The sequence below is a fragment of the Ictidomys tridecemlineatus genome, chromosome 3 (assembly GCF_052094955.1).
Source record: "Ictidomys tridecemlineatus isolate mIctTri1 chromosome 3, mIctTri1.hap1, whole genome shotgun sequence".
Classification (NCBI taxonomy): Eukaryota; Metazoa; Chordata; class Mammalia; order Rodentia; family Sciuridae; genus Ictidomys; species Ictidomys tridecemlineatus.
In genome coordinates this window covers 77,713,285-77,784,781 of record NC_135479.1, presented here as the reverse complement: position 1 = coordinate 77,784,781, position 71,497 = coordinate 77,713,285, and the positions used below count along the sequence as shown (strand labels likewise).

At 44.8% G+C, this 71,497-nt stretch overlaps 1 protein-coding gene and 1 long non-coding RNA gene across 5 annotated transcripts; one reads left to right on the top strand and one right to left on the bottom strand.

Moving 5' to 3' along the window:
• Positions 1 to 33,944: 33,944 nt before the first annotated feature.
• On the bottom strand, positions 33,945 to 41,146 carry Glyctk (glycerate kinase). Of its 4 annotated transcripts, none has more exons than XM_078043284.1 (5): positions 41,000 to 41,146; positions 38,436 to 38,851; positions 38,056 to 38,207; positions 37,314 to 37,489; positions 33,945 to 36,998 (listed from the first exon to the last, which is right to left on the bottom strand). In XM_078043284.1, the coding sequence occupies exons 2-5, from the start codon at positions 38,810 to 38,812 to the stop codon at positions 36,132 to 36,134; spliced, it is 1,572 nt and encodes a 523-aa protein (XP_077899410.1). In that variant the 5' UTR covers positions 38,813 to 38,851; positions 41,000 to 41,146; the 3' UTR covers positions 33,945 to 36,131. The 4 variants fall into 4 exon arrangements, with proteins under 4 accessions (XP_077899410.1, XP_077899408.1, XP_077899411.1 ...); XM_078043282.1 differs by lacking the exon at positions 41,000 to 41,146 and adding an exon at positions 39,006 to 39,152; XM_078043285.1 differs by lacking the exon at positions 41,000 to 41,146 and adding an exon at positions 39,006 to 39,139 and having other exon boundaries at positions 38,436 to 38,847.
• A 383-nt stretch (positions 41,147 to 41,529) lies between these two features.
• On the top strand, positions 41,530 to 55,627 carry LOC106144945 (uncharacterized). Its single transcript, XR_001229804.3, has 2 exons — positions 41,530 to 41,855; positions 53,210 to 55,627. It is a non-coding gene; the product is annotated as an uncharacterized LOC106144945 (long non-coding RNA).
• Positions 55,628 to 71,497: the final 15,870 nt, after the last annotated feature.

Genomic DNA, 71,497 nt, shown 5'->3' with positions numbered 1-71,497 from the left:
AGAAAGGCTGATACAGCAGGTTTGGGAAGAAGCCCAGGAATCTCCATCCCAATCAAATAAAGAGACTCTCATGCAGGTGGACCCTGATGCAAACTTCAAAAAAGCCTTCTCTAGAGGCCTGCACAGCAGAAAAACTCCCAAATCTACCCTACCTGCAAAAGCTGCAAAATGACTATAGGTTATTTAAATTGAAAGATCAACAGAGAGCATCTTTATAGAAAGACAGCAATGGGAAATAAAAATATGCTATTTACTTCAGCATGATGTTCTAAAGATTATTTTAGAATTCTATGTATTACGGATTTGTAAATATTACTTGCTATTTTAATAAAGAGCTTGATGGTTGCCAAAATGCAGCCTTCATTCTGACTTATCAGTCTACACGTTTGCAGTCTCAGAGCAGCTGAAGGTGTGCTAGTGCCACCTAGAGGCCATCATCGTGAGCACACATTGGGTGCAAAGCAAAAGAATCCAGAGTGCATGGGAGGCCAGACAGAAGCAGTGATTGCAGCAAGAAACTGAACTTTGGGAATAGTTATTGACTTGGGTTTGGTTTTGTTTTGTTTTGTTTTTCTTTTAAGTCATAAATAAAAAATGAGACTCTATGTAGCCTTCCCTGACTGCTTAAGAGAATTAAAAAAAGGGGGAGTTTGGAATTTGTCAGATGTGGTTTAAATTCTTTCTCTGTCACCTAAAAGACGTGTATAGGACACCTCTTGCCTCTCTGCTTCATGTAGGTGTGAAGTGACAGCAACACACCTCAGCTCCCTGTGTACCTGCTGGTTTCTGACCCCAGGACTCCCTAAGACAGAGATAACTTGAAACTACTGGGAGAACCTACTATTCCTTCACACCCAACTGTTCACTCCCTTCTAGTAATGTAACCCACAGGGACCCAGAGCCCATAACAAATGTGTAACCTGGTATCTCAGACAAACAATTCTGAGGAACATTCGACCCAGCTCCTCAGAAGACTCCAGGACAAAGAAGTGGGAAGCCCTGTTGCTCACAGTAATTCAGTTCAAATAATCCAGCCAGGAATTAGTTTTTCCTCTCTCCATTTGTGTTCCCTGAGATCACTTGCCAAAGTAAATGACTGCACCCAAGCCTTTGTGTCATGCTCTAGTTTATCAGAGATGCAGGCTAAGACAAAGTATGACCTTGGGCATTATTCACTGATGCATAACAGGACCCCGCCCCCTTTTCTGGGCTCTTTGCTATCTGGTGGGAACCATTTCTTTTTTTTTCTTTTTTTTTTTTTAAAGAGAGAGTGAGAGAGGAGAGAGAGAATTTTTAATATTTATTTTTTAGTTCTTGGCGGACACAACATCTTTGTTGGTATGTGTTGCTGAGGATCGAACCCGGGCCGCACGCATGCCAGGCGAGCGCGCTACCGCTTGAGCCACATCCCCAGCCCGGGAACCATTTCTTTATTAAGCTGACCCATCATCAACAGGATCAGATTCAGCACTATCATTACCACCACCACCATCACCTCCACACAAATGCCATCATCATCATCACCACTACCACCACCAAGATCTTCAACAATACCACATTCCCCACTACCTTCACCATAATCATTACCATGACCATACCCATTCACAACTACTATCATCTTCATTCTCACCACCATGACAAGCATTATCACTTCCCCTACCTCCACTCCCATATTCACAATATTATAACCACCATCCATACCAGCTGCCATACCAACCTTACACCTCTCCCACAACTACAATGACCACCTCCACCACTGACTTTACCATCCCCATCTCCACCATCCTCACCTCCACCACCACCACCACCACCACAACCACCATCTCCTTCTCCACTATCACCACCATTCCCATCTACTCCATCACCACCTCCTTCAACATCTCCATCACCATCACCATCTCCATCATCATCACTTTAACCAACATCCTTACCTCCTCTACCACCATCACTTCCTCCATCACTACAACCTCCACCCCCTCCTCCTCCACTGCTACCACCATCTCCATCACAACCATCTTCATCACCATCACCTCCTCCACAATCCCCAGCTCCGTCATGACCACCATCTCCTCTGTGTCACCACCTCCATTACTCTCCCTACCTCTATCACCACCTCTACTATCATCACCACCTTCATCACTATCACCACCACCTCCACCAGTTACCTGCATCATCACTATCATCACCTATACACCACCATTACCTCACTCTAGTATGTCACTGGACAGAATTGCTCTCGCCAGGTCTAGTTGATTCTTTTTAGCTAGAAAAAATACTAGACATGTTTCACTATGTCTGCCTCAGAAAAATATAAATATGAGCTAGTGTGAAATTTTCCCAGCTACTTCCAATATTAATCAAAATATTTGGCTAATTAAAATCCTGCAACATCCAAACACGGAGGTGCATACCTGTAATCCCAGTAGCTCAGGAGGCTGAGGCAGGAGGTCCAAGAATTCAAAGCCAGACTCAGCAAAAGCAATGCTCTAACCAACTCAGTGAGACCCTGCCTCTAAATAAAATACAAAACAGGGCTAGGGATATGACTCAGTGGTAAAGTGCCCTGAGTACAACCCCCCATATTCCCCTCGAAAAAAAATTCTGCAACAGAGCCAAGCATAATGGTGCATGCCTATAATTCCAGCAACTCAGGAGGCTTCGGCAGGAGGATTGCAAACTAGAAGCCAACCTGGGGAACTCAGCAAGGCCCTGGGCAACTTAGGAAGACCCTACATCAAAATATAAAAAGGGAGCTTGGGATATAGCTCAGTTGGTAGAGTGCTTGCTGGGCATGCACAAGGCCCTGGGTTCAATCCCCAGTACCACCAAAAAAAAATTTATATATATATACACACACACACACACACACATATACACGTATATACATATACACACATATAAATACATACTAAATACATACACACACACACACACACACACATATAATATATGGCTGGGAACATAGCTTAGTATAAAAGTGCCCCTGAGGGGCTGGGATTGTGGCTCAGCGGTAGAGTGCTCACCTAGCAGGGTGGGACCCAGGTTCGATCCTCAGCACCACATAAAAAAAAAAAAAAAGGCATTGTGTTGTGTCCATCTACACCTAAAAAATAAATATTAAAAAAAAAAAGAAAAGTGCCCCTAAGTTCAATCCCCAGTACCAAAAAATAAATAAAATAAAGTCCTGCAACAGAGGTCCTCAAACACAGCTGCCATTTCTCTGCATTTCTCTATAACATATACCTATAATTCCAGTTCACCTGTATCCTTCAGGGGATTCTGAGAAACATTATACCCAGCAGTGACCATTCAGTGCATAGGAAGGGGTTCAAATTTCCTTGTAGCCTATCAAAGGTGGCCCTCAAGAATGTCACCCAAGACTTGCCCCCTTCCTCTTCTCTTCCTAACTGGGCTGACCCAACTCTGGAGACATGCTGGCCTCAGATCTCCTTCTAATCAGAGGAATATGTGGAGGTCCTGAAGGCAAGAATGATTGCTCCCATTTCACAGATCAAGAGATTTGCTGTGAGCACACACCCTGCTGGTCAGACAGAGCTGGCTTAGCAGCTGGACACTCTGTCCCTGCCTGGGGCCTTCTGTTACCCCTCCTGGTTCCACAGTCCTTCCTGGTTGGCCCTCAAACAGGCAGCTGGACCTGGGAATAGACAGGGAGAGCCAATGGGGAGGGTTCCTAGAATAGGGAGCAGGTGGTGGAGCAGCAGGTGCAGGATAATGGGGCCACCAGGCAAGGCCCAGGAAGCAGGTGCTGCTCATGGAGGGGGTAAGGTTGTCATTGTATGCCCAGTCTCATAGGCCTAGGGCAGGAGGGGTATTCCTGTGGGCCCTGGGCCACCCTGGCTCATGCTCAGATGTCATCAGGATGCCTGGGCTCAGGCACACAGCCAGGCCCCTCCCCTGAGTCCCAGCAACCCTGCCAGGTTTCTATGACAACCAGCACTTTCATCTCTGTCCCTTTGTCTGGTCATGGTCCAGCTTTTGTGACCAACCATAATTGGGGGTTGGGGGAAGGGGGCCTTGCCTCAGCTGGGGTGGAGTTGTGACTCCAAGGCAAAGAAGGACAGGAGGATAGGTTAAAGAAAGCTGAAGATGCAAAAGTGCTGGCCTTTCTCCGGGCAGTGACCCTCTGAAGCCTCCTCTCTGGCTGCCTGGCCACATTATCAGGCTGGGAGTGACCTGGGCCCCAGGCACTCGTGTCCCACCTCTGGGTCTCATTTTCTCATCTGTGAATGGAGCTGTGGACCACCCCCTCTACTTTGGTGCATTGTGGTTCTGGGAAGCAAAAGAACATGGGCCTAACAAGAATCTGTTAACTTCCTTGTACAACTAGAAAAACTGAGGCACCAGGCCCCATCCCAGATCACACTCACAATGAGCAAGTGGCAGAGTCTGACATATTGGGAGCCTCAAAGTATGAGGCCACCAAATTGAGCCTACATTTGTCCTAACCCTGGCATCCTCCAAAGGGAAAAAGCCTGGCCACTATAACTTGGTAGGGTTGCAAGGAGGCCTATGGTTGCCCACCCTGCATCTAACTTGGGTCCCACCAGTGTGACTGTGGGCAAGTTCCTTCTCTCAGAGCCCCAGCGTATAAAGAACAAGGTGGGGCGGGGGGAGTGTCTAGAAACAACCTTCCTAGCTCAGCTGGGGTGAGAAAAAGTGAAGCCTACTCTATACATATCTTCTGCTCTCCTAGCATACCCCCGGCCCCCTGGATTATTTGGTACCCCCTGTAGATGGCCCTGCCTCCCTGCTCCAGGCATCTGCCCCTGCAATTTCTGTACTTCCTCATAACAAGAATCTGGAGGTCCCCATTTCACAGGAATTGGAAAGGATGATGAGCAAAATCCCTTTCTGCACCATTTGAGGCTTTTGCCATTTGAAACTTGATGCTGTTAAACAGATGCAATAGTTGCTAGACCTTGTGCCCAGTTTTGTGTCTGTTCCTTAGGTTATGTGTGTTCATGTGCTTTGTACATAAAGCACAGAAGGAAAACTCCATGTCTGTTCCATGTTCTTGCCAATTACTCACTTGGGCACATTCTGGATAAATGATCTGAGTTGTTGCCCTCTGTGTCTAAGAAAGAGATGATTTTCTGTTGATTAAGTGAATCCAGGAAACAAGATTGGGCAGAATCTAATTCAAACTCACCAAGGTAAAATGTCCCAGAACTCTCAGGAATAGCTTTGGCAGGGCTGCCTATGATCTCTATGTTATTTAGGTTTTGGTTTGGGAGCGGGGGTTTGTTTCCTTTTGTTTTGTTTTATTTTGTTTTGTTTTGGTTTTGGTACCAGGTATTGAACTCAGAGGCACTCGACCACTGAGCCATGTCCTTAGCCCTGAATTTTATTGAGAGACAGGGTCTCACCGAGTTTCTTAGCACCTCACTTTGCTGAGGCCGGCTTTGAACTCTCCATCTTCCTGCCTCAGTCTCCCCAGTCACTGAGATTACAGGAGTACGCCACTGCACCGGGTTAGGTTTTGTTCTTTTAACAGGGATTTCTCCTGCACTTTTTAACCTTATTGAGGCCTTGGAGCTTATGGACTTTTCCTGGTGAATTCACTTTTGGTTCTGCATGCTTAGTTTAATATATTTTTTCAATCAGCATGCTTAATTTAAAAACATGTAGAGGCTTTTAGCTTCATTTTGTTACTGAAATCTCTGTCCTTCTCCCCAGTGCCAATTCAATAACAAGGACAAGGTTTTGAGAAAAAAGAAAAGGTTATTGCTTTGCTAGCAAAGGAGAAGCAAGCAAAGGAGACTCCAGTCTGTCTCAGAGGCCCATGGTGGTTCTGACCATTAACTCTTCAAAGGCTGCATTTCCAGGTTTAAACTGGGGGTGCATGTGGTGGGGAGACATCCCAGGTATTGAAGTTCACAGTTAATTTGGAAGATAGTCACTCCCTAGACCTTCAGGTGATATTGCCTTCCTGTGGTGAATGTGTGCTCAAAGACAGATAACTTGGTTTAGGATGGGAAAAGGTTATCTTGTTCCCCACTCCCAGGTTATAGAGGGGGAGAGGGAGAAGAGGAAAAGAAAAAAAAACATGTCCCTTTTAAAATAAGCAGTGAGGGCTATATTCAAAAGGTGAAATGGACCACTGTTACATTTCCCCACTGCCAATTTCAAATTTTCATTTCTATGGAAAAACGGGCAATGACATCTCCAAGCTGCTTCCTATTGAGAGAGGATGAAGCTGGAGGAAGTAACCTGAAGTCCTTGTTCTCTATCAGTTGAGACATGGACAGTTGATGGTATTCAGCATCAGGACAGTCCGAAGGTCCATGGTGGCAGCTGACAGGTGACTAGATAAGGCATACATAAGGCATGGATCATGCTAAAACAATAATAAACAAGACAACAAAGTATTACTTTTTTGTAAACAATTATACAATAGCAATTAGTATTTCAACCAGTCTCCGAAATGCAGGACAAATTTTTGACTCTAGAGTCCTTTGTGATAGTTAAATATTAGGCACTCGAATATAATAACCTTTTATTTACAGTCTTCCACTTTACTTACATTCTGTAGGGCTGACACAAGTGTATATCTTAAGTTACATTTTTTAAAATATTTCTTTCAAATGTCCAAATATGGCTGTGCTTTGGCTATATCCTGCAGTGTTTAATACCAACTTGGTCAAAATTGACCTTGTTCCTATCTGCTGTTAAGATTCAGCTGAGTTCCCTTAGAGATCACTCTTGGGAATACGTGTGAAGCCTTTTGACTTATTTTGTCTTCCTCTACCAATTGTACCATCTGCTAGAATGGGTCAGGGTCTTGCCACTACATGTTGTTTCCCTTGGAAGCATTAGGACATTTCCCTCTCCAATGACTCTCCTCTTTGCAAAATGTGCAGATTAGCTTCCTGTTCTCTAGGGTCCCCTTGATCTCCCTGATCAGCAGATCAGATCAGGTGACTTACCAGAGTTTCAGTATCCAGAAAAAGGGGTCTTTTAGTTACCTGGATGCTGGCTAATCCTAGAGGGCAAGGGCCAAATATTGGCTACTTTTCTCCTTGGCCCTTTTACTTCCTATATTTTAGTTTCCAAGTTTTTGGTTTTAAACATCCAGCAGACCAGTTTCACCAGTCTTCAAGTGAGTGTAATGGATTTTAATTTTACAGTTACCCCTTTCATTTAATTGGGGCCATTATTAGCACTAGAAGTCAGTCTTATTTCCTGTCTATCCTGAAGATGATGGCTTATTATCTCAAATTAACTCAGGTTGTTCTATTAGAAGGAGCACCTCTGCAAAACACTAACAGACAACAGTTATAAAGTTTACAAGGAAAATACAAAATGAAATTAACAATAGCAAAAACACATTCAGTTATAATAGCTATGATCCAAAAACATAATTTTCATAATCCTAAACCTTACTTAGTTATATTATATCCCCTGGTTATTTTGAGATCACAGTAATCTTTACAACAAAAATTTATCCTTTGAACATAACTTTAAATGAGTCTAGCCTCTTTGGAATCATCCTGACATGGAGTAAGATGAGAGGCAGAGTCAACTCAGGTAAGGTGGGGCCCTTGATAACTCTTAGGTGGTGTTTTATTTCTGAAGCTAATCTTTTCCTCTTTTACAAAGTTCTCATATATTGTTTTCTGAGTCTATATGAACATCAGTTAACACAATACAACATTACATCTGAAACACAAATCAAACAAAAGCTAAGAGAGCTCCTAACCCCTTTTTGTGGGAAAATAGCAAAATGTTTTTATGTTTCACAATGTTAACCTTTAAACAGATCAGACTTATTAACTTTCAAAAAATACATTTAAATTTCCACCCCAATGTAAAAAGTAATACAAAATGTTACATATATCTTAATGATAACAAGTTACTTTAACCAGTTACAGAACATAAATGACATAAACAAATCCCCAATTAAATTTGATATTTCTAAATAAATCTAAAAGAGATAACCATTAAAGACAACTTGCATTTGGAGAACACCAGCTTGGTAAAGTGCTCTCCTAAGCTTTATATTTTAAAACTCGTATACTAGAGTGTGAATATATTTAATAAACAAAGAAGCCACTAACAGCATCACAGTTATACAGATGTCCTTATATTAACTAGGTTTGACTTTCACATAAAATTCAGAATCCACAGATAATTATAGGTTTGCAGAGTCCAGCAATACTTGCAAAAATCAAGGATAGCCTTAAATCTCTTACACATTTAGGGAACAGTATCATGATCTGAAATAGACTTTGTCAAAGCAAACAAATATAAGTCTGTTTTTCAAATGGCAGTGTGTCCCTTTTATGCCAGATGCAATATATAAAAGAGAGCACTAATTGGTTAAACCTACATGAACTTTCATTTTATAAACTTTTACAGAACATTTAGATAAGACTCAAACAAATGTATTAAGTTTCAGATGTATACAAATATATTTAGGTTATTCATGAAAAACCAAGCCTGGTCAACATTTAAGTCATCTGTTCTCTGGCAAAGAAAAATCCTAAAACAATGGACATCACACTTTAATAAATAAATAAATAGCTCTCAAGTCTTGCACAAATTGGTACTCTATCAGTGTGAGGGTTTTTTTTTTTTTTTTTAACAGGCAGAATAGGCATATTGTAGGGTATCTGGCAAAGCTGATTCAATTCATGCTTTAAACATTTGTCCAGAAGAGAACAGATCCTCATTAATGCCTCTCTCTTAAGGGTTATTTTCCTCCCTGGGGCAAGTCATTTCCTCCTTAAACAAAATCGTGGTTAAGATAACATTGATCATATTTCTTAGGGTCCCTTTGGCAGAAATGACCTTACTCACTTTTAGTAGATCTCCAGCAAAGCAGGCTGCTTTCTTTTCTTGAGAGGCACTTGCAAATGGAGTTGTTGCTTTCGGGATTAGAATGTTATCTGTATGTTTAATTTACATAACAACATTTATCTCAGGAGAGGGATCTTCAGTCTGGCATATACAAAAAACTGTGATCTAATCTCCCCACCCCGAGTTTACATCAAAGGGTTGGAGCACAGGATATTGTTGTTTGACCAGTCTCCCTTATTATCATCACAATGCCATCAACTTTAAGGGAGTTCCCCACTGTCAATTGTACCCAGAGATCATTAATACTGTTCCCAAATATACCCAGAGATTGTCTCTGTCTATATAGTTAGATAGATAGATAGATAGATAGATAGATAGATAGATAGATATAGATATAGATATATTCCCTCTGCGCCTACTTACGTGGGGACTCTGGGAGGTCCCTGTATGTTAGTTCTAAGGGCAACAGGCAGGGCTGCACCCAGAAGTGTCTCCCGCCAAATGGGGCATCCTATCAGATCTATAGTGTCCTGGGGACCTGTTTTGTCCCCAGGTTATAATTTAATATTACTGGAACCCATTGCCATGTTCTTTGTGACTGGCAGCTTTTATCCCTTATCCCCATAAGATAGGGTAGTTAATCATCAGACAGACAGTGAGGATAATGGGCCCCAATTAAAGTGTTGTTTTCTTTTTTCAAATGTAAAGGCCATCCTGTGAAGTTCAGCATTTTAGTCCACTCCTTTGTCCCAGAGTGGCAAGAAAATGGAAATGGAAGTGGAAAATTCAGATTTAAGGACCAAAAGCACACAGCCAATTAGAAAGTCGTGGGCCAAGCCAACAGCCAACCCAACACCTCTACAGAATAGATCCCAACAATTAGCCCCAACATTTCTTAATGCTTGTTCAGCATGAACTCTGATCAGTGCCTTTATCCAAAAGCCATAAATCCCCAGACTGGTACACTCAAGCAGAAAAGTTTTCCACCTGTTTCCCCCTCACATCACAGGGAATTTCATCTTTTTTTTCCCTCTCATTCAAAACAAACTTTATTTCTTCATTTTTGTCTTCTGCCACCATCCAAGGATTTCATTTTTGGAACCCATAAGACAAGAACCCAGAAAGAAATCAGTAAGGCCTATAGCCCACATAGATTTCATTTGTCAGCAGAAGAAGCAAACTAAGCCCAGTTCTCAAACTCTGATATTATTCCCATGGGCAAAGAGTGGCTGGAAGGAAGGGTAGAGGCCAGGCCTAGAGGCCAGGCCTACCCGGCCAGGAAAGCCAGACAGACAGTTTTCCTGGGATTTTTTTCTTTTCCTTTAGCCCAGGGCTGGTGTCCCAGACCCAAAGCAGGATGATTTGAAGCTGCCTGGGGCCAGGATGAGAAGCAATACTGGGACTATCAGCACTCAGCACTCAGTTGAAAAGATAAAAAAAAAAAATTAACCCTTTTTTCTGGTGTCCTGCTATCCTCACACATTAGAGGCAGCATGCTTTTATACCCTCAAATTCATTTTTGTCTGTTCAGACTCCTTATTATGCAATTGCATATGTGCCTATACATACAAAATTTCTTTCATTTATTTTATCTCTGATAGTCCAACTCCAACTGCAAGATTGTACAATTCAGAAAACCATTCCAAGGCTGGATTGTTACAGTAAAACATCATCTTTTCTTGGTGGCCCATACAATCAAGATCTTTCCCAAGAAATAATCTATAGGATCAAACCAGTATTGTCCATGTCTTAAAGGGCCAGTATCAGATACAAACAAAAAAACAAACAGAGAGGATCCCCCAAACCACTGCTGACAGACAGGAGGTGAGAAACTGATGAGACTCCATTTTATGAGAAACCAGCTTCTACCTCAAGGCCTATCCAGAGGGAGGGAGGAGTGACCCTTGTCCTTGGAAAAACCCACAGTTCGCTCCTAGTCCCTGACTCAGTTACTGCTAGGTGAGGATCCATAGCAAACCCCTAGCAACCACCAATCAGCATGAGACAGGGAAAATATCTGAAATGCCAGGTGATTCTCCCAGTAGTTTCAGTGATTGATTACATAATTAGGCCACCCTGCAGTTTAGCGTATACATTCTTGCAACCCCTCGAACCCTAAACCAATCAGTTCAATGTAAACACCACTTGAACTAACCAATCACCCTTACCCAACTTGTTCCCGCCAGTGAATGTGCTAATGAATGTTAAGAGTTGTTGTTTGATTTTCCCACAGTATGAAATGATTTGCTGTGTGATGTTGTGATGGATGCATCCCTACTCACTCCTCCGGACCACTGCGTTGAAAACGGTTGTGAGTCCAGGCTCGAGCTTGCAATAAAGACTCTTGTGTGATTGCATCGGATTCGGCTCCTGGAGGTCTATTGGGGTCCCACGAATCTGGCATTACAGAGGCTTTAAAATAGATCAGATGGGGGGAAATTCATCCCAAGTTTCCAACTCCTGCTTAACCATGACTTCTACACCAGCAGCATCACAGAGGTCCCCATGAAGGCAAACCAGATGTTCCCACAAAGGTAACCAGTTGTGTAAAATCAAAGGCCTCAGGATAAGCTTATCTAATGGTCAAGGTGTCGCAACTCTGCTGCCTTCAGTTTTTTTTTTCTCAAAGTAGATCAAGATGGAGTGATACAGTTCAGAGAAGAAAGGCAGGAATTCCCCAAAGCAAAAGGGGCTTCTGTCAGCTGCAGGACAATCCCTCAGTCCCTCCTGAGGTAAATTCACCGTCTCCTAACTCTCCAGCAGTCAGCTTTCAACAAGTTCACCTTATATCCTCAGCGTGGAAGTGGGGTTGCTTGGAGAGCCAGGCCTGCCCAAGAAAGCTGGAGGGGGGCTACTCTTGGGTCCCTCTGTGGGTCACCAATTTTCTTACTAAAATCTCTTTCCTTATCCCTGATGCCAATCCAATAACGAGGACAAGGTTTTGAGAAAAAGGAAAAAGAAGGTTTATTGTTTTGCCAGTAAAGGAGAAGCACAGGGGACTCCAGATCCAAAGGCTGTGTGCTTCTGCCCATTAGGGAAAACAAAGGGCTTTGCCTTGGTGGGGGTGGGGGTGGGTCCCAGGTGTGCCCTGATGTGGTTAATTTGGGAGATAGTCACGTCCTAGATCTTCTGGTGACATCTCCTTCCAGTTGTGGGTGTGTGCTAAAGAACAGATAGCTTGGTCTAGGATGGAAAAGGGTAATCTTATTTCCCACCTCCAAGTTAGGGAGCAGGAGAAAGAGAAAAGGAAGAGAAAAAACATGTCCCTTTTAAAATAAGCAGTGAGGGTTACATTCAAAAGGTGAAGTGGATCACTGTTACAACTTGAGACTGAGAAAAGTGAAGGGCAGACATGGGGAGGTAAAACAGGCTTTTTAAAAATCAAAGTATGTGAACTGCTTTACCTGAAATTTTTTGGACACAGCCTTAAACATAATTTGGATCCAACTAATCTTTTTATAAATTGGCTGTATAAATTAATACTGTTATATTAACTCAGATGTCTTTCATTCACAAATGAACTAATTTATTGACAAAATAAAAATTAAGTGTCTTAGAATTATTATACATTTTTGCCTGGATTTCTAGACAGTCAGGATTATATTGGCGGGGAGGGGGTTTAGGAGGTTGGTGTTAGTACCAGAACAAACCCAAGGACCCTTAACCACTGAGCCAGCCCCCCACACACATTTCTTTTTTTCTTTTTCTTTTTTCTTTTTTGAGAAAGAGTCTTATTCAGTTGCTTAGGGCCTCAATAAATTGCTGAGGCTGGCCTCCAATTTGTGTTCCTCCTGCCTCAGTTTCCCAAGTTGCTAGGGTTACAGGCTTTTGAGACCATATTTTTATCTTTTAGATGTTTAAGAGCTAAAAACAAATATATGAAAGAAAGTACAGGGGCTGAGGTTGTGGCTCAGTGGTAAAGCACTTGCCTAGCACACTTGAGGCACTGGGTTCGATCCTCAGCACCACATAAAAATAAATAAATAAACAAAACAAAAGTGTGCTTATCTACAACTAAAAATAGTAAAAATAAATAAAAGAAAGTACAATACAATTGCCACTTCTTTGCATTTCAAATACAGCAACTTTTAGGTGTTCTTTAAACTTGGAATAATGACTTATGCTTGTCTGCTATCTCAGTTTTCATAAGTTATCTAGGAATAATCATTAAAAATAAATGTTAAGGCTGCGGTTGTGGCTCAGTTGGTGGAGTACTTGCTTAGTGTGTGAGGTACTGGGTTTAATTCTCAGTACCACATATAAGTAAATAAGCAAAAGTCAATCAACAACTAATTTTTTTAAAAAAAATAATAAAAAACACATTAGATAAATATAAATGGGATAAAGGGTTTGTAATTATACTATAGAGTTAAAACATGTGAGTCATTTCTAAGTAAATTAGAATACTGAAACAAATCAATTGTTTAATATAAACTCAAGTACTCCTGGAAAAACAATATATATTCGTGTCTATTAATAAATGTGTTTTCATAAATTGTTGGTATGTAAACAAAATTTACATGTTGCTATGGTTTGGATGAGAGGTGTCTCCCAAAAGCTCACATGTAAGACAATGCAAGGTTTTGGAGAGAAATGACTGGATTATTAGAGTCTTAACCCCATCAGTGAATTGATCCCCCATGGGATTAAGTGAGTGGAAGCTGTAGGTGGGCAGGGTGTGGTTTTGGTCCCTGGGTGAGTGTCTTTGGAGTATACATTTTTTATCTGATGATCAGAGTTTCTCTTTGTTGTCTAATCATCACATGAGCTGCTTCCCGCCACACACTCTTCCATTGTGATGTTCTGCCTTACCTCAAGCATGGAGGAATGGAGCCAGCTGCCTATGGACTGAGACCTCTGAAACTGTGATCCTGGGCTGGAGATGTGGCTCAAGTGGTAGCGCGCCCTCCGTGCGTGCGGCCTGGGTTCGATTCTCAGCACCACATACAAACAAAGATGTTGTGTCTGCCAATAAATATTGTAAATATTTAGATATAAAGATGTTGTGCCTGCCGATAAATGTATTATAAATAATAAATATTAAAATTCTCTCTCCCTCTCTCTTTAAAAAAATAAATAAATAATAAAACTGTGAGCCCTCAAATAAACTTTTTATCCTCTAAAATTGTTCGTATCACGTCTTTAGTCACAGCAGCAAAAAAAAAAAAAAAAGCTGACTTAAAACACATTTATAATTCTATATACAAAGAATACAAGAAGAAATTAGCTGTTTTGATGAGAAAACTATAAGAAAATATAAAATGTATTATTTCATTGAGAAAAAGTAATTTTGTTCTAAATTCAGAAATTATGTAAGGGTTCCTTCAAAATGTAAAGGAAAAAAGAAAGCAGAAACAAAGGAGAGAGAGAGAAAAAGTTATAAGTATGAAAATAAATTTTTATGAGGAAGTTTAATAAGAGAAGAGGCTGGCATGGTATGGTGGCACATTCCTGTAAACCCAGGAGCTCAGGAGGCTGAGGCAGGAGGATCACAAGTTGGAGTCCAGCCTCAGTACCTTAGCAAGGCCCTGTCTCAAAATAAAAAATAAAAAGGGCTAAGAATGTGGCTTAGTGGTTGAGCACCCCTGAGTTCAATCCCTGGTACCAAAAAAGGAGAAGAGGGCTGAAACAGCAGATGGAGTTTCAGTCTCCCATACCAACAGGAAACTCAGTTTGGTCAGGGAGCCTCCTATGGACTCAGGATGCCCAGAGGTTCCTTTGGACTTGAAGCATTTGATTCAGGTTTTCCCACAGAAATCCCTGGGGCAAAACGACAGTGGGGAACAAACTAATCAATTTTTTTTAACACTGATGTTATACATGGACTTAAGATTATTAGGGTCTCTGAAGAAATCCAGGACCATTCTTTTCTGCAGTCATTGTAATGTCAGATAGGGACCTGACTCTGAAAGACCTCCCTATCTACTGGAATGCTCCATTGCTCCTAGGCTAAGATCTCTGCAAACTAAATGCATAAGTGACTTTTGCCCCAGGAAAGCTCCAATACAGTGTTCCTTCAGAACAATCCCTAAGTTTACAGATGGCCCTTCTGGGGATACTTGAGATAAAACCAGGACTGCCACCACCTGAACTTGAGAAAGGAAGGCCTAATGCAGGGGCATGCAAGACCCCAGGAATAACAAGCAAAAACTCGCCCACCTTATTTGACCAAAGAAGTCCCTGATCATGAATTAATAGGCTTCCATTATAGGAAGCCTTAAAGGATTTGGACTCTGACCCTTTTAGCCTTGGATTTAACCCTTTAAATCCAAGCTCCTCGGGGTGGGGATGTGGCTCAAGCAGTAGTGCGCTCGCCTGGAATGTGTGCGGCCCGGGTTCGATCCTCAGCACCACATACAAACGAAGATGTTGTGTCCACCGAGAACTAAGAAAAACTAAATAAATGTTAAAATTCTCTCTCTCTCTCTGCCCCCCCCCCTCACTCTCTCTTAAAAAAAAAAAAAAGTGAGAAATCTTTAAAATAAATAAATAAATAAATAAATCCAAGCTCCTCGCAGGATGGCAGTTCAGGGATTGGGTTCATAGTGTTGATCCATATGCTAGTGGATATTCTCCCAATAAATCGCTTCTAATCCAAACTGCTAGAACAAACTGTAAAAGTGTGAAAGGATGGCCCCTGTGTCAGAACTGTAGCCACAACTTGTAACATTTTACCTGATGCTGAAAAGTTCACCTGGGATAACCAGTGATGGTGATTGTTCCCACTAGGTATGGACTCCTTTAGAGAAGAAGAGTGACTATTGGATAAGAGCTAGAAGAATGGTTAAATGTCAGGATAATTTACTAGACAATCTGAATGTTAAAGTTGGGATGGCTTCTGCTTTAAATCCTACCACTCTGCTCCTTAGCCAAGACAAACACACACTAGAACATAGTACATAGCATAACTACATAGAAACTGTAGACTTACTCTTTTCCAAAAGATCTGACATGGTAGATCAACCACTGGAACAACTGGATTGGGAGCTTGTTATGGTTTGGATAGGAGGTGTCCCCCAAAAGTTCCTATGTTAATGCAGGAATATTCAGAGGTAAAATGATTGAACTATGATAGCTGTAACCTAATCAGTCCATCCTAATTTGAATGGACTGTCTGGGTGGTGACTGTAGACAGGTAGGGCATGGCTGCAAAAGGGGGTTCTCCAGTGGGTGTTCCCGAAAGGGGCCATCTTCCCTGAGGCCCCTTTCCCTCTCTCGATGCTTCCTGGTGTCCACAAGCTGAGTAGCTTTCCTCTACCACTGCCCCTCTGCCATGATGTTCTGCCTCACCTTACTCCAAAGTGATGAAGTCAGTCGACCATGGACTGAACCTTGATACATGAGCCCCAAATAAATTTTTTCTCTTCAAAGTTGGTCTTTTGGATATTTTTAGTCACATTGACATAAAGCTGACACAGAGCTCTTCACCAATGGATGCAGCTCCACGGATCAAGGGTGCTAACATGCAGGATAACAGGTGACAGAGGTAAATAGGTGAAAAGGCAAAGCCCCTATCACCTGGGACATTGGCCCAGAAGGTGGAACTCATTACATTGAAAGGGCACTATAATTGTTTACCGGGAGGAAGGTTAACGCTTACAGGGATTCCAGGTGTGCCTTTCTGGTTCTGCATGGGGCCATCTGTGAGAGTATGGGTGTAGGTATTCTGACCATGGAAATAGACAGGGAAGCGTTCCCCGTGGTGAGCAAACTCCCAGGGGTAACTGGTGCCCTGATTCCCGAGATTGGAATGCCCAGAAGTTTCCCCCTGAAGCTATTAGGATAACTATGCAGGTGTGCTATCTAGTTTCCATGGTGATGTCCTTGGAGAGAAGGGGCTCTGTGTTTGTATTAACCTGTGTCTTATCTTGGTTAGCTAGCACTTGGGTTAAAGAAATACTAAGTTAAAATGTAGTCATGGTAACAGGAGCCTTGTAATTTGGGGGTATAATAAATGTGGCTGTGGAGAGGAACAGCCGCTTGGTCTTCTTTGCACTGTATGTGTGTCTCTTTCTTCTGTTCGCTTCTTTACATTTCTTTACAAGAATATCCTTGACACATGAGTTACTTACCACTGACATAAAGACATTAAACACCCAGCAGAAAATTTTGACCTTGCTCGAGTGGTCTCATCCCCTTTATTTTTTTTAAGAGGTTTTCTGTATTAAAATAATCACAGATGTAATCAATAATCCTGATCTTTAACTATGTTATCTTAGAAAGTCATTGTTTAACTCTAGTAATCTTTTTTTAATTGGTTCTTTTTAGTTATATGTGACAGTAGAATCCATTTTAACATAATTATACAAGCATGGAATATATCATTCTAATTTAGACCCCAGTAACTCTCCTTTCCCTTCTCTAACCCCTTCCCCTGCTTTCTTCCCTCTGTTGATCTTTCTGCCATTTAGCCATAGTTATTTATTTAACTAATTCTTATGGATGTACACAATGGTGAGATACACTGTGGTGTATTCATATACGTATATAGAAATGTATTTTTTAATTCCTGTCCCCCCCCTTCTTCCCTTCATTCCCCTTTATCTAATCCACTGAACTTCTCTTCTCCCTTCCTTTCTTATTGTGTGTTAGCATTTGTGTATCGGAGAAAACATTTGACCTTTGGTTTTTGGGAATTGGATTTTTTTTTTTTTTTTAGAGAGAGAGAGAAAATCTTTAATATTTATTTTTTAGTTTTCGGCGAACACACATCTTTCTTTTTATGTGGTGCTGAGGATCGAACCCGGGCCGCACGCATGCCAGGCGAGCGCGCTACCACTTGAGCCACATCCCCAGCCCAAGGGGAATTGGATTATTTAGTTTAGCATGAAAGCCTCCAGTTTCACCCATTTATCAGCAAATGTCATAAGTCATTCTTCTTTATGGCTGACTAATACTCCATTGTGTAGATATATCACATTTTCTTTATCCAATCATCTGTTGGAGGGCACCTAGGTAGCCTCCATAGCATAGCTATTGTGAATTGTGCTTCTATAAACATTGATGTGGCTGTGTCAGTGTAGTACGCTGATTTTAAATCCTTTGAATGAGTACTGAGGGAGTGAGATAATTGAATTTAATGATGGTTCCATTCCTAGTTTCCTGAGGAATCTCCATACTGCTTTCCAGAGTGGTTGCATCAATTTGCAGTCCCACCAAAAATGGGACCACATCCTTGACAACATTATTGTTACTTGAAATTTTGATAATTTTCATTCTGACTGGAGTGATGGAATCTCAGTGTAATTTTAATTTGCAGTTAGTTCTTTAGTTGTAGAGATGTTGAATATTTTTTCATATACTTGTTAACCTTTCATATTTCTTTTTTTTCTTTTTGAGAAGTGTCTGTTTATTTTTTCATCCACTTTAATAGTAACCATAATGCACTTCCCAGGAAACCAAAAGGGTGACATTCACATGATCAAAGGAAATTGCTTGGCTGACATAATAGCAAAACAAGTCACTAAGATAAATGAGATGATGGGTTCTCTAATCCCTCGTGTAGACTTATCTGATTTTAGGCTCCTAACACTAAAAAGAAGAGAGGACCAGAGAATGGGGATTCATCCATGTGAATAAAGATAATAAGTAGAAATTAAATGCACAGGGCACTGAGCTGTTGCTCAAAACATTACTTGTGCTGTTGTAAAATATTTTCAGAAAAGCACCTGCTATGGAAGGAATACTTTGACTGACTGATTGTAGTCCTACTGGTGGGCTCATACTTGCTAATATCTATTCAGAGAATGGATCACTGAAGGCTGTATAACGTGCCAATAACAATCCAAAAATAAGAAAACTTCCCCCCAAAAAATGGGATCTGTCATCTTAAAGATTGGGTAGACTTTACCCAAATGCCTAAAGTGTCTGGAACTCATAAATATATCTTAGTGCAGGTAGACACTTTCTAAGCAGAGGTAGAAGTTTACCCCACCCATGTGGAAAAAGCAACAAAAGTTGTCAAGTTCTTATTAAAAGATATTAAGTCCCCCATTTGGCTGCCAAGTTCTATCCAGAGTGGGAAAAAAAAAAAAACATTTTAGCCCTGAGTACTGTAATCCCATCTTCTCTGGAGGCTGAGGCTGGAGGACCACAAATTTGAGGCCAGCCTGGGAAATTTAGCAAGACCCTGTCTCGAAATAAAAATAAGAGCTGGGCACAGTGGGGCACACTTATAATCCCACCAATTTGGGAGGCTGAGGTAAGAGGATTGCAAGTTCAAAGCCAGCCTCAGCAATGGCAAGGCGCTAATCAACTCAGTGAGACCCTGTCTCAAAATAAAATACAAAGTAGGGCTGGGGATGTGGCTCAATGGTTGAATGCTCCTAAGTTCAATCCCCAGTACCCATTAAATAAATAAATAAATAGATAGATAAATAATAAACACTTGGGATATAGTTCAGTGTCCTACCACTGCTCTTGCAATTGCCTAGCATACACAAGTGCCGCAGTCTGCCTGGGCACAATTCAGGAGCCACTTGTCAAAAAGAAACTAACTTTATTTTTAGAACTACAAACGCCAAACAAAACAGCTCCTCAGGGAAAAAACCCTCAGAGCCCAACTGCCACCACCGGCTTCCACAAGCCTCTCCTCACACCAACCTCTCAACCTCCCCCAATCCTCCTGCTCTTGAGGCCGATTGGCTGGGTCGCGTGGGCGGAGCCAAAGAAGTCCCCCAATGAGCAGCTCCGTGGAGGAGCCAATCAGCTAGATGTTGCTGGGGCCGCTGTGAGCCAATCATCAGCTGGCAGTCTGAAGGGCAGGGAAACAGCCCAATGAACATCACCGCAGAGGAGCCAATCAGCTAGATGTTGCTGGGGCCACTGTGAGCCAATCATCAGCTGGCAGTCTGAAGCTTGCTGGCAGCTGGAAGTTTGCTGGGGCCCCTTTGGCTGTGGCTCTCAACACACAAGGCCCTGAGTTCAATCCCCAGCACCATAAAAGTAAGCAAAAATAAATAAATAAATAAATTTTTAAAAAGCTTTAGCTAAGATTCGTCAGGAAGAGCACCTCACCTGGGCAAGGCTCTGCCTCAAGTGGCCTGAAATTAAACCCATTTAAAATTCGTTCAGGGGAGCTTTTCAGATGTCCACAGTAAGCACACTGTCTCCTCACTTTGAATATATAAAAAAAAAAAACTTGTTAAATATGTTCAGAACTTAAGAAAAGTAGCTAATAATGTGCAGCAATTTGCTTCTTTGAGTCCTAGATTTCCATCCAATGAAATTCTGTATCCATTCGCCTTCAGGAACCAAGTGCTGCTCAAGACCTGGAGGGAGTAAGGACCAGTCACCAAAGAGGTGCACTGGTCCTTATATTCATTTTTAATAAAAAGGCTGAGTAATTGAGCCCTTAAAACAAAAAAGTATGTTTTGTATTTGCTTTATCTGACTATTCTGATACTTGGAAGGATAATTCTTTAGTCTGAATTTAAAATTCACCACCAAACAGATTCGAGTATTTAAGGCCCTTCAGGTCAGGTTATTCCACTCTATTTTCCCTTGTGATACCCCAGTTCAGCAAGAACCAGCCAGTTTGAAACATTAACACAAATTCCACAAGATTGTAGAATGGTATTCTCACAGTAGAGAACTGAAGTCAAGCACTGAGACAAGATCTCATGCTTGACTCCTTGTGTAATTTCACCTGACTCTCGTTTTCCACAATAATCAGGTGAATTATGTTTTATTTCCTCATTGTGAGTCTGGTGATCAAAAAAAAAGGGCCTTTAGGAGAAGTCTCTAGCTTGTCCACCATGGAATGCGGAGACTAACCAGTATCAAGAATAGCCTGAAGAAGTTGAATCTTTGTTCTTGAGATTTGAAGAACTGAAAGGCATCTCGTGATCAAATTGTGACACTGAGCCATTAACCTCCACCTGTGAGAAGTCAGCCACTAGTCTTCGATCACCCATCTCCTATATAAACTGCCCCTAAATCAGTCTCCTGACAAGATGGACTTTGGACAAGAGTCTTCACCCTTCTTGATTAGCCTACTTTTCCAATAAACTATCTTTCTTGCCTTTCTTTCTCTCAACTTAACTGGCCTGACATGAAGTGAGCAGGTGGACTTCAGTCTGGCAACAGAGAGTACCTGTCCAGAGCAACAGACTATAAGGTGTCCATCCTGCCCTGCTCCAAGCTAGGTTGGCTCCATGAAATGCAGGGAAGATAGCACCTCCCAGGCGGGGGTTGAAGAGGGTACAACTTACCCAAAAATATCCCCCTTTGCCCCATCTTCAGGAGAATTCTCTATCTTAATGAGAAACTTAAGGAAAACTGTGACAGGACACAGGGAAAAAAGGCTGAGCACAGGTACCCAAAATTTTGTAGACCAAGCATTTTACTTGCCTCACTCCAGTCACAGCCCTGTTGGGAATATCTCAGAGCCTGAGCCCACTCCCAAGGCCCCTCCTGGAGAACTGACAGTTTCCTCCTTATATACATTGCATTCAACCAGTGCACCAAGTTCCCTTAGGTGCACCTAAATATCCCTCAAATCCATCCACAGCTTCGGCCCTGGCCACCTCCTCCCATGCCTTCCAGTCTGCAGCTGCTAATTCCCTTTCCACCCAGTAGCCCGGCTTAGATCCCTCCACAGCATCTGATCCTACTTGGTACCCTTGTGCCACCCTCTGACCATAGAAAGGTCCTTTAACTTGCTGGCACATATTCTACCCCTCCTCATCTACATTGTATTCACTGCAGCTCAGACATCTTCTTCCCAAGTCTGAGTTAGGCACCCCCAGGTGCCCATTGCCACAAATTGTATGGCCAGAGCCATTAATGTGTGGGTCTCCTTGAAAAGACCAAAGGTATCATGGGGCAGGGTCCAGGCTGTCTTTACTACCTAATACACCCAGCCCTACTGCCTGCCACAAAGGAGATGCTCAGTGAATGAAAGCTGAATGAATCAATGAGAGTGGAAGCAAGGCTAGGATGACCACGCTATCCAGGCAGGTCCTCAGTCAGTATGGGGTCTGAGGCAGAAAGTGGGTTCAGGGAGATGTTTGGGGCAAGAGTGACTGTGCCAGTGTTTCCTCTGGAGAGCTGTGTAGCCCCCATTCCTGTCTTTTTTTTTTTTAATTTATTTTTAGTTATAACAATATCTTTATTTTATTTTTATGTGGTGCTGAGGATTGAACTCAGTGCCTCCTGCATGGTAGGCAGATGCTCTACCTCTGAGCCACAACCCCAGCCCCACTCCTGACTTGAACCACAAAGAGAGGGCATCTCTAAGATCCATGCACTTACCCAGAAAGGACAGGAATTAGGGTCTCGAGCCAAATAAAAGGAGATGATTGAGGTGGATTCCTAGAGTCTCAACCACCTCTTGTGGGTTACATTTTCTCTTTGTGTAAAGCCACTTTATAGTTTTCAATGGGGACCACAATGGGATGTGAGAAAATCGGAGTCCAAAGCACCAGCCACCTCTACCACCACTCCTACAGAAAGTGAGCAAGTGCAAAAGCAGGTCTCTCTGGGCCTGGGAGACCTTGAACCTCCAGACTCTGTGGGTGGTCTCTGACCGCTCCACTGCTTCTTCCTAGTCCTCCCAGCTCAGTGGCAGCCTCCTGAACATCCTGGCAGGCGTCCAGGCTTCCGAGGAAGCCGCTGCCTCTGCCACACCATTACCATCATTGCCACTGCTGCCGAGAAAATGCAATTACAACAGACAACAGCCGCTGCCTCACTTGAGCCTCACATCCACACCTGGAACTAATTAACTTAATTAGGCCTTAATGAGCTACACTGGTCTGAAGGCCTATTTTTACTTAATTATCTGCTAATGTGTTTGGCATCCAGAAGCCCCGAACCTAGAGGATGGGTTTGGTAGTAGCAAAGTCAGCCACTTCTTCTCCCTATACAGTGACACCCAGAAGTGATGCCCATCTGCCAAGAGTGAATGCCAAGGACCTAAGTTCCCAGGAGTAGGGAAGATGCAGGAGCCACAGGCCACCACCCCAACCCCAGCTTTAGTATTCTGGCTGCCTTGCCTGAACCGAAAGGCTGAAGCCACACTGGGCTCTGCTAAGAATATGACAGGCACGACCTGGCTCTCTTTCATATTCACAGATCTCTGGCAGGAGAGGACAGGGGTTCCTCCAAGTCCTCTAATGGGGCGGGCAAGGCACAGCTCACTGGTTCATTTGAATCTCTGGATTTCCAGGACTCGAGGGCAACCATTTTCCTAATATAGACACAACACATCTCTATGCTAAAGATGAATTAAATCAAGGCAGCCCTCTTTCTTTGGAATTCCAGACTTAAATCTGACAATGACTGCCTTAGCACTCCACCCCATCCATCCCCAGGCATCTAAACCCTAACATGGACAACTCAGAAACCTCAATTTCCCAGTCACCAGCCTGTACTTCCCAGCAACCCGTTTCTACAAATGGTTACACCGTTTGCTTGTGAGCTCAAGCCAGGAACTAAAGAAATGCCCTTGATGACCCTCCCTCTCACACCATAGCCAACCTATCAAGAATGTCCTTGGTCCTGTCTTTAATAATATTCCCAAATACCAGATTCCCAGCACCTCCCAGTGAGCACCAAGTCCTCAAAATCTTCCAGTGACTTCCCATCTCTTTTATAATAACTTACCTGGTCCTTAGCCCACGCAGCCTACAGAGCCCCAGACTGCCTCTCTGGTCCCATTCACCTACTTTCTCTTCTCCTTGCAAAAGTCACTTGGGCAGCCTTTGCACTGGCTGCTCCTTCTGCCCCTGATCTTTGTATCCCTTGATCACTGCAGCCTTGATCTGGCCCACACCTACTTTCTCCACCACCAACAGGTCCTAGCACACCACTCTGTTACAATCTTCTGCATAGCACTGGTAGGCATCTGACAATGTTCTAGTCCTCCTGTCTCCTCCCAACTAGAGCAGAGGCTCTATGAGCGGGGTGGGGACTTCTTCTGCCTTGGTCCCTATTGAATCTTCAGCCTAGAAAGCCACAGGCCTGGCTACACAGTAGGCCTTTATGATGAATGGATGTTGAGAGAATTCCTTTACCATTCCACAAACAACCAAAGTCCCCAGTCCTTTCCTCAAGCTCCCCAGGGCCTACACCTCACACCTGAGTATGGCATTCCCAGATCCCACACTCCACTGTGGCCTCCCAGCCCCTGCTCACATCAATCCTACCACCTCAAGTACCCTTTTTCCCATCCCTCAGGGTCTGCAGGTACTACTTCTCATAGACACATATGACCAATATGGAGAACAGGACCTCTACCTGTTGGAATTTTTGAGCTTAGCTTGACCCTTGACTTTAGTAGGCATTAACTTCTGTCCTCCCTTTGGAGGGAACTACTGGGGCCTGTGTCTATACAGACCCTAAGACCATGAGCCTCTAGAGGCAGTAACCCTCAATCTCTGCCTGACCATTGCCCCCCCCATCCCTGTCCCAATAGCTAAGGCCAACAAGGCTGAGCTGAAGACAAATATCTGCAAAAGGGAAGAAGTAGGGTAAGTAGGCTTATAGGGGTTCCCAGATGTGGGCTCTGTCTCACAGCTGCTCAGGGTCTAAGTACTGATGAAGAGTCCCTTCCATGGCATGAAAAGCACCCTCCAGGGCTGGGATTGTGGCTCAGCGGCAAAGTACTTGCCTCGCACGTAAGGGGCACTGGGTTTGATCTTCAGCACCACATAAAAAGAAATAAATAAAATAAAGGTATTGTGTCCACCTACAACTAAATATATATAAAAAGAAAAGCACCCTCCACCTTTTTTTGGTTTTTTAGTACAGGGGATTAAGCCCAGGGTCTTGCGTATGCTAAGTGTTATGGTTTAGATATGAACTGCCCCCCAAAAGCTCATGTATAGAACAATGAATGTATAAAAATGTATGCAATTAAGTTTAAAGGTGAAATGATTGGTTTATGAGATCCTTAAACTAATCGGTGCACTAATCCATTTGTTTGGATTAACTGGGTGGTGACCTGTAGGTAAGCAGGATGTGGCTGCAGGAGATAAGCCATTGAAAGCGTGTCTTTGTGGTATGTATTTATCCCTGGTGAGTAGAGCAGTCTCTCTCTGCTTCCTGATTGTCACCCCCTTCTTCCCTGATATTCTGCCTCCTCTCAGGCTCAGAGCCATGGAATCAGCCATCTGACACCTCTGAAACCTTGAACATCAAAGAAACTTTTCATCCTCTAAAATTGTTCTTGCCAGGTCTTTTTGGTCACTGCAATGAAAAAGCTGACTAAAACACTAGGCCAGCACTCAGTCACATCCCCGGCCTGTTTTATTATTTCATTTCATTTGACAGCATCTCCCTAAGTTGCCTAAGCTAGACTCAAATCTGCAATCCTCCTGCCTCAAATAAGTAGCTGGGATTATCCACGTGCACCTCTGTGATCAGCAAAAAACCCTCTTTCTTGAGGCAGAAAAACTCCTGGGAGCCAGGCTGAACTGGGCTAAGTGTCTCTCTGGACAGAGATGGGTGTAGTTCCTCTATTCTTCTGGCAGCCCAGCCCCTTGCTGTGGATCCTCATCTCATTATATCACAGATGATGCCCAGGTCTTAACAGAAATCTGACAGTGGGAATGTAGTTTTAATTTTGTTGTGACTATTGCCAGCCTCCTCCTGCCTGCCCTGCCTGTGCCCTGCCTGCGGGTCAGGGCCCCTGGGAAGACAAAACCCCACCAGCAATTTCCTCTGCCTTAGGCTGGGCCACTGCCCTTCTAAACTGGAGTGTCCCTGTCTCCTGTCTAGGAGGCCTGAGCTCTGGGACCATCACATACCTCTCTACTCAGTAGTACCCAAGCTGGACCCTGTTCTCATCAGTTTAGATCCATGTGGCCAGGCCAAGAGAGATTTGCAAATGCTCAGTAAGAGGGAGTCACTGACCTATAGGACAGAAGTGGGGGTTTGAGACTTGGCACTGCCCTTTACAGGGTCTTTCTTGACTTCTCCGTTTCCCCACCTAAGAGGTGGTGATGTTCTTACTATTTGACAGCATGATGTCACAGCCCATTAGATGGAGGCATGAAGTGCCCTATAAACCCAACACTGGTGACTTCACTGGGTTTGCTTTTGAGATGAGAGAAGGGAATGGTGGGCTTTACACACTAGGCTAGTCTCCTAGGAGGCTTACAGTTCCAATACTGTTTAGCAGAGTCAGGGACACAGGGAGACCAGGGAATGGGCTCCCTCTCCACCCCTGAGGCTGTGATATTCACAAGTGGGAAGGCCATCGGCAGTCTCAGGAGGGTCAGAATGCTGCCTCTTAGACTGGTGGGAGGCAGAGGGAAAGATAAGGGTGCCAGGAGCCTGAGGACCCCCTCAGTAACTATAAAAGCAGCCCTGGCCCCTCCTCAGGAAAAGAACACACAGGACAGGAGAATCCCCCGAGGCTGAGGGTGATATGCCCTGATTTGGAGAGTTCCCAGCCATGCATACTGCCTCTTAGGGTCAGCACAGCCATGACTGGATCTATCACCTTCCTTGTTCAAAGCCTCCATCTCCCCACTAGTCCAGAGAGGATGAAGTAATCATCCCACTTTTACCAATCAGCGGCCTCTCAAGACAGTGGCTCTTGGAAGTGGAAAAGCCCTAAAGAGAGACAAGACAGCTTTCTTGGTGGCATTCAAGGCAGAAAACTTGTGAGCAGAGGGGCCAATTTCAGTCACCCCAGCCAACCCACAGATGCTGCCTTGCCCTGTATTGGGGGCTGGGGTGGCAATGCCCATGTGATGACAGTAGGCTCAGTCAGGGACTCCATCAGCCCTGGGAACTGCCTTTCTGCTCTGGTTACTGCCAGGCTATCGACTGCCACGGTCACCCCACACACAGCAGCCTGCCACCCGCCCACCAGCCTCACTCCCAAGCAGTGACAGCTGCTGAGGCCTCCATGCTGGAACCAAAATTGAGTGAGCATTTTCACAATGTTGCCTCCCGCTGACAGCTCCTAATTGCATGTTGAAGCCATGTGATGGAGCCCAAGTTACACTAATTATGTCATTACCCTAATTAAGTAAATACTGTACGTGCTAATTGGCTGAAATCTCTTCAGGGGGATGGGCACAGAGAGAGGAGGCTGGTGTCCCCTGAGCTTCTACATGGGTGGGCTGGAGGTAACAGATGCAGGTGGGTGCTTCCCTCCCTGGGGTCACCAGGTAAAATTCAGGGAGAATCCTGGGCCTTGGGGTCTAGTTTCTTTTTCCTGCATATGAATATCCAGTTTTCCAGAGACATTCATTAAAAACTCAAGGTCTATGCTCCAGGGAAGGAAGCAGAAGTACTAACCACGTAGTCAGAGACCTAGGCCAAAGGCCCAAGGCCTTGGTCCCAACAAGTTGGTGATTTTTTTTTTTAATATTTATTTTTTACCTGGACATAATATCTTTATTTACTTATTTTTATGTGGTGCTGAGGATTGAACCCAGGGCCTTGCAAGAGCTAGGCGAGTGCTCTATCACTGAGCCACAATCCCAGCCCCAACATGTTGGTGATCTTAAATAAGCCTTTTCTTCTCTCAGCGGGGCCCTCTTCCTGATCCCCATCTCAGTCAACCCAGGTCTCATGTGTTTTCAGACATTCTAGGCATAGGGGCATCAAAGGAACACAATGTCCAGTCAGGACCAACTAAAGCACTGGCATCCAGCTAAGGGATACCAATTATATATCTAGTCTGGGCAACAGAAGAGAGATAGTATGACAACCCAGCTAAGCTCCAGTCCCTAAGGGCAACACCAGTGTGCACCAGTAGAACAAGGAAGTCATCCCCAGGTAGGCATGTGAGGTGGGATGTCTGAAGAAGCCTGGGGGGCTTCCTGGAGGAGGAAGAATTCATTAACAGGGAGTGGGGGTCAGAGCTCAGTTCATCTTCAAGGTGTGATTTCTATAATATCAAACTTCTTAACCATGATTTTTGGGTGTAAGGAGAAATAAGAGAGCAACCTCTGAAAGAAGTTCTCCAGATGAAACATCAACCCATTTGGAGACTTTGGGAATGTAGGAGGAATGCCTGCTCTGTGTCAGGAACCAAGATGGAAGCCCAAGCACAGCTGAAGTCCTCATCCTGCCCTAAGATCAGCATGGACCAGCTTTCAGGTGGGCCCCATGCCTGCCCTGTCCCTCCACTGGGGTTATAGAGAGGATTCCAAAGCCTTGGAATTGGGGCTAGGCCTCCAGCAGCTGGGTCTTCTCACACCCCTCAGGGCCAGACAGTGCCCAGCTCCCAAATGTGCTCAGGTGTTTCCATGTAGCCATCAGCTCTCCCAGCTCCGTCCTGCCTGCCTGCTGCCAACTCTACAGACATATGCTACAGCTCTGTACTGAGCAAACACCACATGCTCAACTTTGATGGGCAATGCTCCTTCCCACTCATTTAGTTACTTCCCAAGGCCACAGACCCAGCACAGCTCCCCCTACCCCAGCCCTAGACTCCCCCAACTCCCAGGGGGCCTGAGCCAGTTCCCAGGCTTCCAGTAGGTGACAGCCATTCATTCATTTGCTGCCTGTCTCAAGCATTCATTCATTCCCCACTTTGTCTGGTTCCCCTGGGCTGGCTGCAGAGCAAGAGACGGATAGGAAACCAGCCTTTCAAACATCTGTACTTTACTCAAATGGCTCAGGAAAAAAAAAAAACTGTGTGCATGTGTAAATATAGAGAAAAAGAACAGAATAAAATACTAACAATAGTTGAATATTAAGAACAGTTGAATATTTGCTCTAAAGGATATATGGGTGCCTTTCATACTATTCTTATTCTGGACATTTTTCTGTAAGTTTAAAATTATTTCTAAGTAAAATAAAGAAGGAATAGAAAAGCCCTTTCCTTTCTGAGGGCTCTTGGCTCCTGGGGGAGTCAGCTAGAGCAGTGGCAGCCAGTTGATGTGGCCTGCTGGGTGGGGCCAGGAGGGCTTCCTGAGGAGGTGATAAGTGTTGGGTTAGGCTAAGTCCAAATGGCATCTAGCTCTTAGCCCCTGTGCAGGATGGGTCTGGGAGACCCATCTCCCTGGCAGATTTAGGCAAGCCCACAGCTCCCCTCTGGCTACTCTCCAGAAGATGTGCACAAGGAGTCTAGTGGGACAAGAAGGGAAAATTCCCTTGACGAGTGAGTATGGGAGGGTGGCTGGACTTTCTGTGCCTCAAAGCCTGAGAGGAGGCTGGACCATCCCAGGGTGCTCTCTGTGTGTGTCACCTGCCCTCCCTGACACAGACTGAGCCCAATCTGACTTCCCCAGGCAGTGTTCTTGCCTGTCACAGCAGCACTTGGCAGCCGGAGGGAAGTGGATCATTATTCCTCTTTCATTAGGTGTCTCCATAAGCCCAAGAATTATGAGCTATGGAGCAGAGGCCTCTGGTTTGGGTGGGTCTAGGAAGGGACAGCTGCTCTGGGTCAATCCCTAACAGCCTCTTTCCCACCCCATCCCCTCCTATACCCTGCTTCTCCACTCTTTTCATCCCCATCCCTCTAATTTCTCCCCAGTTGCCACCATCTTCCCCTCCTCCCTTAGGACCCCAGATACTCTTTCTCAGAAGGGGGCTTCCCCTACCCATTCTCCATCATGGTTTTAGACCATAGCCCCAGGATAAGCCCCCATCTCAATCAACCATCCACTCCCCCAAAAGACAGTGATCTCAGCATCCTGATGTGTGGTCAGTCATGGTGTGTGGCCCAGGGTTTTCAGAGCTCTCAATGAGTGAGGGTTAACTCTGCCTGTCCCCACAGCCCATCTCCTCTCCCCTCCACATCAGGCTGCCACTTCAGCCTGAACTACCCCAAAGTAGCCCTGCCTTCCACTCAGCAGACTGCCCAGGATGCTCAGGGCTTACACACCTGGGGTCAGCAGGGCTGATTCCTCCCTTCAACACCTTTGTTCTCCCGCCTTTGTCACTGGCCCTATTCTCCCAAGCCAGCCCATCAGCCTAGTGAGCGAGCCTTGCCCTGTACCCCTCCCTCCCAGCCCAGCTCCTGCATGACCTTTTACCCACTCAAGTCTTGGCTTCCCCTGGGACCAGAACCTGGCATGGGACAGGAGTGGGGCTCTTCTTACTCACCCAGCCCAGCCACCAGCGGTCAGCAGCCTGCCCTGCAGCCCAGCCTCTCCCTCTGCTCCCCCTCCTGCCCACGCCCCCTCACTTGCCCCAATCTCCCCACCCCATCCCTGTTCCCCCGCCCCAACAGCCTCTCCTCTCCCGATCTGGCCCCCTCACCTCCTCCGCCCCCTCCCCATTTCCTCTTCCCTCTTTTCTCAGCCCTTCAGTCCCGGGAGTCAGGCTTTATCTCTCCGCGGCTGGCTGGCTGGCGTGTCGTCGTCCTCCCCTCCCTTCTCTTCTGTCTCATCCTCTCCCTTCTAGTCCCCCTCCAGCCTCCACTCCTTCCCCAGCTCACCCTCTCCCTCTCCTGCTGCCCCCCTCTTTCTCCCCCACCTCTTTGTTTCAGCTGAGAACCAGCTCCTCGGGACAGTTCCCACACTGCAGTGCCTCTGGTGAGGAGACAGCGCCACCGAGGTGAGCTCTGGGGTTCAGGGACACAGGCATGGGGCAGTCAAAGCCCTGGGGGGCGGGCAGGTGGGGAGAGTGGGCAGTCCAGACCGAAAAGCTTCTCTGCCCAGAGCAATGGGAACAGCAGAGTGCCAGCTGCAGGTGCCCCGGTGGTCAGCAGGAACAGAGGGTGAAGGGATAGGCTGACCGGAGCTGGTAGGCTGTCCCTGCCCGGAGTGCTTGGTTTCTGTTGTACGCTATTCCTACCCGGGGTGATTGGCTTCTGCTGGTGGCCCTGGGCTGAAGGAGACTATCAGGGGAACCTAATGGGGGTGGAGGGAGCTGGGCTGATCAGGATATCCCACCTATGAAGGTTTCATTGAACACCCAGTCCTGGAGCTCAGGACTCTGACCCTTGCCTCTGGCAGGGCTGTAGCTATAGGGTTGCTAGGTGGCAGCAGTGGCATAAACCATAGGGCTGTGAGCCACCACAAGTGCCTATCCCTGGTGGGGTTTGGTTGCCGGTCATAATGTGTTGAGTCTGTTCCCACTGCCCAGGTTGGGGGGAGATAGAGGAAAGAGCTTTTCCTCTGCCACAGCTCACAGGTTTCCCTCCGAACTACTGATCCCCAGACCCACAGAGTCACATTGGGGAGGTTAAACTCTTTCCCCTCATCTGGGGGTCTTTGACCAGCTCCCCCCATACAAGGTCCCAAGGACGGTGTTACCCACAGTTGCAAACAGTAGGGTCAAAGGCCAGTGCCCAGATGTCTCTGCAGTCAGTTTCCTGGATCTGGGCTGGACAGGGAGGAATGGGGGTCTGTGAGCAGGGGTGGGGCAGGTGTGGGGAACAGGTGGAGACAGAACCCTGACTCTTTATTAAAGAGAAGCTACAAGTGCATTTAATGGGACAGCCCAGGGCCACAGGAGATCTGGGCAGGTGATAGAAGTGGACTGAAGGGGCAGATGCCATGCTGGCCCCACCCCTTTCTCTGCTGGAACTAGGGATGAAGGCAAGGCTTGCCGGGATCAGGACTGAGAAGCTCATACCCTTCCGAGGGTTCTGCTGGTTTCTGGAGGAGGGAGGAGGCCCAGAGTATGAGGACAGCAGGGAAGACCTTCTCTGTGGGTGCATTCTGGGGGCTGGCCCCAAGCTACCTGGTCAGGTCAGGACCAGGTCCTACAGCTCCCTGAACCCCCAGAAGCCAATAGTAGATCATATCATGGTGATGAGTATGATCTCATAAGGTAGAGATGCTAACAATAGTGGCCCCTCTAGGACAAAACAGATAGAACACATTTCCAGGGGCCAACTCCCTCTTAACCTTTGGCCAGAGCCTCCTCATTTGAACAGAGAGGCAGCTGCCACCACTACTCCTACCCTCTGACTCTCTGGCAGAGCAAAATGTACAGAGGTGGAATCAAGAGCTGTGGGCATGAGCTGGTGCAGGGCTGAATGTTCCCCACAACCTTCCCAGGGGAAGTGGGTGAGCAAAGCCTCAGTATTGGCTTTAGTACTCACCTGGGAGGGATTTGACCTTCAAACATTGCTGTCTCTGATAAAAACTCCACCCCTCCCAGCTGGGTACAGCTCACTGCAGCTCCATGGTCCTATCTCACAAGTGGCAGCCTGCCTAGGTCACTGGCTTCACACTACCCAGGAAGTGTCAGTATCCCTCCCCCGCACCCACACACAGCCCCTCTTCTCCCATTACATACCCTAAGTCCTTTCACCCAGCTAAGGATTCCCAGGCTGGGGCCAGGACAGTCTCCCCTCCCCAGTATGTGCCTCATCACATCCTTCACACATGATCAGAACCCAGAGGGAGGGAGGCTGGCATGCCTATTTCCCTAAAACAGAAGTGTTCTTCCAGACTGAGTCATCAGCTTACTCTAGCTCCAGGTGACCCCAATCCCTAACTCCAGAACCTCTCAAGGCACAGTGTGCCATTAAAGAACCAAGTCCTGGGCTAGAGGTATAGGTCACTGGTAAAGTTCTTGTCTAACATGCACAAGGCCATGGGTTCAATCCCCAGCACAGCAAAATAAAATAAAATTTTTTAAAAAGCTGTGCCCTGTCAGTGCTAGTCTAATGCCAGTCAGCAGGAGATTGCTCAACTGACCTGTCTATGAGTAACACCCACAGCTAGCTCTAACCCTGATCCTGCCTGGCAAGAAGGGGGCCTCCCTAAGCTGAGATCTCCCTGTGATTCCCTTTGAAAGATACCAATACCTCTCCCCTCTCTCCCTGACCCTTCTACCTACACAGAGCTTTCCACCTGTCCTGCTGAAGATGTGAGCAGAGCAAGGATATTGCCCTCATTAGACAGAATGAAAACTGGGGCCTGGAGACAGGAAGGCATTAAGACCAGGACAAGGACCTAGGACCTGATTTCCATTCCAGGGCCCTTTCCAGGCCACTTAACTGCACCCTAGTGAGATCCTACACGAGTGAGAGGTCTGTATGACCTCTAAGCATTTACCAGCTGACTAGTCCCTTAGGCCCCAAGTCCTCAGGGCCCCAATAACATTCCCAGGGACAGAGGGGTAGTTGCTCCTAATGAAGTTTGAGCTGGGGCTTCCAGTGTTGGTTCCAAAGTCTTAAAGTGTTGCCCAGCTAAAGGCTGTGGGACAAAAAGGAGGTGAGAAGGGGCTCTGGGAGTCCCATGATGCACCTCTATCCACCTCTGACCTCCTATCTCTTTGCATGCCTTCATCCACTACCCCCTACAGTAAAGAAGGTGACCCACAGCATCAAGTGCTAAAACAGCCAGGCATGATAGCTATAGGGGTGGGGATTTGGCTCACTGGCTGAACACCCCTGGGTTCAAACTCAGTACAAAAAAAAAAAAATTCACCCTGCCAAAATCCTTATGAAATCTTCCACTACTGTTAATGTAAAGTTACTCCCTCAGTTGGGCATACAAGGCCCTTTGCCAACTAGCCTCTTCCAGCCTTTAAGTCCTCCTTGTCCAATTTATTCCCAAACATTCTAACTACACAAACTGTATGTCTCCACTTGGTATGGGGCACAGCAGAATTCAGAGGCCTCTCAGCAACTAGTCATGGGTTGCACTGGACACACACACACCCATGCATGCACATGCAGGTGTACATATAGCCACATACATAATGCAAAATCCCACTCAGCTGCATGTGGTTTTCTACCAAACCACACATCAGAGCGTCACCTCTGTACTTAAGAGAACAAATCTGTTTTATGGATCTCTAGAGAGGCCAAGTGTGGTCATGTCACCATCCCCAAGCCCTTGAAGGGCAGCAGAGAAGGCAAAAGTATATTCTCTGACTCTGGTTGAGCTCTTGCTAGTCCTCAAGGTGTCTGAGCCCCAGAGGTTAACAAAGGATTACCAACCAGGTCCCAATCAGGTTCTCGCCCTGCTTCTGTGGCAGACTTGCTATGCAGCCCCAGACAAGCCACCTTCTCTATTTCTCCAGCTACAAGACAAAAGAGGTTTGATAAGCTGACTCTAAAGGGCTGTCCAGACTCACTGCTGAACTCATGCCAAGTGCAGAGAATGGAGGAGTCTGTGAGGGCTGCAGAAAACCGAAGATGGGGCACTATTGGTGGCGAAAACTTCCAGCCAGGGAAAGCTTCAGGGGATGGAAATGAAGTGAACACAAGGGCAGCAGGAACCTGAGCCAAGAGAGATAGAAGCCAAAAGTAAAAGGAGGGGCACACTTTAATGATCTATAGTCGACATTTATGGAACAAACTATGAGTCCTATTGTGTACTCACCACTGGGGTTTACCTCATTTTGTCATCTAGACTGGTCAAACATCCTTTACCATCTCTGAAGTACTCAGTGAACAAATACAATGGGTTAAGCTCACAAACCAGTAAGGGACCCAATTCAAAGCCTGGCCTTCCCTACAAACCCAGGTACAGGGAGGGGGTCAAGGTAGACAAGGAAAGGCTCCAAGGAGACCCCACCCACATGCAAAGATCTCGGCAGGCATGGAGGCAGATGTGCATTAGCAGCAGCTGAGCTGTGCTGATTACCTGTGTGAGCACTCACAGGTGCAGTCCCACTCCTGGTATGCACACCAGCATTGTGTTCAAATGCCCACCATGCACATGCACACTAGGGACAAAACTGACAGGCCCTCAGGCCCTCCACACGCTCTTGCCTACAATTTGGTATCCTGTGCTAACACTCACACTCCCAAAGGCAAGGACTCAGACTGGGAAAGGACACATTTGAGGACAACATATCCCTGTGACCCTGGTCGGCAGGTAATCTACATCAGGACAGAAAAGAAAGGAACTCTTTCCCTTTTTCCTAAAGGAGGTCCCCAGAGCCCAGCTTCCCTTGTTCACCTCCCTCCCAATCCCCAGAGCCTGCTCTGTATAAGCCATATCCCCAAGTCTTGAACCTTCTGCTAGTTAGGCTGTCCAGAGTCTAAGTGGGAAAGGAAGGCTCTTCCCAGAAAGAGGGCATGCCATCTCTGGCCTAGAGCCCCTTACCCTCAGGACTGGGGAAAGACCCACAGGAGCAGCCCCAGGCCTCACTGTTCTCTATGGCTTTTTATTCCTATGTGATTCTACTGCTCACTCATATAGGGATTGGAGCCGTGGCGCACGGTGAGGATAGCCAGCGGAGGGCTCCAATACTGAACAAGAAGGCCCGAAGGAAGCCAGGACAGTAGCACCTCCTTCTGCCAAGCCAGGCTGCCAGCCAGGCCAAGGGAACAATTCCACTGCTGCTCTCCTCCCTACTCAACTCTATGCCCATCAACTCTAACAGGGGAAGGGGCTGCTGGACCCCTTCATTGCTCTGACCCACCCACCATCCCAGTCCTGAACACCATCACTGAAGGCTAGCACCAGGGCCTAAACTGTGTTCCCAGAGGAGTGGCTGAAGGACCTGGGGATGTTCAGCTTAGGAAAATGGGGCTGGCACAAGAAAATAAAGTCTAGTGTCCTGTGGGCTAGAGGAGCTCCTAGACAACAGAGGCCTAGGAGATAAGATAGATTTCAGCTCAACCAAAGCCAAGAACATCCAAACACAGAAGAGATTTCTTGGTGGCAGGTAGTAAACATCCACCCCAGTGAGGCATACTTGCAGGAATAGGACAGACTATGGCAAAGGATGCCACAGAGGATCTTGGTTGAATGGGTGACAGTCCCTAGGCCTGTCCTCTCTGGGATCTCTGCTCGCCTACATCAAGTCTGTTGGGATCCAGGCTCAACTCACATAGAGTCTAGAAAGACAGGCAAGTTTCCCTATTTATGTGAAAGAAGTCCTGAGTGTGTCCAGATGAGAGGGGTATGGGAAACTCCGTCAGATCCTGGCAACTGTGACTATAGCCATCCCACACTCCCTTCCCCAGCAGCTCCCTGAGTCTGTACTGAGGGAAGATGCACTGAGAATCCAGTGGTCCTTTTATTTATTTGTTTTTGGTAACAGGGATTGAACTCAGGGAAACTTAACCACTGAGCCACATCCCCAGCCCTTTTTTGTATTTTATTTATAGTCAGGGTCTCACTAGTTACTTAGAGCCTCACTAAATTTCAGAGGCTGGCTTTGAACTCACGATCCTCCTGTCTCAGCCTCCGAGCCGCCAGGATTACAGGCGTGCTCCACTGTGCCCAGCCAGTGTGGTCCTTTTTATTTTCAATCTCTCTAGCTTCACTCCACAGAAGGAGGGGGATGAGCAAAAAGACTGCTCAGGAGACAACAACAAAGACAATAAACTGGCCAAGGGGCTTGTTCTATCCTCAGAGCTAATTGCTGTTATGACAGAAAGTAGGCCCTAAAGCCTGGTGAGGCCCTGCGGACCAACTCTGGTATTCCCTAAGACCCCGCCCCAATGCCTCTTCTGGACTCTCAAAATATGACCGATGATGTCACTGAGGCCGCAGAAACAGAAGGTGGGTGTCCATGACATTGGTTCCTGTTGGCCCTGTGTACAGCAGGTGTGCTCCACCTTGAAGGCGGCAGAAGAAGGTGTACGAGTCATTGTGGTCTAGGAAGGTAGCCACATCCAGGCCCTCAGCAGCAGCCTGGATGGTAAGCTCAGGCATGACCCAGGCCCCAGCAGCTTCTGTGGGCCCATCCTGCCCATCGGTGCCACCACTCAAAAACAACACATCAATAGGCCCCAGTGGCCATCTTCCTAACTCTGCTCCAACACGCAGGGCCAGTTCCTGGTTCCGGCCACCCTTGCCTGAGCCGTGCAGCTGCACCGTGGGCTCACCGCCAGCTAGCAAGCAGACTGGGCCCCTAGCCTCTGCCACAGCCTCCAGAACCTCCTCCAGCTTCAGATCTGGGAGCTGGAACTCAGCTGCCAGCTCATGGAGTTTTGCATCTTCCTCTACAGAAGCACCAGCGGTGGATGAGATGAGGCGGGCTCCAGCCACTCGGGCTAGCAGTCCATAGAACTGGGCCACACTTTTCACATCACCCTGTATGGCAGTGCTCAGGACCATGGCCCGGTAGCCCAGCAACTCAGCCTGCTTCTGAGCCTCAGCCAATGCCAGCATATTAGAGCCGATGATCACATTGAGGACATGACCACAGGTGTGTGGCCCACGGGGGTCAGAGTCAGCCCGAGAGAGCACAGTCTTCACAGAACGAGGCAGGGCAGCACGAAGGCCATAGCGATTGAGGATGTGCAGGCAATCTTGCACATTGTGGGCGCTGGCCACAGTGGGGCCACTGGCAATGACCTCTACAGGGTCCCCCACCACATCTGACAGGATCAGACTCACCACCTGTGGAAGGGCCACGGGGCAAGGGTCAATCCCACCTTCTTCTCATCCCGGAGAGCATAAGAACAAACTTCCCCTTAGGTATCCATCATCTGGTACACTTCCTTGATCACATCTAACCATTCTCAGGCAGGCTCACAGAACACCTGGCCATGGGAACTCCCTCTAGCCCTCTGGGGCCCCTCCCAGGCCTTCCCCCAGCCTGAACCTGTAAACTCTCATACCAGGTCCTTGCCTGTATGCTGGTCTAGGCTTTCATGTCTCAGACACATGTAGGCAGTAGCCCAGAGCTGCCTAAGGAAGAAGCAACTCACGTACCTGGGCAGGATAGGCAGCCTGAGCCAGCCCTCCACCCTTCAGTTGTGACAAGGCCTTCCGCATGGTATTCAGCTCCTGAATGGTGGCTCCATGGGCTGCCAGCAGCTTAGTGAGCATCTGCTTCTCCTCCAGTGTGATAGGTGGGATGGGGGCAGGCAGCAGAGCAGAGCCTCCACCTGCAGAGACACAGCCTCAGGCACAGGAGACATCCCAACCCAGGGAACCAGGCAAGCAGTGGTGGACAAGGCCACATGAGGGAAGTGGTCTGGGAAGGTGGAATCAGACTGCCCCATGAGGACAATTACCACACCCTGGCTACCAGATGTTGTCCCCTGCCATTCCCTAAGAACTTGGAACAGAGGTAAACAGCAGAAGACCAAGGATAGAGTTGGAGACCTAGGTTCGGGCCCTGGTTGACACTGATGCAGACAGCAACAACAGATCGAAAAGCTCTGCTGATATACCAGGTCCTGTGTTAGGTTCCCCCTCTGTACCCAATTATCATCACCCAACAATGTGAGTTGGTGGTAGGGAGGATCTTGCAGCTCAGGGAAGGACAGATAATTGGCCCAAGGCCAATCAGGAGGCTCCAGGTTCCTCACTGCCTCGTTTGCTCCCAACTCCACACACTCCTCCCTTGCTCCCAACTCCTAGATCATCCCCCTTGGCTGGGAGTTAATCAGATCAGTCTCTCAAAGACCTGGTATTTGGAGCACCCTCTAGCCTGTTGTCCTGAGCTAACCTGAAATGAGCACAAGCAACAGGTCATCAGCTGTAAGTCCTTCAGCCAGCTGCTGGATGGCTAGTGCGGCCCGCAGTGCATCATGATCCGGTAAGTTGTTCTCTGCACCCTCAAATACTTGGACACGGCTGTGTGGTTTCAGCAACATCTCCCTGAAGAGGAATCAAACAGAAAGTAAGAGATGCAGAGGGCTCCTCTCCTCTTATCTGATTTCTCAGCTGCATAGGTGAAGGGGCATGAACAAGGATGACCACCGACACCCATCCTGGAGCCAGACCAGACATAGGAAGAAAGGGAAGCTGGTGAGGAAGGGAAGTCTGAACCCATGTATTCCTTTCCTCCAGATGGACAAAGGGGAACAGCCCTCCATGCCTCCTTACTGCTTGCCGGCACATTCCATGGCAGCACGGATCCCCTTGGGAACGCTGATCACACCCTGCACAAGATGCTGGCCCAGTAGCTCCTCAGCTGCTGCTGCCATGCCCAGTACAGCCTTGCCAAAGCCCACTAGGTAGAGGTTTTGCCGCAGCTGAAAGCTCCGGTCCCGAACCTTCAGTGTTCTGCCATCAGGGTCCAAAGACAGTGCCTTTTGCAACATGGGACCTGGCTGCACGGCACCCACAGCACTCTCAAACAACTGTTGTGCATGCTCTGCCAATGCCACACCACTGGCCAGCCGGGCCATTGGAGCCCCCCAGATGAGTTGACGAAAGGGGGCTCGAACCAGACAGGGCAGGACCTGAAGGGCTGCAGCCATGCCCCACTGCTCTCAGCACCACCTTGCATCCATGGCTGCCTGGGGGAAGAAAGCATATTGTGAGGCTAGAGATGGGAGGCCCCCCCACAGCCACCCCTCTGAGGGCTTAGGGCCAGTGGGCCCCATAGCAGCTGCTGCAAGAATGAGCCTCTCATAGCTCAAGGGGACTTCCTTAATCCCACAGCTACCTGACCTCAGTCTCCTCCTTGGATCCCAGCCCACCACCCAGCCAAGTCCTCCTCTTCTGTAGACCATACACCAGGCTTCCGGACACTCTGTCCCAAGTCCAGAGTTCCTGTTGACTGGGCCCTTCTCCTAGATCATCCCCCTTGGCTGGGGTTAATCATTCACAGAAGGAGCAATTCCTACCAGAGGGTTTCCACTCCCCCTTTTCCACCTCCAGCATTTCTAAGCCCTGGTCCAGGGGGAAACACCCACTTCTGGCACTCCAGCCTTGCTTCTTTACCATTTCTGCTGCCAGGAGGCTGTTGGTCACATCAACTGACCCTGAGCCCACTGACCTCCAGCCTGCTCTCTTTCATTAGCTCATGGGACTGGGCTGGGAAGCTTGGGAATGCAGGTCTGTGTGGGGAGGCTACATGTTCGTCAGTGCACTGATAGGCCAGGTCCAGAGTACATCCTCAAGGCACACAAGCTGAGGAATCCCAGCACTCAGGTAAGTCCAGCAAAGAAGACCAGGTACAAATCAGAAGTAAAGGCTAGCTCTCAGTGATACTTAAGGAAGTCCCCAGGCACTGCTTGAGGCCATGTACTATGGAACCCGATCTGCAAGAGAAGAAAAGATGCCCTTCTACCCACAAAGCTGGACAGACCCATCCCTGCCAAAAACACCCATTCTGGCTCTGACAGCAAAACAAGTCCTGAGTCACACCACTTGTAGCGGTGAAAGCCCAGTGGCTGAAGCAGGAAAAAGTCAGGTTCCTATCACTGAGCCCAAATATTCATTTTCCCCACTGGGCCCAGAAAGGCTTGAGGTGAAGGTCAGGGAGCAAAAGTGGGGTTTTAGGACAATAAAACACCAAAGGACTCATCTATAAAAAGACATCAATTTTTTTCATTTTTTTATTTTTTGGTGCTGGAGATTGAACTCAGGGCCTCTCACATGCTAAATATGTACTCTATCACTGAGCTACACTCCAATCCCTAAAAAATCATCTACTTTAATAAATAACTACCATTAAGGCTGCAAGCTGATTATATCAGCAAGTGTGGAGGAGGGGAGTCAGCATTCCAGCTCTACCAACAGGTTTTCTGGGTAGCTGATGCACCTCCATTTCTCCCACTGGGACTCATTTGAAAAATGAGTTGAGGTGAGATTAAAATTAACATTTGGGCTGAGCACAGTGGTACACACTACTAATCTAGCAGCAGGAGGATGGCAAGTTCAAAGCCAACCTCAGCAACTGAGTAAGATCCTATCTCAAAAAACAGGGGTTGTAGTTGTAATTGTGGCTCAGTGGTAGAGCACCTGCCTAGCATGTGAAAGGCACTGGGTTTGATCCTCAGCACCACATAAAAAAGTAAATGAATAAAATAAAGATATAAAAAAATGTTGAGAGGCCTGGGTTGTAGCTCAGTGGAGTGCTGGCCTAATGTGTGAGGCACTGGGTTCGATCCTCACTACCACATAAAAATAAATAAATAAACAAAATAAAGGTAGTGTGTACATCTACAACTAAAAAAGATTTATTTTAAAATGTTTAAAAAATAAAATAAAAGGCTGGGGATGGACCTAAGCAGTTAAGCACCCCTGGGGTTCAATTCCCCTTTTTAAAAAAAAGGAGGGGGGGAGCTTTGGGTTGTGGCTCCCCTAGCACATGGGAGGCCCTGGGTTCGATCCTCAGCACCACATAAAAAATAAAGAAAGAGAAAGTATTGGGCCATCTACAACTATATATATATATATATATATATATATTTTTTTTTTTTAAAGATTAAAGATTATTGTCGGGTAGAGGAGAGGTAGCGGGCTCGGTGTGGCCCAGTGATAGACAGCACCTGCCTAACAAGTGGGAAAGTCTTGAGTTTGATGCCAAGTGGTCTTGAAAAGTGCCTAACGCTCACCCCTCAACACCCTCAGGCTTTCTGAAGCCATTCAATGTTTTAACACAGAGAACACAAAACACAAGTTTATTCCATACCCAAACAATGTGGCAATTTCCATACCTTTGTTACTTACAGTTACCTAGTTCTCAGCTTTTCCATAAATTAAGATTAACCCTGCTCCACTCCTGTGATGAAAGGGAACACAAAGAGCACCTCCACAAGGACTCGGAAAAACGACCGGATTCGCCAGGGGGATCCCTGGGGCTTGCCCATCATGCTTTCATAGCCTGAGTGAACCATATAACTATTTTCCATGCGGACAAAGGCCGAAATGACTTCAATCTTGCTACTAAATACCAGAATCCAGGGCAGGTGAACGCTCAAGGCTAAATTTGCCAGATAAAATACAGGACGTCCCGTTAAATTTGAATTTCAGATAATATTGTAGAAAAGTGTCCCACATAGTATTTGGAATATTCTTATACTAAAAGTTATTAGTAATTTATCTGAGATTCAATTTCACTGGACATCCTGCATCTTTACTTGTCAAATCCTCCAATTCTACTCAGGATAACAGCATCGTAATCCCAGGAAGTTCTAGTAAAAAATACAAAAAAAAAAAAAAAAAAACAGAACGATCAGCGTTGACTCCTCCCCGGCACCAGGTGGGACTGCCAATTCCGGTTTTCGCTGCCCGCATTTGACTCGGAAGTGACGTCATCCCGAAGTCGCGGTCCGGAGCCTTCACAAGGGAAATACCTACTGTGTATGCCAGGTAGTGACGCGAAGAATAAGGGCCAGCTACTGTAGACCTGCCCTCAACTACACTCGGGATTGCCTCGGAAGGTCATGTATGCTCCGGCCGCAAGGACTTACCATTCCACAGCTACGGGCCCAGCTTCCAGCGCTGGCGACCGGAAGTACTCGCGGTTGGGCAGAACGGAGTCCGGAAGTGGGAATGAGGGACGTGTATTTGGTAAGGTTCTGACTCTGCTCGGACCGGATGCCCTGAAAAGGTGCTTACGGGACACACCAAGTCTTCGTCTCTGCCTTGAGTTCTCAATGGATTTCAGTTAAACGTCCCCTTTTTTTACCTTGTAGGATGTAACCAGTCATTAAATATATTCTAAACTCTTGTTAGGAGCCAGGTATGGAGCTGGGCAAATGGACAGAATCGCTACTTTCCCCCAACCCACCCCTTGGAGCCCCGCGCCCCCCCCCCCATGGCTATGATCCCACAACTCGTTGGCGTTTCCCCTGTGTAAAATGACGACTCTGCTTTCAAGGAAATAAGAAAAAAAAAAAAAAACAGTTTATCCTGAGTCAAATATGAATGACCATGGCCTGGGAACAGGGATTCAAATTACATTAAATTGGCATATGCCCCTGTGAAAGAGGTAGTGTGAGCTACTGAGGATGGAGTACAGAGCCTCCCGAGTGGTAGACAGGCACACTAACACTGAGCTTAATCCCTGGGCTTTTTTTTTTTAATTTGTTATATATGACAGCAGAATGCATTATAATTCATATTACACATATAGAACACAATTTTTCCTATCTCTGGTTGTACACAGAGTCACACCATTCTTGTCTTCATGTACTTTATACATGTACATTAAAGCATTTTTGTCTTCATACATACATGTACATGTACAGGGTAGTGATGTCCATATCATTCCACCTTCTTTCCTACCCCCATTCCCCCTCCCTTCCCCTCCCTCCCCTTTGCCCTCTATAGAGTTCATCTAATCCTCCCATGCCCCCCACCCCAACCCCATTATGAATCAGCATTCTTAGCGAAAATTCGGCATTTGGTGGTTTTTTTTAAAATTGGCTAACTTCACTTAGCATTATATTCTCCAATTCCATCCATTTACCTGCAAATGCCATGATTTTATTCTCTTTTAATGCTGAATAATATTCCATTGTGTATAAATACCACATTTTCTTTATCCATTCATCTACTGAAGGGCATCTAGGTTGGTTCCACAGTTTAGTTATTGTGAATTGTGCTGCTATAAACATTACTGTGGCTGTGTCCCTGTAGTATTCTGTTTTTAAGTCCTTTGGGTATAGACAGAGGAGTGGGATAGCTGGGTCAAATGGTGGTTCCATTTCCAGTTTTCCAAGGATTCTCCATATTGCTTTTTATATTGGCTGCACTAATTTGCAGTCCCACCAGCAATGTATGAATGTGCCTTTTTCCCCACATCCTCACCAACACTTTTCGTTTTTGTATTCTTGATAGCTGCCATTCTGACTGGGGTGAGATGAAATCTTAGAGCAGTTTTGATTTGCATTTCTCTAATTGCTTTTTTTTTTTTTTTTTTTGAGGAGGGTTATTTAACCACTTGGCAACACCCCCACCCCTTTGTATTTTTGAGAGAGCATCTCACTAAGTTGCTTAAGTTCTCCCTAATTTGCCCAACTCAGCCTCCAACTTTCTGTCCTCCTGCCCTGCCTCCTGAGTACTTTATGGGTGTGCACCACCACTACCAGCTCAGATTTTATCTTCTAGCATTCTTAGCTTTAAGGTTGGTGGAAGCTAGAAATAATATATTCCAAAAAGTTTATTAGTTACAAGGGTATTAGGTCAGATAGAAAGTTATAGTAAATGGCTAGTAAAGAATTTAAAATAGCCCAAGATAATTTTGACTCTTGATGTACAACATTTCATCTCTCCACAATCACTATGTCCTACTCAGCCAAGATCAAGTAGTCTGAAGGATTTATTTTCTTTTTCTTTTTTTTCCGGTACCAGGGATTGAACTCAGGGGCACTGGGCCACTGAGTGACATCCCCAGCCTATTTTGTATTTTATTTAGAGACAGGGTTTCACAGAGTTGCTCAGCCTCCCAAGCTGCTGGGTTTATAGGCATGCACCATCATACCTGGCTGAAGGATCTTTAATATAGATGCAACTTCTCCAGAAAACTTCAGTTCACACCCCATAACCTCCATGGACCACCAAATACAAGTTTGGCTCAGCAAGAGATTGATGTTCCTTGATCTAATCCTCAAACAAACACACTGTGTGTATCACAAATGACCCTGGATCCTCCTCATTGCCCCTGCTCTTTCTCACCTGCCTTGAGCCTGGCTATCTGACTTCTCCCCACATTTGTTAAGTCAAGTCTTGACCATACTGCAAAAACACAAAAAAGAACACACTTTTTTACTAATGAAGATGAGGGAAGGAGTTGCATAACAAATTGCATGGCATATTTCCTTAAAATATTGAAACCTATTTATCTTTACCTGCTAAGCTTTGGCCATTGCTACATCTCTCCGTAGTATAGTCATGAACTATACACACACACACACTTCCAGCTCTCTCCCTGTTTTTCTTTCCCTTTATAAAAGAGGACATTTTATTCCTTCTCCCAAATGATTCCCCACTCCATCACCAAAATAAGAGAACTTCAGGAGGACCTACTCTTTTCAATGTGAGGGGAGACTGTAAATACTTTAAATTTAATAGTTTTTCATTGTTTACAGTAAGCTGTCTTTATCCATCCATGCATGTATTCATTTCTCCATCATTCAACAGACATTTCCTCAGTGCCTTTATATGAAACAATTGCTGTAGCTACTGGGAAGAGTAAGAAGTAGTTCTGCTTTTCTGATTATATTTCTGCACTGCTATTGAGAGTTTAAATTTGTGTACCTCTCATTAGTTAGTGACAGAAACTCCCTTAAACAGACACCATTTACTGTGCCAGTTCTGTTCTGTCACAGTGTAAGCAGGAGACTGTACCCATTTGTTAATTTCCCATTGCCATCTGAAGCTACTCAAAGATGCACTTTACAACAGCAAGGTTTCTGTGCTCACTGGACTGTGAGCTCCTGCAAGGTAGTGACTTGATCTAATTCATATATGTATTTCTTCTTCCCTGCATTTGACCAGATATGAATAGAGCCTGGAATTTCTGTTTTTATTTTTAAAAATGAATTAACAGGTGAACAGGGGAAGGGTTCAGCTGAAAAGTGGAAAGGATTTCTCAAAAGGAAAAGAGGTAGTGGTGAGTGGAAGTAATGAAGCAACAGAATTTAGGACCAAGAAAACAAGGCTTCTGGTGAGCATGATGACACACAACTATAATCCTAGTGGCTCAGGAAGCTGAGGCAGAAGGATCCCAGGTTCAAAGCTAGCCTCAGCAACTTGTGAGGTTGTAAGCAACCTAGCGAGACCCTGTCTCAAATTTTTAAAAAAATAAATAAAAAGGTCTGGAGATATGGCTCGGTGGTTAAGCACCCTTGGGTTCAATTTCTGCTACCAAAAAAAAGAAGGGAAAAGAAAACAAGGCTTCTCAGAACACTTGCACATAGCTTGATAGTAGGAATAAATATTTGACTACAGATTTTCTAGAGTGCACTTTGGCAATAAGTATCAATATAAAAAATGGGACAGGCAATTTCACTCCATGGAAATAATTGGGCATGTGGACAAAGATGGTATAGGAAAGATTTTTTCTTTGCCTTCTTAGGTTCTGCTACTGGGGCCCTATAGATTAAACTGACCAAAAAAAAAAAAAGTAATAAGAGAAATGGGTTTATTTCATATGCACGTGGAAAGCCTTGTCGAAATGAAATGAAAACTCCATAGGAATGGTAAGACTTGAGATCTTATATATTATTTATAACAAGGAATGATAATTAGTGGAGACTTAACAAAACTAAAAGGGACTTGAGCTTTTAGGATCAGTTAATTGTGGGATACTAAATATATGTGGAACACTGATGGAAGATAAGGATTATTTTACTAAGGTTTGTTTGTACAGATTCATCTCTAAATCCACTGCCTGTCTCCAGTGCTAAGCATGTTCTCTTCCTGCTGTGGGAGGATACCTTTCTCATGGGAAATTTATATACCACTTTTAGGTTAAAAATGGGGAAGGCAGGAGGTCCTTCCAACATCTACTGTTTCCCAAATTCCTTCATCTCAAAATAAGTCTTATGCCAAAGTCACATGTTTTGAATAGTAAAATCTGATCCCCTTCAATGGACATGAAGAGATATCCACTTAAGAGTTTTCATGAATGTAAAGCAATCTAAATAGATACTGATAAGAGAATTTATGTAAAGAATTTATAGTATTTCTAAACAGACATTAAAAATAATAACCAGGGCTAGGGATGTGGCTCAAGCGGTAGGTAGCGAGCTCACCTGGCACGCGCGGGGCACTGGGTTTGATCCTCAGCATCACATAAAAATAAAATAAAGATGTTGTGTCCACCGAGAACTAAAAAATAAATAAATAAATAAATAAATAAATAATAATGACCAACCATGGTGGCACATATGTTGTAATCCTGTCCAGAGGCAAAGACAGGAGGATTGCAAGTTTGAGGCCAGCCTCAGGAACTAAGGGAGGCCCTAATCAACTTAGGGAGACCCTGTCTCAAATTTTTTTAATATTTATTTTTTAGCTTTAGGTGGATACAATATCTTTATTTTATTTTTATGTGGTGCTGAGGATCAAACCCAGTGCCTCACATATGCGAGGCGAGCACTCTACCACTTAAGCCACAACCCCAGCCCCCTTTTTTTTATTTTAAAAAGGGATGAGGATGTGGTTCAGTGATTAAGCAACCCTGGGTTCAATTTCTATTACCAAAAAATTAATTAATTAATTAATTAAATTTAAAAGTAAAAAAGGACTAGGAATGGGTTTAGTGGTAAAATGCCCCTGGGTTAAATCCCCAGTCCCTCCAGCTAATAATAATAATAATAACAACAACAACAACAACATACATGTGTTTGGGGTTTTGTTTTTCTGTATTAGGGGTTGAGTACCCAGGGCCTTAGACATGTTAGGTAACTGCTCTACTGAGCTGCATCCCCAGACTTTTTCTTTTTGTTTGTTTCGAGACAGGATCTCTGGTCTCTGCAAGTGCCAAGGCTAACCTCAAATTTGTAATCCTACTGCCCTCAGTCTCCTGAGTAGCTGGAACTACAAACGTGGTGGTACTTTTTTGAGATGCTATTTTATAAGGGAAGCTGATGGCGCTATTGTGAAAGAGAGCCCCTCAGAAGCCTTCTGAGGGGAAGAGGTCTCAGGTGTTGCCCCCACCACCAGGTGAGGAGAGGCCTGAGGTGATGAGCTGGCAAGGTAGCCTGCCAGAAGAGGGGTAGGAGGAAGAAAAAAGGGCAAGGGTATGGGTAGCTGGGGTACTCAGAGACTTCCCCAGAAAATAAAACAGGACAGAATGGAATATAGGGGAAAGAAGGAAGTTTCAGGAAGCAGATGCCCTAGCCCACCTCTACCAGGAGGCCTGCGCAGTGGTTTCATTAATGAGGTTCTAGGCATAAAGTTAGTTAGAAGAGATCGAAATAAAAACACAGACTCAATTACCTTATTTCTATTGCTAGGTCCCAGACGGCTCCCCTCTGGTTCGCTCCTCTAAACTGCCCAGCAGGGCAGCAGGGATTACTCAGGGCTAGCAGGAGAGAGAGAGTGAGCACGCCAGGGACCAGCCTTTTATTGGGGAACAAGAGATTCAGGGGAGAATTCCATCCAATGAAGGTTGAGGGGGGGCTGTACTCCAAGGTCAGGGTCAGTGATTGGGTCCCCGGGGTCAGTGGTCAGGCACACCCCCACACGGATGGGCTCTCTCATCAGGAAAGGGGCGGGAAAACTTGACTTTGCCAAAGTGCCTCAGGCCCTTAACGGGAGTCGCCCAGTCACGTGTTAGAATGGCTTCCCACACCCACCCTTGGTGGCAACTGACGTGTGCTGGGTCACTCTTCCCAGGCACCTTGGCAATGCTCCTGGCCCAGGACATAGGGGCTTTGCACCTATTGGACCAGTCTGGTTCCTGGGCCCTCTTGCTGTCTGTGGGTGTGTGCTCCCAGCAGTTCTACATTGCATGGGAGAGAATTAAGTTCTTTGCCTCTAAGGGATCCTGACCAGAAACAGAGGGACCTCTGGGTCCTAGAAAAAGGAAAATCCATGATGTCTGCCCAAAACCCAGGGAGTTGTTTATAAAGTATTGTCTTCCATCAGCCATTCTTTCCGGAAGATCATCTACCCAGCCCTTTTAAGCCACTCCTAGAATCTTCTGGAGGAGGCTCAAGAAGGATACATCTGAAGAGATTTATACCCTTATCTGGAGTAGTAAGTGTTGTTTTGTTTGGGTTCATTTGTTTGGGTTTTTTTTATTTTTTTTATTGTTGGTCATTCAAAACATTACACAGTTCTTAATACATCATATTTCACAGTTTGATTCAAGCGGGTTATGAACTCCCAACTTTACCCCCTATACAGATTGCTGTATCACATCAGTTACCCTTCCATTGATTGACATATTGCCTTTCTAGTGTCTGATGTATTCTGCTGTCAGTCCTATTCTCTACTGTTCCCCCTCCCCTCCCCTCCCCTCCCCTTTTCTCTCTCTACCCCTTCTACTGTAAATCATTTCTTCCATTTGTATTATCTTGTCTTACGGGTTCATTTGTTTTTGGTTTTTGCTGAGGATTGAACCCAGGCATGCTCTACTGAGCTATATGTCCCCAGCACTTTTATTTATTTATTTATTTTTGGTACTATGGATTGAACCTGGGGTACTTAACCACTGAGTCACATCCCCATTCCTTTTTACTTTTTATTTTGAGACAGGGTCTCACTTAAGTTGCTTAGGCCTTCACTAAATTGCTGGGGCTGGTCTTGAACTTGCCATCCTCCTGCATCAGCCTCCCAAGCCACTGGGATTACAGGTGTGCCCCACCCAGCCAGCTTTGTTTTTTCATGATGAGGCTAGCCAAATTTCTGAGGCTGGCCTCAAATTTGCCATCGTCCTGCCTGTTAGGATGGCTTTGGGCCTGAGACCAAGCAACTCCATTTTAAAAACTCCATTTGGAAACCAGTTTCACTAGGCATACTCACAGAGCCCTCCAGTATGGCCTCAAACAAGTTGCTTCCCCTCCCCCTAATAAACAGACTGAAGCCCCTGGCAGGCTGTCCTCGTCTGATAAGAGGGAAAATTGAGAAGATCAGGGTGGAGACCACCAGAGCAGATGTTTCTGACCCCAGGGTAAATGATGTCACTGAGAAATTCAGTGGTAGCTGATAAGGATTAAAGGGGGGTCAAACCCCCCCCCAAAATTAGTATAAATGATAAAGCAAATGAACAGGGATTTGGCCAGCTGAAACAAAGATGCACTCAAGCTGGAGAGCCTGATGAGGACCTGACATCCCATCACTTGTCATCCTTTCCTGAGCCTCTGCATGATCCTCACTGCTCTCAAACTCTACTGCCTTGTCTAGACTTTGGTGAGAGCTGCAACTCCTCCCTACAACCCCCTCCTCAACCGGGTGTCCACTCCACACCAGGAAAAGCCTGCCTTGATTCCGGACCTGATCACAGTGGTCTAAGTGAGTGTGTATCTGCTGGACTTAAAGCCTAAGGCTTAAGACTTTTGAATTTAGCATGCAGAGGGAATGTCTGTCTTTAGCTTATCATGATTAAGTGTGTTTTCAGTGCTTAGAATTAATCTAGAATTGTGTGCTGTGAATTAATTAATCTTGAATTGTTTGCTATGAATTGATTATGTCTATGGCAGTGCCTAACATTAAGGATTGTCCTTTTCTTGATTAAGAACCTATAGAGTGAAACTGTATTAGGTAATTTGAGTGAATAAAGCATTGAAAGGGGCAGGAGCACGTGGACATTCTTTATTTCTCCTCTCGACTGCATATATCATAATTTTGCCCCCTGGCGATACTGCCTCTGCATCCCCCGTGGCCGGGATTACAGGCAAGTGCCACTGCACTCAGCTAAAGTAGTTCTTTGGGGTCTTCTGTTTGAGGGCTTCCTCCTATCTCTTCAGGCTCATTTCCTATGTATACTCATATGTCTTTATTTCCAAGCGACTTTAACCAACAAGTCCTCACAGAGTTCCTTGAGGAAAAATTTTAAATAGTTTTCAATTTTTGTTTTCTTTTATGTTGAGGTGTGCTTTTTAAAAATCATCATGGAATTGGAGAAAACTAACATTATCTGGCCTAATGTGAAAGACTCCAATTAAAATCCTGTCTCTGAGCCAAGAGCGGTGGCACACACCTGAAATCCTAGTGATTTGGACTGTAAGTTCAAGATCTTCCTTAGCAATTTAGCAAGTCCCAAAGCAACTAAGTGTAACCCTGTCTCAAAATAGAAACAGAAGGGCTGAGGATGTGGCTCAGTAGTAATACATTCTGAATTCAATCCCCAATACCCAAAAAACAAAAATTCTGTCTCTGTGTTATAGGCCCAAAGTATGAAGCACTAGAAATTTTGGGTTGTATGTTTTGTGATACTAGACATTGAACCCAGATGCATTGTACCACTATAGCCCAACCCTTTTTAATTTGAGACAGGGTCTTGCTGAGCCCTCAAATTTTCAATGCTTCTCCTTCAGCCTCCTGAGTTGCTAGGATTACAGGTATGCACCCCTACACCTGGCTACCACTGGAAATTTTAAACAAGTGGTCATGAGGGACATCAAGCAATGAAAAAGGCGGAGGGTTGGAGGTTTGTAGAACACAATCTCTTTCAGTGTAAAGAGTTTCTATAGCATCTCTACTGACAACTTTTATTTATTATGGTTTATTTTGAGACACGATCTCATTAAGTCCTTAGGGCCTTGATAAATTGCTGAGGTTTGTCTCAAGCTTTTGATCCTCCTGTCTCAGCCTCCCATGTTTCTGGGATTACAGGCATGAGCCACTATGCCCATATCCTCAGCCCTTTTCATTTTTTTATTTTGAGACAGTCCAGACTGGCTGGAACTTGTGATCCAACATATCAGCTATGTATAGCTGTGACTAAACTATCCAGCAAGAACAACTTAGAGGAAGGAAAGTTTATTTTGACTCATGGTTCCAGAGGTTTAATCCATGGTCAACCAAGTCCATTGCTCTAGACTCAAAACATCATGGTAGAAGACCTTGGTAGAGAAGAACGCTCCAGTCATGGCAGACAGGAAGTGGCTGCAGGATTGAACCAGGGCGCTTAACCAGACTCAGATTCCCCAGTCCTTTTTGCTTTTTATTTTGAGACAGAGTCTCCTTAATTGCTTAGAGCCTCACCAAGTTATGAAGTTGACCTCAAATTTGTAATCCTCCTACCTCGGTCTCCTGAGTCTCTCACATTACAGGCATGCACCACAGTGCCTGGCTAGGGTTTGTTGATCAATAGGAAAGGGGTGAGAGAGGGGATTATGGTCAAGATTTCTAAGGCTGGGCAAATGGCAGTTTCATGAATAAATGGTATATGACCCTGGTGCAGTGGCTGTCACCTGTAATCCCAGCTACTCGGGAGAATGAATGAAGCACTGGAAATTTTTGGTTGTTTGTTTTGTGATATTGGAGACTGAACCCGGATGCATTGAACCACTATACCCCAACCCAGAGGACTGCAAGTTCAAGGCTGGTCTCAGGAATTTAGGGAAATCCTATCTCAAAAAATAAAAAGGGAAGCTGGGTGCAGTGGCACTCATCTGTAATCCTGATGAATCCAACCTAATTCTATCCTAGGATTGGGAGCCATCTCGTCACAAAGTTATGAAAAGTTCATTTCTGTTTTACTACAATTTCTGTTTGGCCTGACCATACTCTGAGGGCTAATCTTGTTTGGAATTCTTGCTCATGCTCAAAACTCACCTATGCCTAGTTCTCCTTAACCAGATAACAACCCTCCCTGAAACCTTAGCAGTACCTCATAAATTCTGATGTTGGAATCTCAATTTACTCCCTACCTTGAAATGTTAAGCCATGTAGATTATTAGCCTGCTATCTGCCTTTGTATTCTTGCCAGAACCCTGTTAGCTATAAGTTCCCAAGACACCCCCCTTTGTAACTGTTGTGCTCGAATTCGGGACCTCCAAAGGATCACCAGACACCAAATCAATATAAGCAGCAAAGAGGCGTTTATTGCAAGCTAGCTCAGTCCTCCAAGCACACAGCAACTGGTGATGAGAGGCCCCAAGCCCAGGGTTTGCAGCAGTTTTATACACTCTTTGGGGAAGGCAGGGACTTCAAGTACATCATAGCATCTCTTAGCAAACCATCACCCAAGGCAGGAAAAGCATAAAACAACTCTAAAACATGATTAGCACATTCACTGGCAGGAACAAGTTGGGTAGGGGTGATTGGTTAGTACAAGAGGGGGATTCATTTGAACTGATTGGTTTAAGCCACGAGGGGTGTACGTGCTGAACTACATGGTTTTCCAACATGTTATCAATCACCATAAATTACTGGGAGGGTCATCTGGCATCCAGGTATTTTCTCTGTCTCATGCTGATTGGTGGTCGCTAGGGGGTTGCTATGGGTCCTCACCTACCCTGACTGAGTCAGGGACACCTGGCTCCGCAGATCTCTCCAGTTATTTGTAGATAAACAACTCAGCAGGGTGGGTATGTGCCTAGGAGTGCTCTGTGGGTCTTTCCAAGAACAAGGGTCATGCCCCCTTCCCTGGACAGGCCTTGCTCTGAGGTAAAGGCTGGTTTCTCATAACATTTTGTGCTATAAAATCTTTTTCCTGGAGAGCTGGGGGGTTGGCCTCGGGCTATGCATTTTGGGTGAGGCAGCCACTGGCCAGTTCTCTCTTGTGTACACAATATAAGCTTGCTTTAATTTGGCTTAAAATTGGAGTCGGTGGTCTTTTCTTTGTGCCGTGGTTCAAAAATCTCTGTGGCTCAGGAGGCTGAGTCAAAGCCAGCCTCAGCAAAAGCTTGGTGCTAAGCAACTCAGTGAGATCTCCAAGTAAAATACAAAATAGGGCTGGGCATGTGGCTCTGTGGTTGAGGGTACCTGAATTCCATCCTCAGTACCCATCAAAAAAAAAAAGCGTAAAAAAATAAAAAGGGCTTGGAATGTATGTAGCTCAGTGGTAGAATGCCTCTGGGTTCTATCCCCAGTATTGCAAAAATAATAAATAAATAAGCCCCATATGTTTTCTTCCTCTTTAGATTAAGTGTGGTCCCAAGCCAGCAGCATTAGCATCATGTGGAAACTTGATGGATATGCAAACTGTGAGGCCCCACCCTAGACCTAATGAATCAGAAATTTTGGTATGGAAATTAAAAAGCTCTCCAGGTGATTCTAAAGCACTTCAAATTTGAGAACCACTGCTTTGGATTCTGCTCTGGAGATTACCCAACACATTATTTTCTTTTTCTTTTTTCTTTTTGCAGTACTGGCTAAGGAACTCGGGGTTTCCTGAAGGCACTCCACCACTAAGCCACTGATCTACACCCCCAACCCTCTACCACCAAGTTCCCTCGTCCAGACTTACTTACTTACTTTATTTATTTATTTATTTATTTATTTATTTATTTATTTTGCAGATGACACTCAGACCACAGCGATCAAATCTGGAACCCACAGAGTCTTCTCCTGGTGTGAAGTTGAAGGCTGGTTGAGAAGACTGTCATAAAGGGACATCACCATTCTCACCAGAGTCAAGAGGCTACTGTAGAGTTTGAGAGTGGTGAGGATGATGCAGAGGATTAGGCAGATGATGAGAAGAGTTGGGATGCCAGTCCAGGTCCTCATCAGGCTCTCTGGCATGTGTGCATCAGTATCAGCTAGCTCAAATGTCTATTCATTTGCTCCATTATTTATACTAAATTTTGGGGCTTCTGCACACCTTTGTGTCCCTATCAGCTGTTACCAGGTTTCTTAGTGACATCTTACATCTTAGAGTCAGGACATGTAGTCTGGTGATTTCTGTCCTGATATTACCCTTCTAACTCTTATCAGGGTTAAATATTTATTTTTTAGTTGTAGTTAAACACAATGCCTTTATTTTATTTATATGTGGGGCTAAGGATCAACCCCAGGGCCTTGCACATGCCAGGCAAGCTCTGTACTGCTGAGCCACAACCCCAGCCCCATCTACCTTCCTATTCTTAAAGGGCCATTCAGTGACTTTTAGGTTTGGGCAGCTATAGGGTCTTTTAAAAAAAAAAAACTTAAAACACACATTTACATGAACTGTTTTACAGCTTGCCCTGTTTTGTTTTGTTTTAGTCATATATGAAGACATAGGGTCTTTTTTGCACTTCTTAGCTCTGCAAAAGCAGCCCCAGAAAATGATAAGAGTATGGTTACTGTTACCACAAAACAATCTGCCTCTTATGGACCCACTTTCGTGGTGGAAAATGAGCCACTGGCCAAAGGAGGAGTCTAGGTTTATATTGGTTATACTGAGAGGTGACTTAATTAGTGAGTGTGTCAGCTTGGTCACTCAGGAATTTGGGGTCTGTTTTACTAATTATTGAGTGTGTCAGTTAGAGCACTCAGGAATTGGGAGTTTTTTATTTTTACTGGGCAAGGTGGAGGGTCAGGGGTCTGTGACCAGCATCTGGAAAGGATTTATTCTGGGAGCAATCAATGCTTAAGTCTCTTCGAATTCTAGTTTTGATGTCCTTCTCCCCAGGACTTGCTTTGTCACCAGGAAAGAATGTACTGGGAAAGGATCCATGCTTTCAATGTATGACTTTCTTTTTCACTCCCTTTTTTCCAGGCCCCAATATTTGGGGGTTTTCATTTTTCCATATCCAACAGTTACTTTACAACATTATTTTACTATAATTTTCATGTCATGAAATATTATTTAACGTTTTTTGACTATTTAAAAATTTTTAACTTGTGAGACAAAAAAAAAAAAGGCACTAGGGCTGGGGTTGTGGCTCAGAGGAAGAGCACTCACCTAGCATGTGTGAGGCCCTGGGTTTAATCCTCAGAACCATATAAAAACAAAATAAAGGTATTGTGTCAACCTACAACTAAAAAATAAATGTTTAAAAGAAAAAAAAAAGGCATTAGGCTGGAGTTGGCCTTTGGGCAGCCCACCCTTAGTTGAGAAACACAACCAAACTGGAGCCAGTCTAGGACAAAGTGGCAGGGGAAGCACTATCTAGTACCCATTATAGATTTATGTAGGCCATCTGAGAGCTGTTATTGATATTATGTTTCCTATTTGTGTATTAAAATAAACAGCAATTAGTAGTGGTAAAAAAAAATTAAGTTTATATTTCAAAGTTCTGGAGGCTGGGAAATCCAGGATTAATGCACCAGCAGGATCGAAGTCTCATGATAGCCTTCTCTTGGCTTCCAAGGTGGCAACTTGTCTCATCTTCCAGAGAGGACAAACTGTGACCTCACATGGTAGAAGGTGGAAGGACAAAACTGGGCATGGTGGTGCATACCTATGAAAGGGTAAAGTTTTTAAGCTGCAAAGTCTGAGTTAAAATGTAAAAGACTGGGCATTGTAAAGTTTCTAAGCTGCAAGGCCTGAGTTAAAAAGTGAAGGACCAGGTATTGTTAAGTTCCTCTGCTACACCCAGAACCTGAAATTCCTGAGGCAGTTAAGACAACGCCCTACTGGCCATTTAGTTGATTAATAGCCTAGGGCCCTGTGCAGCTTGTCACATAAGCATACAGGGCCCGAACCAATCAGTTTGAATGTGTACACCCCCACCCCCACCCCCCCACCCACCCCCTTAGCAGTGACCAATCACCCCCGCCCAACCTGTTCCCACCAATGAATGTACTAATCAAGTTTAAGAATTGTTGTTTGATTTTCCCACGCCTCATGATGATTTGTCCTGATGTATACAAAGCCTCCATCCTCCCCAAAAAGTGTACTTAAGCACTGCTCGACCCCTCCCCGGGGCTCTGGGCTGCTCTCCCTTCTTGAGTGAGCCTGGAGCCTCAGTGCACTGAATTGGATCCTCAATAAATCCCCTTCTGCAATTGCATGAGTCAGTCTCTTGGTGGTCTTTTCTGGACCCTTACACCTATAATCCCAGTGTTGTAGGGACAGATGAGGCAAGGCTCCAAAATAGCAGGGAACAGTTTTATTTGGCTTCAGCCAGGTTCAGAGGGTACAGCTTTCACTGTAATCAATTAATCCCCTGAACCCTGAGTTCAGGTAGTTTCAGAAATTTATACCTAGCATGTAAGGGGAGGGGCTCAGAAGTTCACTTTAAAGGAGCTTTTTCTTTCACTGTTCTGGGCAAGTTAAACTTTAGGGACAACACCTGAGAAGGGGAGAGCTTCTTCTCCCCTTTCTTTTCTCCCCCTGCCAGCCATTACCATGGAGCTCAATTGTTAACTTATCTTAGAAATGTAGACCTCTCTGTGAAGCTCCAGCTCAAGGCCAGAGACCTTGTTAAAGGATCTGTCTTTTTTTAAAATCACATTTTGCATTTGCAAACACACTTCCACAAACTATTATACTGGATAAATGTTAGTGAAAATCTAATAAAGGGGCATTCAGCACCTGGAGTGCTAATTTCTTCAAGGCCAGTGGCTGAGTAAAATAGAGCAACAGGATAATAGGAAGTTTACCTACATTGGAACTTTTTGTAGAGACTCTTTTGCTGAGAGTCCTAAAATTAATTATGGCGAAGATTTCTGGAGAAGCTTAGTTAAGATTTTCTGTGGAGGAAGTGGTGCCACTATACCAGTGAGTCAGGAAGCTGAGGCAGGAAGATTGCAAGTTTGAGGCCAACCTCAGCAACTTAGCAAAGCTGAAACTTAATGAGATCCTGTCTCAAAATAAAAAATTAGAAGAGCTGGGGTGTGGCTTGGTAGTTATGTTAGGGGACTAGATGAGAATGGTGGGAACACAAGGTTAAAAGAATAATTCTATAAAATGTACCCAATATACTAACCCTATGTGCTTTCTTTTCCAAGAAGCAATTTATCTGCAACTGTCCGGCCTAAAAGAATATGTCACATTCCTCAGCAAACTACCTGTTATCTGCAAGGAAATTCAGGCAGGAAATAACATTGATAAGAGGAACAGGAGTTACTTTGAAAGGAGAGACTTTTGTGACCCTTTTCACACACGGGATCCCAGAAGATAAGGATAATTCCTCCTAACCATAAAACCTATAAAAATGATTAAGAATCCACTTAGAACTGCTCAGCATAAACCAAGGTGACATAGAGTTGTTATGGCAGTGGGGACTTGAAACCTGATGTCATCTTGCTGTCAGTCAAAAGTCAAGAGGTTGGGCTGGCATTGTGGCTCAGTGGTAGAGCACTAGCCTAGCACTTAGCACCACATAAAAATAAATAAATAAAATAAAGGTATTGTGTCCATCTACAACTAAAAACAATGTTTTTTTTTTTTAAAAAAAAAAAAAGTCAAGACCTGGATCTCAGCATACTCTCTGGAAACTTCCCTGGAATCCCCAATGTAGCTGGAGTGCAGGAGAGGCATATTGTCCCTCTTCTCTCTGAAAAGACCCACTCTTTCCCTGAGAGTGTCCTCTTTCCTTTTTCCTATCCCTACAATAAACTCATTCCTGTTATTCTGAGAGGTATCTTTTACATCTTTCTGACTTGATCCCAAGAATCAGGGTTTGAAGAAGGAGTCTTCATATTGCCTCAGTTTCCCCAGAAGCCCTCAGCTTTGTGACAGTTAAGCACGTTTGGATTCAATCCCTAGTACCAAGAGAAAAAAAAAAAAGTAGAAGGGTAAAAGGTACCAAACACTGTTTGAATCATTTTTTTAAATAAAGTGTCTTTTTTTTTTTCAGTTGAATGTGGACACAATATCTTTTATTTGTTTATTTATTTTTTTATGTGGTGTTGAGGATCGAACCCAGGGCCCCACGCATGTGAGGCAAGTGCTCCACCACTGAGCCACAATCCCAGCCATAAGGTGTCTTTTTTGTTTTTGTTTTCGTACCAGGTATTGTAAGGGTCCGGTGAAACGTCGGAGGAAGAGACCACAAGAGACCAGCTTCATGCAATGAGCAGGAGGGAGTTTATTGAACAGGATCTTAATTCAGCACGCTGAGGCCCAAGGCTCACTTAGGAAGGGAGAGCGGCCCAGAGCCCAGAGCAGAGGTCAAGCAGAGCTTAAGTACACTTTTTTGGGGGGGAGGGAGAGGGGGCTTTGCGTACATCAGAACAAATCATCATGAGGCCCGAGAAAATTGAACAACAACTCTGAGACATGATTAGCACATTCATTGGCGGGAACAGGTCAGGCAGGGGTGATTGGTCACTCCTAAGCAGGGTACACCTTCAAACTGATTGGTTCGGGCCCTGTGACAAACTGCACAGGGCCCTAGGCTAAATGGCCAGTAGGGCGTTGTCTTAACTATCTCAGGAATTTCAGGTTCTGGGTGTAGCAGAGGAACTTTGCATGCCCGTCTTTTACATTTTAATTCAGGCTTTGTAGCTTAGAAACTTTACCCTTTCAGTATTGCACCCAGAGGCACTAAACCATTGAGCTACATCCTAGCCCTTTTTTGTATTTTATTTAGAGACAGGGTCTCACTGAGTTGCTGAAGCTGGCTTTGAACTTTCAATCCTTAGCTTCCTGAGCTGCTGGGATTGTAAGCATGCACCACCATGCCATGGCTATACAAGGTCTTTGTTCTCGTAACCTATTCACCTCCTACAGGTCCTACCTCTTAATACCATTGCTGTGCAGATTAAGTTTAACATGACTTTTGGAGGGATACCAAAATTCAAACCATAGCAGCACTCATAGCAAACCTGGGGAAAAAAATCCATCTCAAAATCTACAATAAGGGCTGGGGATGTGGCTCAAGCGGTAGCGCACTCGCCTGGCATGCGTGCGGCCCGGGTTTGATCCTCAGCACCACATACAAACAAAGATGTTGTATCTGCCGAAAACTAAAAAAAAATAAATATTGAAAAATTCTCTCCCTCTCTCTTTAAAAAAAAAAAAATCTACAATAAAAATACAAGTGACTTTTATTTTTTAGTACAAGGATTGAACCCAGGGGTGCTTAACCAGACTAACATCCCCAGCCCTTTTTATTTTTATTTGGGACAGGGTCTCACTGTTAAGTATAGCTAGCAATAAGCAGCATAAGGTAATGTTATAAAGTGCTCATGAGTTACTTTATGGTTCTTCTTTATGATAAGGTCATAAAGTTTTTTTAAACTACTTTAGGGTCCTTCTTTAAATTATCTTAAGAAATCAAATGGTGAAAGTTAATCTGTAGAAAAAAAAAAGCAAGAGAGCTATTTTTAAAACACATCAAGAGAAAAGGATTAATGGGATGCTTGACAGGATCCACTGAGGTTGTTGTGAAGCTAGGCATTATGGCTATAAGTGTCTCCAATTGTCTGGGAAGGAAGATTCCTTTAGTAGTGCAGGCACACTAAGGTAACATCTGACCAGCTATTGAGCCCAGTCCCCATATTAACATGGGACTGACTTGTAGATGAAGCTCCCCTAAATAGACTGGCCACCATGACAGTTCCAGAGAGGACCAACTAAAGTCAAAAACTCCACCTTCTGATTTGAAGGGGGAGTTGAACACCTGTTTGGCAAAGTTGCTGAAGGAGGACCCAAATTTTCAAGTTAACCATAAAACAATTATAAATCTGGGGATAGCATTGAAGCCAGATTTACAGATACATAGTTAGTATAGTTAGGTAAATCAGGCCTAATATAGAGTAAAATAAAGAAAATGGAGGCCATTATTGAGAATGGAGTCCAGGAAACCAGAGCAGCACTTGGGAAAATTGAAATGTTAATGTCCCCAAGGCCTGGAACCCATCCTAAGGAACTGTTAATGAAACAGCTCCCAGCAAACAGGGAAGTGCTAATCAAAAGCCGCCCCAAGGGGCTGGAGATGTGGCTCAAGCGGTAGCGCGCTCGTCTGGCATGCCTGCGGCCCGGGTTCGATCCTCAGCACCACATACCAACAAAGATGTTGTGTCCGCCGAGAACTAAAAAATAAATATTAAAAATTCTCTCTCTCTCTCTCTCCTCTCTCACTCTCTCTTTAAAAAAAAAAAAAAAAAAAAGCCGCCCCAAGCCCTTCCTGCTCAGATTACTTCTGGCCTTTGGGGTCCCCTTCTAGCAGCATGATTTCCTTTGTAGTTCTCTGCTTGGAGACAGCCCACTCTCTCTCTTGAGAGTGCTCTCTACACTAACCCTCACTTTGCTTTTACTTTACTTTCACCTATAATAAGCACTACCGCTTCAGTCACATCCCCAGCCCTAAATTTTCTTTTGTCGCATCACAAAAACCAAGGTTTGGAGTTTCAGCTCCCTGCTTTCCTGTGACATCGCCAAGTTGCTTAGGGCCTTGCTGAGTTGCTGAGGCTGGTTTTGAATTTTTTTTTTTTTTTTTTTTTTTTTTAAAGAGAGAGTGAGAGAGGGAGAGAATTTTTAATATTTATTTTTTAGTTCTCGGCGGACACAACATCTTTGTTGGTATGTGGTGCTGAGGATCGAACCCGGGCCGCACGCGTGCCAGGCGAGCGCGCTACCGCTTGAGCCACATCCCCAGCCCTGGTTTTGAATTTTTGATCCTTCTGCTTCAGCTCCAACGTTGCTGGGATTACAGGTGTGTGCCACCATGCCCAGCTGGCACATTCTTGTGACTAAAACACTTAGGAGCACTCCAAGGGAACTGGGATGCACGAAATAACCACACAAGAGACAGAGATACCTTTTCCTGGGGGGGTCCTGTGATGGTTCCTCTGACCTTAAGGGTCAGAAAAGAGAGAGAGAGCTTGCATATGCTGACCTCTTTTATTGAGGAGAAGCCATTCAAATGAGGCAAGGGGTCAGGTTTCAAGGGGCTGAGTCTAGCTTCACGATGTCTGCTGTCAGCAAGTTGACTGACATCTAGGAAGGCCACACCCAAAAGCAGAGTAAGAGAAGGGGACACACAAAGGGCGTTTCCATGGAATATTCTATCCCAAACAAGGCAAAGGGGTAATATCACAAAGGAACAGGTGAGCGTAGCTCGACCCATGAGGCTACAGGAAGGCACACCTATGCGTGAAGACACAGTCACACATTCTGTGACTTCCAAGATCAAGATCACATTCTGTGACTGTCTACGGCCACTTTGATGTGGCCAGATCACTGGAAGTGACCGACAGAGCCTCACCAATCAGGAAAGGAAAATGCTGGTCACATGGTGTGGCAGCCTCCCACACCCAGCAACATTTTTATTTTTAATTTACGCAATATTTGAGATAATTCAGAGGGTGTCAGTCATCAACTCCAAGCTGGAAGTAGCTGCCTCTCAGAGAGGAGATTCTATTTTGGGAGAACAACCACCTTGCACTTGTCCTTGACATCTTAGACCTCAGGGCCCAGAGTCCTGTGTTTGCTCTTCTTTACCATTCAGCCCCTAATGCCTCACAGAATTTGTACCAACTTGTCCTGCATCTGCCACAAATGCCACAGAGTGTGAGGAGGGGTGGAAGACGGACAGTTCTACAGTGAGCTGGTAACTGCAAAAGATTTAATTCTGCTGCCACCCAGAAGAACCAATAATTCAGGAGACAGAGTGGTTGGAGATGAAAATGTTTTATTAGCAACAAGCCAGCATGTTGGAAGATGGGAGGCTAATGTTCTATCTTGCCTGTACCACGAGGGTTTTTATTCTTGTATTGCTTTTCAGTACTGAAGGCGGAATTCAGGGATGCTCTACCACTGACCTACAGCCGCATCCCTTTTGATTTTATTTTTTATTTTTAGTAAGAATCTAGTTAAATTTCTGAGGTTGGCTTCGCTCTTGGGATCTTTCTGCCTCAACCTCTATGTAACAGGCATTATAGGCGTGAGCCATCACGACCAGCTAAGAGGTTTATACAACATTTTTTTTGTAGACTCTTTTGTTGTTTTACTGTTTTGTTTTTGCAGTTCTGTGGATTGAATCCAGGGCCTCATGCATGCTAGACAAGTACTCTACCTCTGACCTACATCCCCAGCAGTACACAGCATCTTTTGTGAGAATGTTATCTCAGTTTCTGGCAGAAACTAATCTTGAAAAATGGCCACTTCTGGAATGTGGTGTGTCAGTTTCTGGAGGTCACCAAGCATCCCAGACCAATGAATCTAAGAAAACAAGACTGATAAGAGGCTTGTTGTTTGAAGGTCTACGCATATACTTTCTGTCATTACCAGTCTCTGCTTTATATTTTCCTGGCACCTACCTCTTAATTGTGACATTTCCCACAACCTGGGAATAAGCAGTGCAGGGGGGGGGGGAGACAGTGTATTTTAACTAATTTTACATTTAGTCATTAAGATATGGATCAGGGTATGGGAGTTATGCTGGTTATGCTGGCAAATTGAATGGCCACTGGAGGTTTGGCTAGAAGTCAAATGAGTCACCCATTGTGTAGAGTAAGTTTATGCTGGTCAATTGAAAAGAAAACAGGGAGAAGGGAAAAAAAAAAGAAAGCTTTTAACTCAAGTTATAGTTTCAAGCTTTCAGCAAGCTCCCATTTCCATTTCTTCCTTCTCCCTTCCCCCCCCACCTCTAGCTGTGAAGTGCAGATTACTTCTTGAGGAGAGCTTTAGTGGGAGTATGGCAGGGCTGCTTAGGCGAGGGAGCCTTGGGTGTTGGCAATACTGGAGGCTGGAGGAGTGGAGAGTAGAAGCAGTTCACCAGAAAGCAGCTCAGCTGGTAGTAGGCAAGTAATTGATGAAGTGAAGCCAGATTTAAAAGTAGGTAGTCAGTGTAGTTAGGTAAATCGGGTCTAATATCGAGTGAGATCTAAAATGGAGGCCTTGAGAATGAATTCCCGGAAAAGCTGAGCAACTCTACTAGAATGTTAATGAAGTCTAGGAAACAGCCCCCAGCAGATTTGAAGATAGCCCATCTCAAAGAAATGTTAATGAACAGCAAACTTGAAGATGCTGCCTCAGAAGTGCTTCCTGCCCAGATTACTTCTTTGGCCCACCTGTGTCCCACCCCTCGGGCCTTCCCACCTACATTCCATCACCGAAAACTATAAAATGGAGAGACAACCGCACTTCCACGGATTCCACCTCTTGGGTCCCCTTGTTCCTCCGGGAGAAGTCTTTTCTGCTGTCCTTTAATAAACTTTCTAATTTCTACTCTGACCTTGCCTCGGCATGCTTCTCTGGTGTTATTCTTCAACATTGGGGAAGCAAGGACTCGTCACCGGTCAACAGCGGTAACAAAGGGTCCCCAGAGCAGAGTATGGCCCTCCCTTGGTATCTGCCCTTGGTATCTGCTGAGGATTGGTTCCAGGACCACCATAGATAACAAAATTGGCAAGTGATCAAAATAGTTATTTTCATATAACCTACACATATCCTCCTGTAAACTTAAAATCATTTCTAGATTACTTATGATTCCTAGTACAATAGGGAATAATGATGAGGAAAAAAAAAGTATGTCCATGTTCAGGATAGATGCAACTATCATAGGACACTGACTTACATTTTTCTTTTATTTATTTCTATGTGGTGCTGAGGACCAAACCCAGTGTCTCACACATGCCAGGCAAGCATTTTACCACTGAGCCACAATCTCACCCTGGTCCTTCTTCTTTATTTTTTTATGTGATGCTGGAGATTGAACCTTGTGCTTGTGAGGCAAGCACTCTACCTACTGAGTTATATTCCTCAACCCATCCTTCTTATTTTTATTTTGAGACAGGATCTCACTAAATTGCTGAGCCTCTGACTTGAATTACATTTTCAATATTGCAGATTTAGAACCAGTGGGCCAGACTACAGATCAAATAGTCTAAAAGGTTTTTAAGCCTTGGGAAACAATTCTGTAGATAGAGCCTGGGGCCTGTGAAGTTTCCCCGGTCTCTGAGCAGACAGGCTTTTGTAAGAAGATTCCACCCTGCTTCCTTCCATAACAAGGAGGTATTGTTTGCCAACAATGGCCTTTGTTAAATGTAAATGGTTATTTGCCCTTTGTCCTGGAAACAGGGCAAACAGGATGGGAGGTTTTCAGAAGCAGAGCATGAATTCAGTGTGTGTGTGGGGGGGGGGGGCGCGGCACTCCCAGGTGCTCACACTGTTGGGGATTGAATCCAGGGCCTCACACAAGGAAGCAAGTGCTTTACCTGAGTTACATGCCCAAACTCATAACTATGTGACCTTGAATAAGTTACTCAACCACTCAAAATCTCTGAGTCTTCATCATTAAAATGGGATTCAGTATTAAATAATAAATGAGATGTTTCAGGTGCTTGCAGAAAGGCTCAGAGTTGTGCCTGTACTGTTCTTTTTTCTTTTTTTTAAGAGAGCGAGAGAGAGAATTTTTTTAATATTTATTTTTTAGTTCTTGACGGACACAACATCTTTGTTTGTATGTGGTACTAAGGATCGAACCCAGGCCGCACACATGCCAGGGGATGGTGCTATTGCTTGAGACACATCCCCAGCCCCCCTGTACTATTCTTGTTGTGCTGTCACACAGGGAACCACAGTCAAGGATTCTATTCTTGGTTTAATATTCTATGGTTACCATCTTGAGATTCTTAATTTTTTAACAAAGGGCCCATGTTTTTCAAAAATTTTGCACTGTATTGGGCCCTGCAAATTGTATAATTGGTTCTGTTATCAAGGGGAACATACTATCTTTTTACCCAGGCCCCCTGGTTTTGAAGTCAAATGACCTTTCTGAGGGATTCCAGTAAACAACATAGGTTAACAGTGCTACATACTGGGGAAAAAGGAGGTGGCACTGGGGGAGATCAAGTAGCTTGTGTTCCCAGGCAATAGTGAGGCTGTAATGCAGAAGTCTGAGATCCTTAACATGATAGGCATGTCCTTGCTGCCTGATCTAGAAGAGCTCTTTTTAAGCAGAGTTTCAGATGCTTAGAAACCCTGGGCTTAGCTCTCCTGGACCCTTTGAATTTTTCATACCCTTCCACAGTTGACTCCTGGGAGGGAAACAGCACAGTATATAATTTAGGAGTGGGTTGAACTACAGGAATTCTTATGAACTCAGCTACTTGTTTCTTGTCAAACAACAAATACAAAAATTCACAAATGTTCTACTCTTTCAAAGTATTTTTAAGCATATACTAATCTGATCATGTGGTGGGAGAAAGAAACAAATTGAAGTACATTTAAATGAATAAAACCATTTCTGAGGTTGCCTTTAGCTCTATAGAAGAGATTGCCATTTCAGGCTGATGTAAAATGTCACCTCTGTTCATGTCATTTATTTCCTCTTAGTGGTGAATGAAATGAAATATTCATTTAGCAAATCAAGCAACTGATTAGAAACAAAATTGTTATATGAAACAGTATGTGATTGATAGGGGACAGACATATGCAACTGATGGGAATATGAGGTTAAGGGAATAGTAAGCAAAAATAACCAAAATGAAAAAAAAAATAACCAAAATGATTTAGGCACCATAATGAAATACCTGGGACTGGAGCAGACTTCATGGATCAGCTACATCTTTTATTCAGCAAGGGAGTCAGGCATCTGAGGGGCTTACTTTCTGGATAGAAAATGGCCCCCAGTTACAGAGGGATCTAGGTTTTTATGAGTTAATGGAGAGATGACTTAATCTCTTCAACAGAATGTGTCAGTTTGGGCATTCAGGAAATAATTTGTGAGGTTTTGAAACTTGTTTTGACTGGGCAAGGATGGAGGGTCCAGTGTTTATCTTTTCCTCCAGGGGGGTTATTGAACTGTCACTGAGAAAAAAATAATCTTTGGCTTCTTCTTCCAGGCTTTATTGTCACTGGGAAAGAATTTACTAGGAAAGGATCAATATTTTCCTCTTCCTAGGGACTACCACTTTAGGATTAGTGTTCACCTCCTTCCTGGGGATTGTCTTGTCACTTGGAAAGGATTTATTGGGGAAGGATCAATGTTGTGCCTTTTTCTTTCCTCCCTTCTCCATGTCACAGTGTCTTGGGGGAGGGGGTGTTGTCATTTTCCATATCCTTAGGAATAATTCTGTAAAATGAGCCCACTGTCTGACCCCCCACATGATTTCTTTTCCAAGAAGAAATTTACCTTCAGCCCAATTTACCTTCCTGGCCTACCTGGACAGGATGGATCACCTTCCTCAACAAACTACCAGTTATCTGCAGGAGAAATGCAGGCCCAAAATAATATCCATAAGAGGAACCCAAATAACCCTAAATGGGAGACTTTTGGGACCCTTTTCATAGACCAGATCCCAAAAGTCAGGGAGATAAGGATTTATAGTTAAGAATTCAATTAGAGAATCAGTCAGCATGGACAAAAAAAGACCTAAAATTGTCATGCCAGTGAGGATTTGAAAGTCTGATATTATCCTGCTGTCAGGTACAAGTCAAGAGGTGGACCTGGATGGGACTCTCTGTATGACTAATAAGATTGGAGTACAGGAGGGACACACTGTCCCTCTCTTCTCTAAGAGGAACCCCTCATCCCCATGTCTCCTTTCCTCATTTCCCATCCTTTCTAATAAACTCATTCTTGTTACTCTGACATGTCTGAAGTCTTTCTGATTTGATCACAAAAATTGGGGTTTGAAGCAGGAGTCTTTGCACTGAGTTGATTTCCTGGAAGACCCCAGCCCTGTAACATGACAACTAAAACATGTTATACAATTTACCATGGGTTCTGATTGCAATTGTGTTCCCATGTACTGCTTTTCCTCTTCAGCAATCTCTTTCTTTCATGCACACACACACATATACACATCCTTCCCAAAGAAGACAGTCATCTGATTTCAGTTATTGCAAAGTTCTGGTAAAAATTTAATCAAGCTGCTTGGGCATGATGCAGCACATGTGCAATCCCAGTGACCTGGGAGGCTGAGTCAGGAGGATTGCAAATTCAAGACCAGCCTTAGCAACTTAGCAAGACCCTATCTCAAAATAAAAAATAAAAAGGGCCGGAGGTTTAGTTCTGTGGAAAGTGCTCCTGGGTTCAATCCCTAGTACTACTTTAGTTTTTTTTGTTGTTGTTGTTTGTTTGTTTGTTTGTTTTGAGAGAATTTTTTAATATTTATTTTTTTATTTTTATTTTTTATTTTATTTTTAAAGGAAGTTTACATTTTTTTTTTTTTAAAGAGAGAGTGAGAGGGCTGGGGATGTGGCTCAAGCGGTAGCGCGCTTACCTGGCATGCGTGTGGCCCGGGTTCGATCCTCAGCACCACATACCAACAAAGATGTTGTGTCTGCCGAAAACTAAAAAAAAATAAATAAATAAATATTAAAAATTCTCTCTCTCTCTCTCTCTCTCTCTCTCCCCTCTCTCACTCTCTCTTTTTAAAAAAAAAAAAATGGTAAATTCGCTGGATGTGATGGCAAATGCCTGTAATCCCAGCAGCTCAGGAGGCTGAGACAGGAGGATTGTGAGTTCTAAGTCAATCTCAGGAACTTAATGAGGTGCTAAGCAACTCAGTGAGACCCTGTCTCTAAATAAAATAAAAAATAGAGCTAGGGATGTGGCTCAGTGGTTGAGTGCCCCTGGTTACCAAAAAAAAAAAAAAAAAAGGGTAAATTTTTGGGAGGGGGATGTGGCTCAGAGATAAAGTACTTGCCTGGCAAGCATAAGGCTTGGCAGGCATGAAACCTGGCAATTGATCCCCAATACTGCAAAAAAAAAAAAAATTTTTTTAAATTAAAAAAAACACAAATAAGTGGGGTATCATGGCACAGGTCTATAATCCCAGAGGCTCAGAAGGCTGAGTCAGGAAGATTGTAAGTTCAAAACATCTTCAGCAACTTAGTGAGGCTCTAAGCAACTTGGCAAGACCCTGTCTTAAAATAAAAACTAAAAAATAAAGGGCTGGGGATGTATTTCAATGGTCATGGTCCCTGATTACAATTCCTGGTCCCCAAAACAAAACAAAACAAAATTAATTCTGATGCACTTTTTAAGGTCATATGGCTCATTCCCAACTTCAACTTTCCCTTCATCTATTCCCCACTGGTGATAGGCAGTCTAGGTCTCTTTTTCTTTTCTTTAGATAGGGTTTGTTATATTACTCAGGCTGATCTCAAACTCCTGAACTCAAGGGTTCCTCTTGCCTTAGGCTCCTGATTATTAGGACTTGAAGCATCAGCCACTACACTACTCTCTTGTCATTTTCAAAGGACACCATTAAGGTAGAGAGATGTGCTTGGACTGAAAGCCAGGAGAGCCCCCACAATAGGGCAGGGAGCCAGGCTAGGAAGTGAAACAGTGAAAATATGAAATAGGATGACTGTTTCAGGCATTCTTCTTCTTCTTCTCTTTTTTTTTTTTTAAGAGAGAGAGAGAGAGAATTTTAATATTTATTTTTTAGTTTTCAGCGGACACAACATCTTTGTTTGTATGTGGTGCTGAGGATTGAACCCAGGCCGCATGCATGCCAGGTGAGCGCGCTACCGCTTGAGCCACATCCCCAGCCCTGTTTCAGGCATTCTTTTTTTAAAATATATTTTTTAGTTGTAGATGGTTACAATACCTTTATTTGTTTTTATTTTTATGTGGTGCCTGGGAGCTAATCCAGGGCTTCATGCAAGCTAGGCAAGCACTCTACCACTAAGCCACAACACTGGCCCCTTAAAATATGCAAAGAAGACTTTTTACATTCTAAAAACAATGCAAGAAGTCAAATGTTGGGAAGAAGCTTTGGTCTTAACAGTGAAATGTGGAAAAGATATGGGAGTACAATTTTGAAAGAATTTCTTTCTTTTTCTTCTTCTTTTTTTTTTTTTTTTGGTTCGAGGCTTGAACTCAGGGCACTCAACCACTGAGTCACATCCCAGCCCTATTTTGAACTTTATTTAGAGGCAGGGTCTCTTGCTTAGAGTCTTGCTTTTGCTGAGGCTGGCTTTGAACTCTCTATCCTCCTGCCTCAGTCTCCCAAACCACTGGGATTAAAGGCATGCACCACTGCACCTGGCAGGATTTCTTTTGGCTGACAATGTTTAGTATATTATGGCTGTTTCTGTAGGTATTTTATAGGTTAACATTGAAAGGAAAGCAAGGAACCTGCAGATGGGCAAGCAAGAAAAGAAAGATGGAGACCAGGCAGAGATACACATGAAAGTTTATTTGACAAATGAAGGAACATCTCTCCATAGATGGAGAGAGAAAATATAGGCTTGGTTTTTGTGACTTTTATGGGGCAGGCTCAGGGATCAGAGAAGAAGGGGTTAGAACGTAGGTGGTAAAGGTTTGGGTTGGTATGAGGGAATGGTGAGCCTTTCTCAGAAAGGCCCTTGGGCAGGAAAGCGAAAGTTTTTCTTAAGATGGTAGCTGTCACTTAAGATGGCCATCCAGATGCTAAGCAAAGACCTTACATTCCCCCCTTTTTTGTTTGTTATTGTGCCCCTTAAGGGACAGGGGCATAAATCAATCTCCTGTAGCTTCTTCCTGCTGGGAAGGGGCAGCATCTGGACCTTTTCAGGGGCACAGGGTGTCATTGAGGCAATTGTGATGGTCAGGAGGTACCAGGTGATACTGACTGTGAATGGCCCAATTTTGGTGGGAGGTTGGAAGTCCTGCAACAGAAGCTAGTTCATAGTTTGGTTAGATATCCTTTGAATCTAGTCTTGAATAAATCTGATGATGCAGGGGCAAGCATTAGCAAAAGGCCTATGACAAGGAGAGAGAGGTCAGTAACCCCCACTGGAGAAGGGGGTTACTTAGCTGCCATCCTTCATTTCCAATGGTAGTGGGAACCTTTGAGGCCTGAAGGAGATGGGAGATAAAGGGGGCATTAGTAATTGAAGTTCCCTTGGTGGTAAGGAATCTGTACTCCTTCTTAACAGCAGAATGGGAGAGAAGTATGTGGAAAGCATATTTAGACTCACTGTAGACATTGATGGAGGCTCCCTTTGCCAAAGTGAAGGATCTAATGATGGCAACAAGATCAGCCTGCTGATTTGATGTATTATTGGGGAGGGGGGCCACTTCCACAACTGAGTTAGACTATAGCATACCCTGCCCAACGAACTCCTTCCTGAAGGAAGAAGGAGCCATCAGTGAACCATGTATATGTTGCCTGGAGCGAGGGGCCTTCCTGTATGTGGGATGGATGTGGAAGAAACTTCTCTGGAGTTGCAATGCATGAATGGGTGAGAGGAGAAGAAGTGGAAGAGTCCTGAGGAGCAGGGAGGAGAGTAGCAGGATTTAAAGTTGAGCACATGTGGGAAGTAAGACTGGGATCTTCCACCAGGAAAACCTGTAGAGATAAAGGGCGATGGCAGGGTAAGGAATGTAAGCCCTTGTAGGTGAGGAGTTCCTTTAGGTGGTGGGGAGCCAGGATGGTGAGAGGGACCCCAAAGGTGAATTTTTTTGACTTGTTAATGAGAGGCTGCGCCCAACATTTTTAGGCAAGGGAAAAGTTGAATGGACACTTTTTCCCCCTTAGGCCTCCTATAAAGCCTTCTAAGTCTGTATTTCAATGTTAGCTTTAGTGTGGCCTTGGCAAGGGAAATTGCTGCCAAGGGCTTTATAATGTAGGAGGGTTCTGGGTCCCTTGTTTGTCTAGAAGTAGGGTCTCTGGAGGAATCCAGAACTTTAGTGCCTAGTAAAGCTGGGCGGGGAAGCAAGAAGAGCAAGAGCCAATGGAGTAGGGCTAAGTGGGTGAGGAGGCAACTGAGGGGTGAATCAGATAGAATTTGGGAGCTCCCCTTGGTGAGTTGGAGTCTGGGATGAGAGAAGAGAGTCACCAGCAACTTCCCTAGTTTGGGGCTTTGTCCGTAGAGAGTCTTGGTTGCCTGGCCAAGGCTTTCACGAGCTCTGCTGAGGAGCTGAGAGCCAAGACCCAAAGTCACTGGGAGTTCCCCTTGGTGAGTTCATGGGCAAGTGATGGGTGAGAGACTTGGAGGAGGGGAATGGAAGGGTGAAGTCACTTACCCAAATGAGACCAGTGTGTGGGTGAAGAAGAGCGCTAGGTGAATGGAAGAAGGTGTGTAGTCATTGTCCTGGGCCCTTAGGCCAGGATCCCAAAGCAGCTTCAATCCCCAGAATGGAGAGCAAAGCTGATGGAAGAACATGATCAAGTCACTGGCATCAATGAAAGAAAAGTGATATAGGACTAATCAAACACACACCTGGGATAAGAAGCAGGTTTATTGTCAGAAGCCTGACAAGGCTACTTTAAAAAAAGAGAGGGATAACAGCAGCAAGGAGGGAGAACAAGTATCGTGATTGTGCCAGAAAAATGGAGGGGGTTTTCTAAACAGATGTGAAGGAGCTCATAGTGTGAGGCAATAGAAGGACTTGAAACATCCCAGACAGTAGGGTCTACCTCAGAGGGGGGTAACGGGAAGGCACTAGCAGATGGAATAGGGGATGGTAAGGGTGAGGATCAGGGAAGTGACAGGTGAGGCTGGATGGAAGCATATATAAGGGGAGAAGGAAAACATAGCCCCCAACATTGTGAGGATGTCCTTTCCCATAAACAGAACAGGGTACTGTGGAATGACCAAAAAGGAGTGGGTAAAAACTAGAAAGCCAAAGGTACAAACAAGGTTAGATATTTCCAAGGGCTGGTAAGGTTTGCCCTCTACTCTGAAAATAGAGGCCACAGAACGAGGAGTAGGCCCCCAGAACTCCTTGAGGACAGAATATGTAGCCCTGGTGTCTTGGAGGAAGGAGACAGGCCTACCTGAAATACGCAATTACTCTGGGTTCCCGGTGGAGTGATGGTTGGGTGATAGAGATCTGGGCCTCATCAGTCTTCTGCAGCCAGTCCTAAGAGTTGAAAAGGGGAACCAGAAGGGCTGGATGGCCAGGGGCCACTTTGGGCTTGGGGATAGTCAACAGCCCAGTATTCCTTCTGATGTCATTTAGGAAAAGGTCCTGGAGGCTTGCGAGGCTTGGGACATGTAAAAGTCCAGTGATCTGTCTGACCACATTTAAAACAGGGCCTGAGTG

Excerpts from the sequence above, each read along its gene's own strand:
- Glyctk (XM_078043284.1), bottom strand. The coding sequence starts at position 38,812 with ATGGCTGCAGCCCTTCAGGTCCTGCCCTGTCTGGTTCGAGCCCCCTTT. Across the intron at positions 38,208-38,435 it reads ATGGAATGTGCCGGCAAGCA|GGAGATGTTGCTGAAACCAC; the intron begins GTAAGGAGGCAT and ends ATTCCTCTTCAG. Across the intron at positions 37,490-38,055 it reads GTTGCTTGTGCTCATTTCAG|GTGGAGGCTCTGCTCTGCTG; the intron begins GTTAGCTCAGGA and ends GTGTCTCTGCAG.